General features: G+C 40.6%; 1 protein-coding gene across 2 annotated transcripts; it reads right to left on the bottom strand.

Annotated features, from left to right (window-relative positions):
* Window positions 1-41,812: 41,812 nt before the first annotated feature.
* On the bottom strand, window positions 41,813-57,876 carry LOC5569892 (serine protease 7). Of its 2 annotated transcripts, none has more exons than XM_021838002.1 (4): window positions 57,663-57,876; window positions 57,202-57,509; window positions 57,053-57,137; window positions 41,813-43,052 (listed from the first exon to the last, which is right to left on the bottom strand). In XM_021838002.1, exons 1-4 carry the CDS (start codon window positions 57,721-57,723, stop codon window positions 42,055-42,057), a joined length of 1,452 nt encoding a protein of 483 aa, XP_021693694.1. In that variant the 5' UTR covers window positions 57,724-57,876; the 3' UTR covers window positions 41,813-42,054. The 2 variants fall into 2 exon arrangements, with proteins under 2 accessions (XP_021693694.1, XP_001658785.2); XM_001658735.2 differs by lacking the exon at window positions 57,663-57,876 and adding an exon at window positions 57,574-57,643.
* Between the last annotated feature and the right edge of the window lie 10,342 nt (window positions 57,877-68,218).

The following is a 68,218-nucleotide window of genomic DNA, read 5'->3' as shown; positions in this document are numbered from 1 at the left end:
CGTGGCGCTAGCGTCGACATGAACTTCCGGTAGGGGCTAATTATGCGATAACTCGAGATTGCGAGTACATAGAAGGTTGCTGTCTTCGGCAAAGTTGCTCAGGAGGATAAGGACTTCCACATAGGATACAATTCAGTTCAGAACTCGACCACCGCGTGGCGCTAGCGTCGATATGAACTTCCGGTAGGGGCTACTTATGCGATAACTCGAGATTGCGAGCACATAGAAGGTTGCTGTCTTCGGCAAAGTTGATCAGGAGGACAAGGGCTTTCTTATAAGGTACAATTTAGTTCAGAACTCGACCACCTCGTGGCGCTAGCGTCGACATGAACTTCCGGTAGGGGCTAATTATGCGATAACTCGAGATTGCGAGCACATAGAAGGTTGCTGTCTTCGGCAAAGTTGCTCAGGAGGATAAGGACTTCCACATAGGATACAATTCAGTTCAGAACTCGACCACCGCGTGGCGCTAGCGTCGACATGAACTTCCGGTAGGGGCTAATTATGCGATAACTCGAGATTGCGAGTACATAGAAGGTTGCTGTCTTCGGCAAAGTTGCTCAGGAGGATAAGGACTTCCACATAGGATACAATTCAGTTCAGAACTCGACCACCGCGTGGCGCTAGCGTCAAAATGAACTTCCGGTATGGACTAATTATGCGATAACTCGAGAATGGGAGCATATAGTAGAATGCTGTCTTCGGCAAAGTTGCTCAGGAGGATTAGGACTTCCACATAGGATACAATTCAGTTCAGAACTCGACCACCGCGTGGCGCTAGCGTCGACATGAACTTCCGGTAGGGGCTAATTATGCGATAACTCGAGATTGCGAGTACATAGAAGGTTGCTGTCTTCGGCAAAGTTGCTCAGGAGGATAAGGACTTCCACATAGGATACAATTCAGTTCAGAACTCGACCACCGCGTGGCGCTAGCGTCGACATGAACTTCCGGTAGGGGCTAATTATGCGATAACTCGAGATTGCGAGTACATAGAAGGTTGCTGTCTTCGGCAAAGTTGCTCAGGAGGATAAGGACTTCCTCATAGGATACAATTCAGTTCAGAACTCGACCACCGCGTGGCGCTAGCGTCGACATGAACTTCCGGTAGGGGCTAATTATGCGATAACTCGAGATTGCGAGTACATAGAAGGTTGCTGTCTTCGGCAAAGTTGCTCAGGAGGATAAGGACTTCCACATAGGATACAATTCAGTTCAGAACTCGACCACCGCGTGGCGCTAGCGTCGATATGAACTTCCGGTAGGGGCTACTTATGCGATAACTCGAGATTGCGAGCACATAGAAGGTTGCTGTCTTCGGCAAAGTTGATCAGGAGGACAAGGGCTTTCTTATAAGGTACAATTTAGTTCAGAACTCGACCACCTCGTGGCGCTAGCGTCGACATGAACTTCCGGTAGGGGCTAATTATGCGATAACTCGAGATTGCGAGCACATAGAAGGTTGCTGTCTTCGGCAAAGTTGCTCAGGAGGATAAGGACTTCCACATAGGATACAATTCAGTTCAGAACTCGACCACCGCGTGGCGCTAGCGTCGACATGAACTTCCGGTAGGGGCTAATTATGCGATAACTCGAGATTGCGAGTACATAGAAGGTTGCTGTCTTCGGCAAAGTTGCTCAGGAGGATAAGGACTTCCACATAGGATACAATTCAGTTCAGAACTCGACCACCGCGTGGCGCTAGCGTCAAAATGAACTTCCGGTATGGACTAATTATGCGATAACTCGAGAATGGGAGCATATAGTAGAATGCTGTCTTCGGCAAAGTTGCTCAGGAGGATTAGGACTTCCACATAGGATACAATTCAGTTCAGAACTCGACCATCGCGTGGCGCTAGCGTCGATATGAACTTCCGGTAGGGGCTAATTATGCGATAACTCGAGATTGCGAGCACATAGAAGGTTGCTGTCTTCGGCAAAGTTGATCAGGAGGACAAGGGCTTCCTTATAAGGTACAATTTAGTTCAGAACCCGACCACCTCGTGGCACTAGCGTCGACATGAACTTCCGGTAGGGGCTAATTATGCGATAACTCGAGATTGCGAGCACATAGAAGGTTGCTGTCTTCGGCAAAGTTGCTCAGGAGGATTAGGACTTCCACATAGGATACAATTCAGTTCAGAACTCGACCACCTCGTGGCGCTAGCGTCGATATGAACTTCCGGTAGGGGCTAATTATGCGATAACTCGAGATTGCGAGCACATAGAAGGTTGCTGTCTTCGGCAAAGTTGATCAGGAGGACAAGGGCTTCCTTATAAGGTACAATTTAGTTCAGAACTCGACCACCTCGTGGCGCTAGCGTCGACATGAACTTCTGGTAGGGGCTAATTATGCGATAACTCGAGATTGCGAGCACATAGAAGGTTGCTGTCTTCGGCAAAGTTGCTCAGGAGGATAAGGACTTCCACATAGGATACAGTTCAGTTCAGAACTCGACCACCGCGTGGCGCTAGCGTCGATATGAACTTCCGGTATGGACTAATTATGCGATAACTCGCGATTGGGAGCATATAGTAGAATGCTGTCTTCGGCAAAGTTGCTCAGGAGGATAAGGACTTCCACATAGGATACAATTCAGTTCAGAACTCGACCACCGCGTGGCGCTAGCGTCGATATGAACTTCCGGTAGGGGCTAATTATGCGATAACTCGAGATTGCGAGCACATAGAAGGTTGCTGTCTTCGGCAAAGTTGCTCAGGAGGATAAGGACTTCCACATAGGATACAGTTCAGTTCAGAACCCGACCACCGCGAGGCGCTAGCGTCGATATGAACTTCCGGTATGGACTAATTATGCGATAACTCGCGATTGGGAGCATATAGTAGAATGCTGTCTTCGGCAAAGTTGCTCAGGAGGATAAGGACTTCCACATAGGATACAATTCAGTTCAGAACTCGACCACCGCGTGGCGCTAGCGTCGATATGAACTTCCGGTAGGGGCAACTTATTAGATAACTCGAGATTGCGAGCACATAGGAGGTTGCTGTCTTTGGCAAAGTTGCTCAGGAGGACAAGGGCTTCCACATAGGATACAATTCAGTTCAGAACCCGACCACCGCGTGGCGCTAGCGTCGATATGAACTTCCGGTAGGGACTAATTATGCGATAACTCGAGATTGCGATCACATAGAAGGTTGCTGTCTTCGGCAAAGTTGCTCAGGAGGACAAGGGCTTCCACATAAGGTACAATTTAGTCCAGAACTCGACCACCTCGTGGTGCTAGCGTCGACATGAACTTCCGGTATGGGCTAATTATGCGATAACTCGAGATTGCGAGCACATAGGAGGTTGCTGTCTTCGGCAAAGTTGCTCAGGAGGATAAGGACTTCCACATAGGATACAATTCAGTTAGAACTCGACCACCGCGTGGCGCTAGCGTCGATATGAACTTCCGGTAGGGACTAATTATGCGAAAACTCGAGATTGCGAGCACATAGAAGGATGCTGTCTTCGGCAAAGTTGCTCAGGAGGATAAGGACTTCCACATAGGATACAATTCAGTTCAGAACTCGACCACCGCGTGGCGTTGGCTCGGTTTGGACTTTCGGCTAATTATGGGATAATTCAAGATTGTGAGCATATAGAAGGATGATGTGTTCGGCAGAATTGCTCAGGAGGATAAGTTACATGATAAGTCACATGAGATACAATTTAGCTCGGAATTTGACCACCGCAGTGTGCTGGCGTTTTATAAACTTACAATAGGAGCTAGTTATGCGATATTTAGAAATTGTATACACATAGAAGGATGCTCGTTTTTCAGACAATTTTCAGACTTACCATGCATTTTTGAGGAAGAAATATTTTACCAAGTACGAACATTTTAGTGTTCTAATATTTAACAAAAGCGAGATTTTCTTAACCCTCCTAGAGGAACTTGAAAAAATTACTGGAAAAATATCAAGAGAAAATCATGAAAGTATCACAAAAAGCGGAACCCATTAACTACATCCAACGAAACCTCTTATTAAAAAAAAATAGCAACAGTTGCATACTATTTCTTGCAAAAGTGAAGAAACATTTTCTGGAGAGATTGTGGAAGGAAATGCATAAGTAGATAATTTGTGCAAGGAACTTTCAAACAATTTTCTATGAAAACAGAAAAACAAATTGCTGAAAGAAATCCGTGAGAAACTCCAAAATGACCTAAACAGTAAGGAGTAATTTTTAAAATCATTGGAAAAATAAATAGATTGATAAACTTACGCCTTGAGGAGTATTAGGGGCGTCTCTCCTAGGAGATAATTTATAAGGATGTCCTCAAAAAATATTCTGGGGCGTATCCCTAGAAGAAGTTAAAGAGAGACTTCCGAAAGAAACTCTTGAGCTTGTTTTTTTTTTCTTAAGAAATTTCTTACCTTTTCTCACCTTTACTTAAAAAAGTGCACGTCGTAAACTTTAATTTGAACGTATTCCTCTGCGTGAATGATGATTATCTTATCACCTAAACTATTCTTCGCAAGTTAGAAGTAAGAAGATTTGCTAGCATGACTTGAAGTACAAAGATGTGAATGTTTTCGGATAGTGATAATCATCAATGTTATTACAGGTCGGACTCGATTATCCGGAGTTTGTTTTTGATATTCTTGTTTTCAGTTTTTATGCATAAATTTGAGATAGTTTAGTATTGTTATATACAATATAAATGGTTAAGCAGTTTTGGGCGTAGGTAAGAAAACGAGAGTTTGAGAAAAGTTTTTTTTCTTGTGTATACTAGTCATTTTTTTTTTCTTCTCAAGCCCCAATGTACCTAGAAATAATTTATGGCTACGCCACTGCATAATATAAATAAAAACAACAAAAAACGATAATATTTAAGTAATTTTATCGCAAATTTGAATTTTTCTTTTAGCGATTCGATTATCCGATTATTCGATTCGATTCGATTCGATTATTACTCCGGATTATCGAGTCCGACCTGTATTGAGATAAATACAAGTTTATAGTAAAATGAAAAGGTGCGTGAATTTGATCTAACGTTAAATTTAGTGCTGAAGTAGTTGATTTGCTTCAGAATAAATTATTTTTGCGTAAGTAAAAATAATTAACAGGATAGTAATGTCAACATAACAAAATTCTTCTTCGTTAACTTCTGCAAATTTCAACATATATTGCGTACAAGATTTAGTGTAAAAATTTTGTATTATAACAATATTACCATGAATAACTTAGAGAAATTTCATCACATTATCTTGAAAGAAGATTTGTATAAAAAATCAATTTTCTCGTAAAATTCCATAATAAATTATTAGAAGAATCAAATTCAACTCATGTAGAACTTCAACGAGACTTTCAGTAGACTTACAGAGCAATTCCAAGAATGACCGTGGAGGAATTCATACATTAACTTGAACGAATGTTGCAAACATCTTTTGGACTAATACTAGAAAAAGCAGCTGGAGGAATTCCAGAAATAGCTTCAATGGGACGCATTATTAAACTGTACCCGGAAGCGTTTTCAAGAAAACCCTCTTGAGAAAATTCAAATCGTCAAATCGAAAAATAATAACTTGAGAAATACCTTAAACAATTTAAAATCAGATCGTAGAAGAATTCAATAAAAAAGACCTGTGAGGGATTTACAAAAACTCTGAAGAATTCGCTCCAGATAAAAATTTTGGAAAATTTCAAAAGGTACTCTTTTGAGGGAGTTTATAGATTTCTCCGGGAATTAATCCATCCTCATGGAACTTTTCCAGGCATTATTGCAGAGATTACTTCAAGGACTTCTACAGCGATTATTCCAAAGATTCTTCAAGCTATCTCTCCTGACATTCCTCCAATAAAAATTTCAGATTCCCCTAAGGATTCCTCCAAGAAGATTACTTAAGATATTTCTCCAGACATTCCGTAGGTAGTCCTCTCAAGATTCTTCTAGGAATTAGTCCTAAAATTGCCTCCAGGAATTCTATAACAAATTATTCCAGAGATTCCACCATTCAATTGGGGATTTTACAAGAAATTATTTTATGAGTTCTTATAGGGATCGCTGAAGAAATTCTTGCAGGAGCCTAAGAAGGGATTCTCGAGGAAAACTCTGGAGGAATTCCTTACAAAAATTCCCGGAACATCAAATATGCTTTTCAGTTACGCAGTCTTTATTTTTTTCAACATTCTATTTATAATAAAGACTACGTAGACGAAACTCATATTTCATTTATATAAACAGTCAAATCTCTACCAGTTCATTCCTGAAACGATAAAGATTTGCATAGAGAAATCCCTCGAGGAGCCTTAGGATAAACTCCTGTAAGAATCCATGAAGGATTCTATAAGTCAATTACTGAAGGACTCCTGGAGACATATCTGGAGGAACCACTGGAGAATCCTTGGAGGTATCCCAGGAAGAATCGTTATAGAGATTTTGATGGTGGAATCGTTAGAGAAATCCCTGGAAAATCCTCTGTAGATTTTTTTCTAGAAAAATCTCTGGAAGAATCTTTATAGAAATATTTAAATGGAAAAACATTCTGGAAAAATCTAAGGAGAAATATTCGAAGGAATCCATGAAGAGATTTAGAAATGAAAAAATGTAAAGATTTAACTGGAGGATTATATGTAGAGATTTTCTTAATGTAATCCATAGAGAAATATTTAGCTTAAGTTCTGATAATATTCCAGCAGGAATTTATGGGAGAATCTCTGAAGAAATTTCAAGAAGAAGTCTTGGGGGAATTCATGGAGTATTATTGGACCCAGAACGAATCCCGAAGAAATTCTTGGGGAATTCTGAAAGATTATCTTGGGAAATCCTTGAGGCAATTCATGTAATTTCCTTGAGAAATTTGTGAGTTTTAGAACGGCTGCAGAAATTTCTTGTGAAATCCTTGTAGAATTTCCTCGAAGAATCATCCCTGGAGCGATCCGTGGAGGAATCCTGGAAAAAATCTCCGGTATAATTTCTGGACGAATCTCGAGAGAACTGCTTGGGGATATCTTTGTATGTATCCGTAGAGGAATCCTCGGAATAAATTCTGGAGAAATCACTAGAGAAACATCTTTAGTAATCCTTGAAGAGATTGTTTAAGTGTAACTCCTGGAGAAAGCCTTGAAGATATCTGTGCAAGAATCCTTGTAGACACATTTTTTGGAGCAATCCTTGCAAAAGTCTGTGGAAAGTTTTGTAAAGGAATGCCAGAAGAAATTACTTTAAAAATCCCTGGATTTCTCGGAGAAATTTCGAAGCATTCCTGAAACGAATCTTGGAGGAATCATCCCAGAAATCGCTGAAGTACATATTTTCTTGTAGGAATCCTTGTGAAAATTTCTTGTCAACTCCCTGGCCTGGAGAAATATGAGTATGGAAACCAAGAATCAAATAGTCAGTTAGTTATAATCTTAGCTCGAAAAACTGCTTTGAGGAAAACGTCTTCAAATAACTACAATTTCTTGCATGGCGAACAAAAGTTCTTCCTGGTAGAATCTCTGGCAAAAGTCCTAGTGGATCTCCAGGAGAAATCACTGTAGGGATTAAAGTAAAGATCAGCTTGGATTATTTTCTGATAAAATCCCAGGAGGAATCTTCGAAAGATTTCCTGGAGAAATTTCTGGAAGAGTCTCTGAAGATATTTGTAGAAGATGATGAGCAGAAGGGCTTGAGTTTGTATATCATCGGATGAGCTCTCGGTAAAAAACTGTAGAATTCATCATACAAATCATTTAAGGTTACTGGACTATCTCTTTTGAATAACTCTGATGTGAACTACGTCTTGAGATCCAGATGATTTTTTGAAGGAATTCCAGAAGGAAATACTGGTGTAAAGTCATAAGATTCCTCCGGATCCAATTAAAAAATAAAGTGCACAGGTAGTGCAAAAACTTCTAAAGAAATTTAGAAGTATTTTTTTCCGCAACTTTATGACATTATCTGTATCTAACTCTTGTTGGAATTTCAGAAGTGACTACAATATAGTTCATATCATATCATAGAGCTCATTTCATATTATATAGTTTATATCGTAGCATATACTTCATTTCAGATCGTGTAGTTCATAACATATAGGAGCAATATAATGACGAGCGTCACGCGGAATTTACTACGCAGAATAAAAAAAACTTAACAAGTTTGCCGAAGATAAAACCTTCAAAAGAGAGCTCCTTCGGGAAATGCATATAGACGCCAGCACCACATGCCGGTCAAATTTTGAACGTATGTTTATGCCGGATTCCTTATTCTCTCGAACAATTTTGCCGCAGACAGCATCCTTCTATAAGTTCACAATCTCGATATATCGCATAATCAGTAGAGATGGTCGGGTCTCGGGTTTTCAAACCCGAACTCGACCGGTTCGGGTCGGATTTGCAGGCTAGATTTTTTTTTCGATTAAGTCGGAATCGGGCTTGTAAAAAATCGGGTTTAGGTGGAGTTTAGTAAAAGTTATGGAAAGATTAACATCCAGAGAGCTTCCTTATGCATCAGAAACGATGAATTTATCTATTTTTAAAACTCTGTTTTTTTTACAAAAATTTCTTGGGTTTCGAGTCGAGTACGGATTTGAACAGAGGATTTTTTCAGGTTCGGGTCGGTTCCGGGTTTGAAGAAATAAAGTAAGTAGAGTACGGGTTGGGTTTGGGCTCGAAAAATGTGAAACCCCCGTCTAACAATTAACCTCTACCGGAAATAGAAAACGACGTCAAATCCACCAGGTGGTCGAGTTCTAAACTGAACTGTAGCCCATGTGGAATACCTTATTCTTTTGTGAGACTGACTCTAATATTGTGGTTGGTCCACAAACCCCTAACGCTGAAGACCTGGGATCAAATCACATAACCTGATGGTCACTTTGGAGCCGTTGGTCTCGAGATAAACTTGCTATGGGTTAAAAACCTCATTATAAGAGACAAAAAAATATCCTCTTGGGCAACTTTACCAAATACATCCTTCTATATGCACATAAGCTTGAGTTATCGCATAACTAGCCCTTACCGGAAGTTGATACCGACGCAAGCGCTACGCGGTAGCCAAGTTCTGATCTAAATTGTAACCAATGTGGAAGTCTTTATCCTCCTGAGCAGTTTTGCGGAAGACAGCATCCTTCTAAATGACCCATAACGCGGGTACATTAACTTTTCGTGGTACGTTATAGGGAAAAGATAAGTGAACTAGTGAACCCTAGTTCTGACTGCTTCAAACAAAGAGAACGGATGTTCTAGTAATGAAAGGAACACTTATTAGTCCTTGTAACATTCGAAACCTTGTTAAAAGTGACAAGTCTCGGTTTTCCCAGTTGCCGAGAAAGATCTGACAATGATCGAGACACAGAAAAAATGGAGTCTAATTCAACAATTTGTTTTCTAATCCTTTATTCATTTAGTTCTCTAGTTTGAAAAAGTAAGGACAAGAATTCTGATGCATGGACAATATCTGTGTAATTTCTTAGCTTTATCAAAGGATCCGATTTTGACTGACAAAGGTGCACTCACCACACTCTTCGAAGGGAATAAAAAGCGAAACCTTCCAATTAAAATCCTCTCCAGCGATCGAGTTACGAATTACAACTGTAAGAAAACCGAATACTTTATCTCTTCTCAATGGTGACAGAGTAAAACGATATGAACTAAACAAAACACACGAGATACACTACAATAGATCAAATGTTGATCGCAGTGGTTATGTTCCAGACAGAAAAAAAAATCCTTCTATATGGTCGCAATCTCAAGTAATCGCATAATTATCTCCAACCGAAAGTCCATATCGACGCTAGCGCCACGCGGTGGTCGAGTTCTGAACTGAATTGTATCCTATGTGTAAGTCCTTATCCTCCTGAGCAACTTTGCCGAAGACAGCAACCTTCTATGTGCTCGCAATCTCGATTCATCGCATAATTAGCCCCTACCGGAAGTTCATATCGACGCTAGCGCCACGCGGTGGTCGAGCTCTGAACTAAATTGCATCCTATGTGGAAGTCCTTATCCTCCTGAGCAACTTTGCCGAAGACAGCAACCTTCTATGTGCTCGCAATCTCGAGTTATCGCATAAATAGTCCATACCGGAAGTTCATATCAAAGCTAGCGCCACGCGGTGGTCGAGTTCTTAACTGAATTGTACCTTATGTGGAAGCCCTTGTCCTCCTGAGCAACTTTACGAAGACAGCAACCTTCAATGTGCTCGCAATCTCGAGTTATCGCATAATTAGCCCCTACCGGAAGTTCATGTCGACGCTAGCGCCACGAGGTGGTCGAGTTCTGAACTAAATTGTACCTTATGTGGAAGCCCTTGTCCTCCTGAGCAACTTTGCCGAAGACAGCATTCTACTATATGCTCCCAATCTCGAGTTATCGCATAATTAGTCCATACCGGAAGTTCGTATCGACGCTAGCGCCACGCGGTGGTCGAGTTCTGAACTGAATTGTATCCTATGTGGAAGTCCTGATCCTCCTGAGCAACTTTGCCGAAGACAGCATTCTTCTAAATCCCTTTCGGGACGAACCAGCACAATTGTGCTGTTCGGCACCCATCACATTGAATGATTCTTTTAGCCAATAAATCATTGTTTCACTAAACTTTTTTGATTTCGATTATTGAATTATCACTGCTTCTCGTGATTAAGCACAACAGATTTTGTTTACATCGTGCTTAGAAAACACCAGCTCAGGATAAACAAAATGTAAACAAACACCGTAAGAATTGAAAAAGTTTTATCTGTCGCAACTTTTCAACTATTGGTTTTTTCTAGGTATGCACAGATACGAATCGAGAGTGAAAGAGTCATTCTTTGATATGATGAAGACCAAATGAGAATTGATTCACACAGCAAATATTTCTGGAGGGACAAAGTGGGACCAGCACAATTGTGCTGGTGCCGGCACTTACCCGGTCGATGTTCGTTGTAGACTACCAATTTTCATGTTCAGTATTTTCGAATTAAGTGGCTGAATTTGGTTCTAATGTTCACAATAGTGCATAATATTGCATTAAAACATGAATGAGTGATTTCATACGAATCATAAGGATGATGTACCGTTCGAAAACTATGTAACAGAAACTCATAGCTTTGGTATAAAAACTTGTATTTTTTATACATCAATATTTGAAATAGATTTGGAATCACATTTAATGTTTTAAATCTCCTATAGCAAAGTTTAAGACAAAGTAAAAGTTTAGGGGAACGTTCAAAAATTACGTCAATCATTTAGGGGAGTGGAGGTGTATGAAAGTGCGACAGTGCATGTGAGAAAAAGCGTGATAGTGGACATGGGGAGGATTGAGATTGACTTAAAAACAATGGACGTAATTTTTGAATTTCCCCTTGCTTTGATAATCGATCAATACCATGTTGACGCGATAATCCATTTTGGTGTTCTACAATGTATGCCGGTTCAATATCTGCCATCATATTTATGAAATTTGACAACTGAAGCTGAAAACATTTACTTACTATTTGCTTCCTAACCACAGAGTCCTTTAAATGGCATACTATTGATGTATGCAGCCCATGCTGGTCTTCTTCTTCTTCTTCTTCTTCTTCTTGGCATTACATCCTCACTGGGACAGAGCCTGCTTCTCAGCTTAGTGTTCAATGAGCAGTTCCATAGTTATTACCAGAGAGCTTGCATTGCCAAAGTTTCCATTTTCACATTCGTATATTATGTGGCAAGTACGATTAAACTCTATGCCCAGGGAAGTCTAAGAAATTTCCATTACGAAAAGATCCTGGACTGACCGGGAATCGATCCCAGACACCTTCAGCATGGCTTTGCTTTTTAGTCATGGACTCTAACCACTCGGCTAAGGAAGGCCCCTGCTGGTATTACTCGCACATATGTTGTTTCTTCTTCTTCTTTCTGGCGTTACGTCCCCACTGGGACAAAGCCTGCTTCTCAGCTTAGTGTTCTTATGAGTACTTCCACAGTTATTAACTGAGAGCTTACTGTGCCAATGACCATTTTTGCATGCGTATATCGTGTGGCAGGTACGAAGATAATCTATGCCCTGGGAAGTCGAGAAAATTTCCTACCCGAAAAGATCCTCGACCGGTGGAATTCGAACCCATGACCCGCAGCTTGGTCTTGCTGAATAGCTGCGCGTTTACCGCTACGGCTATCTGGGCCCCTGTTGTTTATGATGTTTGAAATGGCTTTGAAATACTCTACTTAACTATTAAACAATGTATGATGTTATGGAGTCTAGATTTCCCGCTCATTTAAAAAATATCGTTTCATTCCTTTTACGTTTAAAAACATATTGTCCAAATCTTGAATTTTGAGACTCAGATAAGCTGATATATTAAAAATAAAAATCTGTACTTTATTGCCGTGCGTATAGTGTTGCAAAGTAACAAGCAGTATCGATCAAAGAAGTTTAGGTTCAATTCCCGCTGCAGTATTTTTTTCGTCAGATACGTATTACGATTGTGCCATTTGGCGTTGCATGCTAGTCCGTTGATTTGTGTGATGCTCCCTTTATAGGCTATAATCGTACATAATGCTTTCCAGGAAACTTTCACGGTAGGATTGACAGCTAAAAATGTACATGCAACCGAAACGAAAGGGAAAACAAAACTTACGAGTATGGTCGAGCTTTACATTTTCCTTAGTAATCTAACGGTCACACCGATTGCGAAACTTCAAAAGCTCATGGCAAACCAAAAAGTCTACTGTTTGAAGCTGTCTTCTGTATTGTCTTATTAGAAGCATTGTCAGTGTCTTTATTTTCTAACCTGGTAGTTTTCAAATATTTAAATACATTTAAAAAAAATGATAGTTTTATGTAATTTTTAAATTAGCTGGAATATATGTATGTAACATTTTCAAAAACCAAATTCATTCTTTGATATGGTTATTTACCTGATTTTTTCAATCCTTTTTAAATGGGTTTTTGAATTCCCTGTTATATGTAAGCTATCCGTCATAGTTCATTCAATCCTACACACTACTAAAAACTAATACAGTACTGAACCGATTTTGTCAGCCCCCGATTCTGTCTGCCTCCGATTTTGTCAGCCTATCTTGAATATATCAAAAAACTGTCTTCGTCATGTGGTACCCGTTTACATTAATACTGATGATGATGTTCGATGCCATGCACGCATGGGCGTAGCCAGAGAGGGCAATGGCAATCCTCCTTCCCTCTGTACAAAAGAACAATTTTACTATGAGAATTAATCTTGTGTTTGAATTCTTCAAAGATTGTCTCCAGCACTCGTATTTATACAGTAGTTACGTCATGGTAGATTATAAAACATAAAAAGTCTACCAAACATCAGACTTTTTGAAAACATCTTGCCTGAAATTGTTCGAAGGTTTTATCAACAGTCCGCAATATGCTCCGAGATATGCACAGCTGAGTAGTCGACAAATGAATTACATGCATTCTCAAGTATCAGTAAATCGTGCTTCGTTACTTGGCAACCTGTCAATTATTTGTTAAAAATGAAAAACCGAAAAACACAGCCGAGTTCACGAAAAAGAAATTTGGTATGTAGGTTCCTGGGAGGGAGGCACCGATACACACGAAATATGACACAAAGTTATTTCGAATTGCAAGAAAACTCCAGCTTGCCAACGACAATCAAGGCAGACTTGATGAAAATCGCTAGTTTTCTATTGTTGTGTTCCTTCGATCGTTCTGGACAAACATGAAAAAGGGCCAAAGTTTTCTGTGCATTCAATTTTCGTTTTCATTGGAAAAAGACAAAAAATGCGTATTTGAACACCTTATATTCAATCAAGATGAAAGGTGCTATTGTGACATTACTTTTGAATAAGCATGAAGAGCTTTTCAATCGATTTTTTGTCACATTTGATAAAATGCAAAAATACGTTTTAATCAATTACGCGCTTTTATCATATTTGTCCATTGTTTTGGATCTGGGCTCACAGTGACAGTTCGTGACAGCAGAATCTCGGCTCACCTTGACGTACATAAATTTCGTATTGGTTTCTCCCTCCCAGGTAGGTTCATTCATGAATTCCTCTAAGAATTTCTCTAAAGGTTAAGATGCATCGAAGCCAAAGCTCGAATTTTCAAGAGCACAAATCTAGAGAACCAGGCAACCGTTTGTACTGGAAATTTAACTGATTGGTCACATCTTGTTACATTCTTTCAGGGTTTTTTTAAGTAATATCTCGAAGATTTCCTTTAATATTTGCTCCTAATGTTTTATTGGTTTTCTGCCTTGAATAACTCTATAAGCTCTTGAAAGTTTCCTTTCAAAACTACATTTTGATGAAATTTGCTCACAGTATTCTTAATGTAGTTTGGCCTAGGACTCATCAATAGTTTCAAAAACTCCTCTTAAAACTGTCTTAGAGATTCCTTCAGAAATTCCTCTAATTTCACTTCTATTTTTTTTTGCAAAATTGCTAAGATTATGAAGGATTCTTATTGGAATCATCTCACGAGATTTTTCAATAATTCGACCAGGAATTTCACGAAGATCTTTTTCAAGAATTTAATCATCCCATAGGTAAAGAAATAATTTCAGATATTTATTCACGACTTTATCGAATGTCATTTATGAATACCTCTAAGAACACAAAAAAATCGCAAACTAAAGAAAGTTTCTAAAAATATTATTTTTTAATTTTCATACTGGAAACAATTTTTTACAACAATTCCAGGTCAAATTCTTGATGAAATTCCTGCGAAACTTTTAAAATAATTCCATAAAAATCTTAAAAACAGTTCTGGATGAATTTAAAAATGTTTTAAAATTTACATAGAAATCTCCAGTTGAAATATTCTATGAATTAACTTAAAAGAATTGCAAGAAGAGCTTCGAGTTAATTACTGATGCCATTTTAAAAGAAATTCTGGAAGAAAAACCTAAAGAAATTTTCGTTTGATTTTTCCTAGGAATTCCGGTGTCCTAAGAAAAATTCTTAGATAATTCAACGGTTAGGTAGAACTAAGATTCAGATTGATGCCGGTTGTCTTACAGGCCAGAGCGAAATTGCCGATCAAAGGGATCCTTTGGCGCGAAATTTGAGAATGAAATTGTGAGGGCCGCTTTTCTCCCCCTGATAAACAAAAAAAAATCTGACTACGCCCATGTCCCTCGCCCCTCGTAAACGTAGTTCATAAGCAAATATTAACACGTTAAAATTTGAAAAACAGAAACAAAAAATATGACCCGATTATGTCAGGTTCCCCATTTTGTCAGCCTAAAATTCATCGGGGTGCTGACAAAATCGGGTCTCTACTGTATTATAATGACTTAAATTCCATTTTAAGCAAATAAACTCGATGTAAAAAATAAAGTAAAGTAAATTTGATATTGGGAGCCAGATAGCCATATCGGTAAACGTGCAGATACTAAGCAAGCTCATGCTGAGGGTCGTAGGTTAGAGTCCAGCCGGTCGAGCATCTTTTCGTAAAGGGAATTTTCTCGACTTCCCTGAGCGTAGAGTATGATCGTACCTGTCACACGATATACACATGCAACATTGGTCGATTGACAAAGAGAGCTGTTAGTTAATATCTGTGGAAGTGCTCATTAGAAGTTGAGAAGCAGGCTTTTTTAGCGTCAGAAAGAAGAAGAAAAAATTTTATGGTAATTATTTGCACTTAAAAATGCGCCATTCTGTCGGGCACATATGACGTCAATTTACATTAATTTTTAGGGAAGCTTCTTACGGAGATTGAATATTTTGACGTTTCCATTTTAGCTCTAGGAATAAAATGAATGATTCCAGTAATTTAAAATAAATTAGTTCCATGTTACCAACCTTAACAAGAACATTGTTCAAGCATAATTTGAAGGAGGACTATGTGATTTCAAAAGTGATAGTGTATATGTTAGGTAATGTGAGTGAAAGAGGTTGGAGGGAGTCTCTAAAAAAATAATTTAATTTTCGAGTCTAGTACACGACTCTGACAACGGCCTTATAGTGGAGGTCGAATAATACGTAACTGTCTAAGGATACAAACTGTAGTGGAATAAAATGATATAGTTCTCAATTCGGTGTTCATTTATTTATAGGTATACCACTAACCATTCGAAGGTTTATTATTATTTTCAATTTTTATTTTTATTGCTTAATTATGTTTGAGGAAAAATCCCACATAATTAAGGAGGATATAAACAAACATAGCAAAACCAAGACGTTTTGATTGAGACAATTAGTTTTCAAGTTATTCACACGTGTATGTTTACCCATTTTTATATGACGTAGACTAGTTCTTGAATAATCTCGATAAACGTCATCGTCACGTGATGCTTTGAATCTTAGAGAGAATATGAAGTATTTTTATCTCTCGTACATTGTTTTCGTTCCATTTATAAAAAAAATCATACAAATTATTTATTTTTAATTTCAATGTACTTAAAAAAAAGACATAATTATTTCTGAATTTTTGGGTCACCCTATCTCACGAAAGAGCACCCTAATGACGAAATAAAAAAATACGGGTCCAAAATTTTTTAAAAAGGCATGACTTGAACAGTTTTCTAAAAAAATTATTTTTTTTTTTCGAACATCGACCGCCTTGGGGACGGACCAGCACAATTGTGCTGGTCTGAATTTGACCCCAAAAAGTTCATGGAGTGATAGAATAGCCAAAATAAAGAATGTTTTGTTCTACGAGATGATGAGTTTATAAGATAAATTTCGAAATAATCACTCAAATATGGTCCGTCCCGAAAGGGATATGCTCCCAATCTCGATTAATCGCATAATTAGTCCATACCGGAAGTTCGTATCGACGCTAGCGCCACGCGGTGGTCGAGTTCTGAACTGAATTATATCCTATGTGGAAGTCCTTATCCTCCTGAGCAACTTTGCCGAGGACAGCAACCTTCTATGTGCTCGCAATCTCGATTTATCGCATAATTAGCCCCTAGCGGAAGTTCATATCGACGCTAGCGCCACGTGGTGGTCGAGTTCTGAACTGAATTGTATCCTATGTGGAAGTCCTTATCCTCCTGAGCAACTTTGCCGAAGACAGCAACCATCTATGTGCTCGCAATCTCGAGTTATCGCATAATTAGTCCATACCGGAAGTTCATATCGACGCTAGCGCCACGCGGTGGTCGAGTTCTGAACTAAATTGTACCTTATGTGGAAGCCCTTGTCCTTCTGAGCAACTCTGCCGAAGACAGCATTCTTCTATGTGCTCCCAATCTCGAGTTATCGCATAATTAGCCCCTACCGGAAGTTCATGTCGACGCTAGCGCCACGCGGTGGTCGAGCTCTGAACTAAATTGCATCCTATGTGGAAGTCCTTATCCTCCTGAGCAACTTTGCCGAAGACAGCAACCTTCTATGTGCTCGCAATCTCAAGTAATCGCATAATTATCTCCAACCGAAAGTCCATATCGACGCTAGCGCCACGCGGTGGTCGAGTTCTGAACTGAATTGTATCCTATGTGTAAGTCTTTATCCTCCTGAGCAACTTTGCCGAAGACAGCAACCTTCTATGTGCTCGCAATCTCGATTCATCGCATAATTAGCCCATACCGGAAGTTCATGTCGACGCTAGCGCCACGCGGTGGTCGAGCTCTGAACTAAATTGCATCCTATGTGGAAGTCCTTATCCTCCTGAGCAACTTTGCCGAAGACAGCAACCTTCTATGTGCTCGCAATCTCGAGTTATCGCATAATTAGCCCCTACCGGAAGTTCATGTCGACGCTAGCGCCACGAGGTGGTCGAGTTCTGAACTAAATTGTACCTTATGTGGAAGCCCTTGTCCTCCTGAGCAACTTTGCCGAAGACAGCATTCTTCTATGTGCTCGCAATCTCGATTTATCGCATAATAAGCCCCTAGCGGAAGTTCATATCGACGCTAGCGCCACGCGGTGGTCGAGTTCTGAACTGAATTGTATCCTATGTGGAAGTCCTGATCCTCCTGAGCAACTTTGCCGAAGACAGCAACCTTCTATGTGCTCGCAATCTCGAGTTATCGCATAAATAGTCCATACCGGAAGTTCATATCAAAGCTAGCGCCACGCGGTGGTCGAGTTCTGAACTGAATTGTACCTTATGTGGAAGCCCTTGTCCTCCTGAGCAACTTTACGAAGACAGCAACCTTCAATGTGCTCCCAATCTCGAGTTATCGCATAATTAGTCCATACCGGAAGTTCGTATCGACGCTAGCGCCACGCGGTGGTCGAGTTCTAAACTGAATTGTATCCTATGTGGAAGTCCTTATCCTCCTGAGCAACTTTGCCGAAGACAGCAACCTTCTATGTGCTCGCAATCTCGTGTTATCGCATAAATAGTCCATACCGGCAGTTCATATCGACGCTAGCGCCACGCGGTGGTCGAGTTCTGAACTGAATTGTACCTTATGTGGAAGCCCTTGTCCTCCTGAGCAACTTTACGAAGACAGCAACCTTCTATGTGCTCGCAATCTCGATTCATCGTATAATTAGCCCCTACCGGAAGTTCATATCGACGCTAGCGCCACGCGGTGGTCGAGCTCTGAACTAAATTGCATTCTATGTGGAAGTCCTTATCCTCCTGAGCATCTTTGCCGAAGACAGCAACCTTCTATGTGCTCGCAATCTCGTGTTATCGCATAAATAGTCCATACCGGCAGTTCATATCGACGCTAGCGCCACGCGGTGGTCGAGTTCTGAACTAAATTGTACCATATGTGGAAGCCCTTATCCTCCTGAGCAACTTTGCCGAAGACAGCAACCTTCTATGTGCTCGCAATCTCGAGTTATCGCATAATTAGTCCCTACCGGAAGTTCATATCGACGCTAGCGCCACGAGGTGGTCGAGTTCTGAACTAAATTGTACCTTATGTGGAAGCCCTTGTCCTTCTGAGCAACTTTGCCGAAGACAGCATTCTTCTATATGCTCCCAATCTCGAGTAATCGCATAATTAGTCCATACCGGAAGTTCGTATCGATGCTAGCGCCACGCGGTGGTCGAGTTCTGAACTGAATTGTATCCTATGTGGAAGTCCTTATCCTCCTGAGCAACTTTGCCGAGGACAGCAACCTTCTATGTGCTCGCAATCTCGAGTTATCGCATAATTAGCCCCTACCGGAAGTTCACGTCGACGCTAGCGCCACGCGGTGGTCGAGTTCTGAACTGAATTGTATCCTATGTGGAAGTCCTTATCCTCCTGAGCAACTTTGCCGAAGACAGCATTCATCTATATGCTCCCAATCTCGATTCATCGCATAATTAGCCCATACCGGAAGTTCATGTCGACGCTAGCGCCACGCGGTGGTCGAGTTCTGAACTGAATTGTATCCTATGTGGAAGTCCTTATCCTCCTGAGCAACTTTGCCGAAGACAGCAACCTTCTATGTGCTCGCAATCTCGTGTTATCGCATAAATAGTCCATACCGGCAGTTCATATCGACGCTAGCGCCACGCGATGGTCGAGTTCTGAACTAAATTGTACCATATGTGGAAGCCCTTGTCCTCCTGAGCAACTTTGCCGAAGACAGCAACCTTCTATGTGCTCGCAATCTCGAGTTATCGCATAATTAGTCCCTACCGGAAGTTCATATCGACGCTAGCGCCACGCGATGGTCGAGTTCTGAACTAAATTGTACCATATGTGGAAGCCCTTGTCCTCCTGAGCAACTTTGCCGAAGACAGCATTCTTCTATATGCTCCCAATCTCGAGTAATCGCATAATTAGTCCATACCGGAAGTTCGTATCGATGCTAGCGCCACGCGGTGGTCGAGTTCTGAACTGAATTGTATCCTATGTGGAAGCCCTTGTCCTCCTGAGCAACTTTGCCGAAGACAGCAACCATCTATGTGCTCGCAATCTCGAGTTATCGCATAATTAGTCCATACCGGAAGTTCATATCGACGCTAGCGCCACGCGGTGGTCGAGTTCTGAACTGAATTGTATCCTATGTGGAAGCCCTTGTCCTTCTGAGCAACTTTGCCGAAGACAGCATTCATCTATATGCTCCCAATCTCGAGTTATAGCATAATTAGTCCATACTGGAAGTTCATATCGACGCTAGCGCCACGCGGTGGTCGAGTTCTGAACTGAATTGTATCCTATGTGGAAGTCCTTATCCTCCTGAGCAACTTTGCCGAAGACAGCAACCTTCTATGTGCTCGCAATCTTGAGTTATCGCATAAATAGTCCATACCGGAAGTTCATATCGACGCTAGCGCCACGCGGTGGTCGAGTTCTGAACTGAATTGTATCCTATGTGGAAGTCCTTATCCTCCTGAGCAACTTTGCCGAAGACAGCAACCTTCTATGTGCTCGCAATCTTGAGTTATCGCATAAATAGTCCATACCGGAAGTTCATATCGACGCTAGCGCCACGAGGTGGTCGAGTTCTGAACTAAATTGTACCTTATGTGGAAGCCCTTGTCCTTCTGAGCAACTTTGCCGAAGACAGCATTCTTCTATATGCTCCCAATCTCGAGTAATCGCATAATTAGTCCATACCGGAAGTTCGTATCGATGCTAGCGCCACGCGGTGGTCGAGTTCTGAACTGAATTGTATCCTATGTGGAAGCCCTTGTCCTCCTGAGCAACTTTGCCGAAGACAGCAACCATCTATGTGCTCGCAATCTCGAGTTATCGCATAATTAGTCCATACCGGAAGTTCATATCGACGCTAGCGCCACGCGGTGGTCGAGTTCTGAACTGAATTGTATCCTATGTGGAAGCCCTTGTCCTTCTGAGCAACTTTGCCGAAGACAGCATTCATCTATATGCTCCCAATCTCGAGTTATAGCATAATTAGTCCATACTGGAAGTTCATATCGACGCTAGCGCCACGCGGTGGTCGAGTTCTGAACTGAATTGTATCCTATGTGGAAGTCCTTATCCTCCTGAGCAACTTTGCCGAAGACAGCAACCTTCTATGTGCTCGCAATCTTGAGTTATCGCATAAATAGTCCATACCGGAAGTTCATATCGACGCTAGCGCCACGCGGTGGTCGAGTTCTGAACTGAATTGTATCCTATGTGGAAGTCCTTATCCTCCTGAGCAACTTTGCCGAAGACAGCAACCTTCTATGTGCTCGCAATCTTGAGTTATCGCATAAATAGTCCATACCGGAAGTTCATATCGACGCTAGCGCCACGCGGTGGTCGAGTTCTGAACTGAATTGTATCCTATGTGGAAGTCCTTATCCTCCTGAGCAACTTTGCCGAAGACAGCAACCTTCTATGTGCTCGCAATCTTGAGTTATCGCATAAATAGTCCATACCGGAAGTTCATATCGACGCTAGCGCCACGCGGTGGTCGAGTTCTGAACTAAATTGTACCTTATGTGGAAGCCCTTGTCCTTCTGAGCAACTCTGCCGAAGACAGCATTCTTCTATATGCTCCCAATCTCGAGTTATCGCATAATTAGCCCCTACCGGAAGTTCATGTCGACGCTAGCGCCACGCGGTGGTCGAGTTCTGAACTGAATTGTATCCTATGTGGAAGTCCTTATCCTTCTGAGCAACTTTGCCGAAGACAGCATTCATCTATATGCTCCCAATCTCGATTCATCGCATAATTAGCCCATACCGGAAGTTCATGTCGACGCTAGCGCCACGCGGTGGTCGAGTTCTGAACTGAATTGTATCCTATGTGGAAGTCCTTATCCTCCTGAGCAACTTTGCCGAAGACAGCAACCTTCTATGTGCTCGCAATCTTGAGTTATCGCATAAATAGTCCATACCGGAAGTTCATATCGACGCTAGCGCCACGCGGTGGTCGAGTTCTGAACTAAATTGTACCTTATGTGGAAGCCCTTGTCCTTCTGAGCAACTTTGCCGAAGACAGCATTCATCTATATGCTCCCAATCTCGATTCATCGCATAATTAGCCCATACCGGAAGTTCATGTCGACGCTAGCGCCACGCGGTGGTCGAGTTCTGAACTGAATTGTATCCTATGTGGAAGTCCTTATCCTTCTGAGCAACTTTGCCGAAGACAGCATTCATCTATATGCTCCCAATCTCGATTCATCGCATAATTAGCCCATACCGGAAGTTCATGTCGACGCTAGCGCCACGCGGTGGTCGAGTTCTGAACTGAATTGTATCCTATGTGGAAGTCCTTATCCTCCTGAGCAACTTTGCCGAAGACAGCAACCTTCTATGTGCTCGCAATCTTGAGTTATCGCATAAATAGTCCATACCGGAAGTTCATATCGACGCTAGCGCCACGCGGTGGTCGAGTTCTGAACTAAATTGTACCTTATGTGGAAGCCCTTGTCCTTCTGAGCAACTTTGCCGAAGACAGCATTCATCTATATGCTCCCAATCTCGATTCATCGCATAATTAGCCCATACCGGAAGTTCATGTCGACGCTAGCGCCACGCGGTGGTCGAGTTCTGAACTGAATTGTATCCTATGTGGAAGTCCTTATCCTCCTGAGCAACTTTGCCGAAGACAGCAACCTTCTATGTGCTCGCAATCTTGAGTTATCGCATAAATAGTCCATACCGGAAGTTCATATCGACGCTAGCGCCACGCGGTGGTCGAGTTCTGAACTAAATTGTACCTTATGTGGAAGCCCTTGTCCTTCTGAGCAACTTTGCCGAAGACAGCATTCATCTATATGCTCCCAATCTCGATTCATCGCATAATTAGCCCATACCGGAAGTTCATGTCGACGCTAGCGCCACGCGGTGGTCGAGTTCTGAACTGAATTGTATCCTATGTGGAAGTCCTTATCCTCCTGAGCAACTTTGCCGAAGACAGCATTCATCTATATGCTCCCAATCTCGATTCATCGCATAATTAGCCCATACCGGAAGTTCATGTCGATGCTAGCGCCACGCGGTGGTCGAGTTCTGAACTAAATTGTACCTTATGTGGAAGCCCTTGTCCTTCTGAGCAACTCTGCCGAAGACAGCATTCTTCTATATGCTCCCAATCTCGAGTTATCGCATAATTAGCCCCTACCGGAAGTTCATGTCGACGCTAGCGCCACGCGGTGGTCGAGTTCTGAACTGAATTGTATCCTATGTGGAAGTCCTTATCCTTCTGAGCAACTTTGCCGAAGACAGCATTCATCTATATGCTCCCAATCTCGATTCATCGCATAATTAGCCCATACCGGAAGTTCATGTCGACGCTAGCGCCACGCGGTGGTCGAGTTCTGAACTGAATTGTATCCTATGTGGAAGTCCTTATCCTCCTGAGCAACTTTGCCGAAGACAGCAACCTTCTATGTGCTCGCAATCTCGTGTTATCGCATAAATAGTCCATACCGGCAGTTCATATCGACGCTAGCGCCACGCGATGGTCGAGTTCTGAACTAAATTGTACCATATGTGGAAGTCCTTATCCTCCTGAGCAACTTTGCCGAAGACAGCAACCTTCTATGTGCTCGCAATCTTGAGTTATCGCATAAATAGTCCATACCGGAAGTTCATATCGACGCTAGCGCCACGCGGTGGTCGAGTTCTGAACTAAATTGTACCTTATGTGGAAGCCCTTGTCCTTCTGAGCAACTTTGCCGAAGACAGCATTCATCTATATGCTCCCAATCTCGATTCATCGCATAATTAGCCCATACCGGAAGTTCATGTCGACGCTAGCGCCACGCGGTGGTCGAGTTCTGAACTGAATTGTATCCTATGTGGAAGTCCTTATCCTCCTGAGCAACTTTGCCGAAGACAGCAACCTTCTATGTGCTCGCAATCTCGTGTTATCGCATAAATAGTCCATACCGGCAGTTCATATCGACGCTAGCGCCACGCGATGGTCGAGTTCTGAACTAAATTGTACCATATGTGGAAGCCCTTGTCCTCCTGAGCAACTTTGCCGAAGACAGCAACCTTCTATGTGCTCGCAATCTCGAGTTATCGCATAATTAGTCCCTACCGGAAGTTCATATCGACGCTAGCGCCACGAGGTGGTCGAGTTCTGAACTAAATTGTACCTTATGTGGAAGCCCTTGTCCTTCTGAGCAACTTTGCCGAAGACAGCATTCTTCTATATGCTCCCAATCTCGAGTAATCGCATAATTAGTCCATACCGGAAGTTCGTATCGATGCTAGCGCCACGCGGTGGTCGAGTTCTGAACTGAATTGTATCCTATGTGGAAGTCCTTATCCTCCTGAGCAACTTTGCCGAGGACAGCAACCTTCTATGTGCTCGCAATCTCGAGTTATCGCATAATTAGCCCCTACCGGAAGTTCACGTCGACGCTAGCGCCACGCGGTGGTCGAGTTCTGAACTGAATTGTATCCTATGTGGAAGTCCTTATCCTCCTGAGCAACTTTGCCGAAGACAGCAACCATCTATGTGCTCGCAATCTCGAGTTATCGCATAATTAGTCCATACCGGAAGTTCATGTCGACGCTAGCGCCACGCGGTGGTCGAGTTCTGAACTAAATTGTACCTTATGTGGAAGCCCTTGTCCTTCTGAGCAACTTTGCCGAAGACAGCATTCTTCTATATGCTCCCAATCTCGAGTAATCGCATAATTAGTCCATACCGGAAGTTCGTATCGATGCTAGCGCCACGCGGTGGTCGAGTTCTGAACTGAATTGTATCCTATGTGGAAGTCCTTATCCTCCTGAGCAACTTTGCCGAGGACAGCAACCTTCTATGTGCTCGCAATCTCGAGTAATCGCATAATTAGCCCCTACCGGAAGTTCATGTCGACGCTAGCGCCACGCGGTGGTCGAGTTCTGAACTGAATTGTATCCTATGTGGAAGTCCTTATCCTCCTGGGCAACTTTGCCGAAGACCATTGGCGTAGGAACAGGGGGGGCGGGGGGGGCCTGGCCCCCTCCAGAATCCTCCAGGCCCCCCCCAGAATCTTTGATGATAATAAAAATTAAATTTGAAGATGAATTTTTGATGATAATAAAAATAAAAATTGACAAATTAACATGAAGCAAAATCTTCTTAATCAATGTACATGACTCTTGTTATTGATAAAAATCTCTTCTGTAGCTACGTTATTTTACAGAAAACCTAGCTTGTCTTACACCGCATCAACGTGGTGGTTCTGAGCTCGGTGAATCGCGCGACAACCAAAAGCTTAACGATTTGTTACTGTTAGAACTAGCTTCTGGTAATATGCGTTTAGTTTTAGACATCTTTGTTGCAAAAAATGCCGTGGTAAAAAAAACGTTAATGTCCTGTAAATTTGAATTCCACATTTCGTTATTTCTGATTAATCCAAACAGCGCTGTTTCAGCATAAAGCAGCATATTCACTGCATTCTAATTTCTCATGTTTTTGACAGGGTATCCTCAAAAACATGAGAAATCAGAATGTAGTGAATATGCTAATTTATGCTGAAACATCACTCGAGGTGTCCGGTGATGATGATTTCCCTTATGAAAATTCACTGAGAAATATACATTACAGGGTGGCCACCGAATCGGGAAAAATGGGAAAAGCGGGAAAAAGACGGGAATTTGAATCCACCGGGAAAAAGACGGGAAAACCCGGAAATTTGAGAAGATCACCGGGAAAATTGTTTTGAACGAACATCTTCAAGCTGTAATTTACACACCAACTTCCAAAATAAGTAGTAGATAGTAGTTATGTTTAATGATATTGCCATGAGACATCCGTAATTTTGAACAAATATCTTTCTAACATTAAGGATTTAATTTCTACTATGCTACACCATATTTCTTACAAAATGTTTCACTCTTAGCAATGTTTCGAAATATTTTTTTGAATTTTTGTACTCGGCCAATGTTTTTTCAATTTTTCTCTAACTTTTTGTACTCGACTTTTTGAATCATAGTTTAATTACTTATTGCAGATTGGTTTTGCACTCTTCTGTAATTGCTGAATACCACAACTTTAAAACATGTCTTTATTTATAAAATTTTTCAATATGTTACTAGTAATCTAATCGACAAAATTTTGAATACGATTTTAATAACGATCAAGCTGTTACAGCTCATATAAAATGTGTAGTGCTGAAATTTTGTTCGTTTTATGATCACCAGAATGCAACAAAACCATCAAATTTTCAAAGCGTACGGTTGTCAGGTTCTCTAGATCTTGACACTTGAACATGAAAATTCGAAGTTTGGCCTGAAGGTTATATTGTTGGTAAATATGGTTCAAAAAGCATTCAAATTAAACCCCTGTCGTGTCAAGAGTAGGATCTGTTTTATTGGTACAATTAGCAACCTCTAATAGTCAACTTATTGTTCCAATAATGAAAGCATTGATAAACATTCAAATTACTATGGAAACACAACTAAACAAATTTAAAACGATTACAAAAATTGAAGTGTTTTTCATAGAAACGATTTAGGAAAAGTTAATAAAAGTCGTTGGAAAGAATGGATCAAAAACCGGGAAAATTTTGTAAAATATACCGGGAAAACCGGGAAAAAAGCGGGAATTTCAAAATTGAAAATGGGTGGCCACCCTGACATTATCTTCAACTCGAATAATGTCTGAAAAAAATAATTGAAAAAATAGACAAAATTACTAAAGGAATTTCTCAGACAATGCATAGTGGAAATTTTCGTCACAAAATAAGGCTTAACTTTCAATAAATTTCGGCATGGGAAAATTTTCTTTACATGAAAGGCAGAAATTTAACCTGGCGTGAAAAAAAATGTATCAAAAACGATAATAGTGTTTTATTCCAGCAATAAATTCTCTCTTTGATTTTGATGCAATTTTTATAGTATTTTCACATAAATAAATTTATAGATCTAACCATTTACAAAAAAAATCTATTATTACATAAATTATTTGTTCAATTTCCAGCATATTTGTAGAAGCTTTTTTTCAAAAAACTTTTCGATATGCTTCATAAAATTTGAGTATAATCAAATTCCTCAAGGAATATTGGAGGGTGGCTTAAGAAATCTCTTGGAAACTAGTCAAATGATATTGTGGGATTTTTTCATACTTTCAAAGCGAATTCCTCCTGGTGGACATCCATTCCTCCTATGTCTACTTTCTTATTAGCAAATTGATTCCGGAAAATGTTCCCGGATTTACCTGAAAAATGTTCCTTAATCTTTCAAAAGCTCAGTTTTTCCTCGCAATTCCTCCAAAAAAACAATTGATTTTGTCAAATTTAATACTGAGATATTTTGCTGAAAGTTCTTCTGCGAATTTCTTCAAATAGTTTTCCCCCATTGTAATGAAATTCTTCCGCGAAGTTCATCAAAAACCCTAAAGAAATATTTCCAAAATACATCACAAATTGCGTCAAAAATTCTCCTATGATTTTTTTTTTTCTAGAAATGTTGCTTTAAATTCCCGGATTATTAAAGAACTACATAGAAAATTGTTTTTGAAATGTCTCTTGCCTTCGAATCTTCAGAGGAAATTTGTTGAAAAACCCCAGGAAAACTTTTTCTTCCGAAATTATCATAGCGGTAATGGAATCTATAGGGAAACATGTAGCAAAATAACTGGGAAGGGGGATTTATGAAGATATTCATAGAGCAATTTATATTGATCTTCCTTAAAACACTTTTTAAGAAATAGTGTTACTAATTATTGTCAGAATTAGTTTGAATTTTTGTGAGATACGAGAGCGGAATGTCTAGGGGCTTTCTGGCAAAATTCTAGAAAACCAAGTCAAGGAAGGATAGATTCGAAAGATATTTTTTTAAGAAGTTTCTGATTGATTTTCTTAAAAAAAATGTTTTATTTGTAGGTTTATTATTGTTCTAACTATCGTGTAATTTACTTCAAGAGAAAAGACAATAAATTATCTTTCAAGTACAACGTAATTTAACATTTTGTTGTTTCTCCTTCCTTCACATGCCGCTTTGATAAACTTCGTTCAAAAAGCTTTCCATACTCCAAAAGCAACATTTTGAAGAATCTGGTAAAGGTAAATGATAGGAGTTTTAAAAAATTACAGAATTTTTATACGTATGGTTCCTGGTTTCTGAAAGTCCATCAGAAATTCCTCAACAAAATTTCAAAGCAAGGCCAAAGTTTCCCCACATTACATTACGAATGTCACCACAATACATCTTAGATAAAGTCCTTAAACAATACCGGCAATATTTTTAAATTAAACTTCTACAGTACAACAAAATAATCGATAATAGACCCTTCAAAAAAGTTTGTTTGGAGTTTATAGAGGTAGGGAAAAATCGGTTCTTTCTACAACAATATTTTCACCACAGAGAAATATTTTCATGAAACTAAGGAGTTCATAGAAAATATTATCTAAGATTTTAATTACATATACTTTCAGTAAAAGTACCATCCGTGTTAACATCAACCATTTCTATTATAAAAAAAAAAACAAAGAAAAAAAATATTTTTTGTAATAAATCCCACAAGGACCACAAGCGATTCTTGAATTACAAGGACAGGAATTTAGTATTTTTTTTTCCGAATCAAATATAAGCTACAAATGTTCAAAAAATAAATAAATAAATAAATAAAGTTCTGAAGGTCGTAGGCACAAAAGTCAATTTGGACAAATTGAGATGTAAAATTGTGAAAAATAATAGAATCGTTCTGGAGGGCTTCGATTCCACGACTTCCAATACGCTAGACTGGGTGCGTTAAGCAACTACGCCACAGAAATCCAAATTCTCAAAATTGACTTTTGTGTCTACGACGTATTTTCAAAACACCGTCGGCTCTTTTAAGCCGTAATAGACATGACAACCCTAGTTGAACAAAGCTCTTTTAAACCTTTTTTTGTATGTGTTTCTCTAGTATAAAATGATTTGTAGAGGAATTTGTAAAGTAACCCCTAAATGTTGAGATATTTCTGGATCTGGATCAAAAAATGGAGAGTGGATAAATTTTTAATTGTTATCTATGGAACAATCCTGAGATTGTCATTTTTTCTAGAGTTTTATCTAGAATCAAAATCTTAGTAAATCTGACGAAAAATTTCAGAAAATAAATCTTAAAATAATGGCAAGTGCGGTTTAAAGAAAAAAATCTCTGAAAAAAAAAATACGAATCTCTGGTTTATTTTCCCGGAGCAAATTAGGGAAAGAATAATATTATTATCTAAGAAATCCCTGAAAAAATTACTCGAGAAATCATCATATTTCCACGAAAGATAATTTGAAAGAACAATTGAACGTATTCCTCTAGGAACTTTATAGGAATGTTAGATTTCTTTAAGCATTTCTTAGTTAGGTATTTTTTTTAAAATATAAAAACAAAATAAAATATTTTCGAGTGAGTTTTGAAAGAATGCGGGATGTTCCTCCTTAATTTTAGAGACATCTTAAAATTAATTATCTGCGAAAAATGCAGATAGATCTTTGTAGAACTTTTCTGAGAAATCATGAGTAACATTTTTCCAATTGAATTCTTGTTAATTATTTCTAAAATTCTTGTGGAATATAACGAAGAATCCTTAAAGTAACACCTGGAAAAATTATTTAATTTTTGCTGAGATTTTTCAAACAATCCTGTAGAGAAACTTTAGAAAGAACTTCAAAACCAAAGAGGGAAAAAGTGCTGACAAACTCTCTGGACTTTCTGGTGATATCAGAAAATCTGGGAATGATGTTCCGTGAGAATCCCAGGACAAACTCAGTGCAAACTGGTAAAGGAATTCTTGGAGAAAACACTGAAAAATATGAACATATTGAACATAACATTCATGAAGAAATTCCCGTACGATTTCTCTGAGGAATCTCTTCAAAACACATGGTTGAATATCTGAAAATTTCGTGGAAGAATCACAAAGGACTTATCAGTTTTTTTTTTTGCTAGAATTCTTAGAGGAGTTTAGACTGGATTACAAAAAGAAGGAATCTTTTTCGTACCGAAAATTGAATTTTACAAATATCACTGAACAAATAAATATAAACAAGACAAAACTGTTACAAACTACTTTTTTTTTTCAAAATTGTGATTATTGCTTCTATAAAACAAGTAAATTACTTCTGTAAAACAAGAATTTGCTAGGCCCCCCCTAGGCCCCCTCCAGAAAATAATCCTAGCTACGCCAATGCCGAAGACAGCATTCTTCTATATGCTCCCAATCTCGAGTTATAGCATAATTAGTCCATATCGGAAGTTCATATCGACGCTAGCGCCACGCGGTGGTCGAGTTCTGAACTGAATTGTATCCTATGTGGAAGTCCTTATCCTCCTGAGCAACTTTGCCGAAGACAGCAACCTTCTATGTGCTCGCAATCTTGAGTTATCGCATAATTAGCCCCTCCCGGAAGTTCATGTCGACGCTAGCGCCACGCGGTGCTCGAGTTCTGAACTAAATTGTACCTTATGTGGAAGCCCTTGTCCTCCTGAGCAACTTTGCCGAAGACAGCAACCTTCTATGTGCTCCCAATCTCGAGTTATCGCATAATTAGCCCCTCCCGGAAGTTCATGTCGACGCTAGCGCCACGCGGTGCTCGAGTTCTGAACTGAATTGTATCCTATGTGGAAGTCCTAATCCTCCTGAGCAACTTTGCCGAAGACAGCAACTTTCTATGTACTCGCAATCTTGAGTTATCGCATAAATAGTCCATACCGGAAGTTCATATCGACGCTAGCGCCACGCGGTGGTCGAGTTCTGAACTAAATTGTATCCCATGTGGAAGTTCTTGGTCCCTGAAGCAAGTTTGCTGAAGGCAGTACGTTCCTATATGGCCTGCATCTCATACAATTTGGTGATGACTGCAGATTTCTGGACTGGGTGTACTGAAATTCCACGTGGCCAACATGGTCCCCTTCGTAGCCGATTCCCGGTGGCAACTGGAACCGGAACCGGTATTCCAGGTACTGATCGGAATCTTGAGGAGTATATCTTTCGAATGCGGCATAAATTTCATTATTCGGTTGATATTTCGTTGATTTATAGGGGTATACATTTCTGGGTCATAATGACCCCAGTATCTTATTAAGTTGTTTTTCTTAACATCCGCGGAAGGTTAAGTCATACATTTACCTGCATTCAATCAAATTGTATTCGTTCGAAATTTGATGTGACAACAATTGTTGAAATCCATGGTTTGGCGAATCTCTTACGCTTGTTGAGAACTAACCAAAATGATTTTGGTTAAATACTTCAAAAATGTCTATGTTTATTGGAAAAAGGGTGTACATGGTATCGCTGATCTACCAAAATTTGAGTTGTTTCAATGCAAAACCGTTGTTGAGCCCAATAACCCAAATTTGGATAAATTTCCAAGGCCTCCATTAGGTACTTAAATTATAATATAATATATTGGGTTTAAATCTGCTCATTCTAAATCACTCATTATTCCAAACGGTTTCCTATCAAGATTCTATGGTGGAAATTTGAGAAATATTATAAATGGTGTTATTGCGTAATTGAAAAAATATATGTTTTATTTTAGAATTGTTCATAGAATGAAATTAAATATTTTTTCAGCGTATTTTTTTTTTTTTTTTCAGTCCAAACGGTTCACTACAACTTTTCTCTAAAATCAACAGTTTCGGAGTTGAAATTTTTCAAATAAATTGCATGCAAAAACTATAGGTCATTTTGAAAAGTTATTCTTGAGTCAAAATGATCAACTGAAAGAATGAATGAAAAAAAACACCATGAGAAAAATTTAAAACAACCATTCAAAACATTTGACCCCCTAAACATTTTTTCTAACAAAAAAGAGTAGTGTTTGATCCTTCGACCTTGACGTTTGCTCCTGCGGGGGCGGTTGATGAAGGCAGGATCGAACATGTCGCGCGTCAGTAGTGAAGTAGTGAAAAAGTGATCGGTTCGTTAGTAGTGTTTGATCCTTCGATCTTGATGCTTGCTCCTGTGGGGGCGGGCGATGGGGGCAGGATCAAACTTATCGCGTGTCGTTCGCTCAGAGAAATGAAAAAGCGCCGCGGATCGTTAGTAGTGTTTGATATATTGATCGCATCGCTTGCTCTTGCGTGGGCGAGTGACGAACACTTGTTCGGCGTACAATGCGATTATCGAATTATATCGCGAATCCGATTAGGCGTGATTATATCATGGATTGCATCACCAAACATTGGTGACTCCCAGATCTCTACCTTATCCCACTAACCCAATATCCTTTCCATGACAACCGTGGAGATGCAGAGGTGATCTCGGTCTCTAGTAACAACGGTAGTCACACTAACATTCCTTCCCTTTCCCGATGACCGTAAGGACGTGGCCGGCGTCGTAATTGACTTTTAAATTTGAGCTCTCGATTTGTACACATTGAAGAATGGTAAGCTAATCTCAAGTCCCATTCACTAATTCCCTGTGCAACTTCGATTGTTCTGGTCAATCACGAAGTAGCAACTACGAATTGTACGGTCATCTATGCTTATGCTTATGCTTAAACATTTTTTTTTACAAAAACTGCTATTTTCTTGAGTCATTTTACCGAATGCTTACCCGACTAGAACCACATAACAAGATTATAGCACATTCCTATCAGCAGCAGTTAAAATTAACAGAAGTTGATATAATTGTGTTTTCAAAATGGCTTTGTTCCCATCTTGTTATATTATTAATAACAAATTTATAACAACATTTGTTATATTATTGTCATTGCATCTATAAGTTTGTTGCTTACCAGATAAAAATTTTGGAAAGGAGGAAAGGCTCTGGCCACGTCCTTGTGACCAGTCTTCAAAAAATCTCAATCCAATAGCTGCTGAGATCCAAATCCTCCAAGACTTGTGTGCGCTCGATTCCTTTTGATCAAGGCACGCTTTTAATCTTGCCTCTTGTATGGGAGAGAATTGAATCCTTGGTGATGATTACGTCTGGCGTAACGCTGAAAATGTATCTAGCTACCGTTGATGCTTTAGTGTCAGGAATAATTTGGCTTGACAGGACATATTCTTACTTCTACTGCAGTATGTTTTTATTTTTATTTTTTTGCGGTGTTGGTAGTTGAGTTGATTCTAGCGATCCATAAGTGAAATCATTCATACGATATCTGAGCTTCTCTAACCAATGTAAAAATGTTTCAGACAAGTTCAAGCAAACGCATCTGTCGAAGTCCCTTCAAATCTAACGCGTCCAATTTTGATAGAGATGATCCAAATGGTGCATTTAGGAAATGTCATATTCGTCATATGATGGCACCGGACCTTGTGATGTTCGTAACTAAAAATTCAAGCCAAACTCGAATTAGTTCCAAGAATGCAGTCGTCCCTTGTTCAGTTCAAGTCCTTGAGAAATACTTAGAAATTGGACACCAAAAATATCGAATAATTAATTTAATATATTAAAAATAAAACTATTGTCATTGAATGGTTCTTGAACAATTGTTTGTTATTTCCCTATCTTGTATTGCAAGCGAGATTCAAAACTAAAACCCCTAGAAGTCAATAGATTCTGACAAGGGAAGGTCACGATGGTGTTACACGGGGTTTTCAACCGGACTATTTTTGTTAGATTCTACATGTCGAAATATGAAAGACCCCAAAGCCTTTCGGGAGATGAACCAGTGGTGTAGCCAGGAGGGGCTCAGAAAGGGCCGATTTTGTACGAATATAATATTATTGAGTCAATTGAAAATTTGTCAAATACAGTTTTCTTAGTGTTTATTACGATAGTAATGAACAGAATTGACAATAATGTATATTTGTAATGTATTTTTATGCCATTGACGTAACTAACATGGAATATGGACACCAATACGAATTTGGTTTTATTAGAATAGTATACCTACAAGAAACCCATCCCGATTGCGCCTATAGCATGGAAAAATACATTTTAAACATACATTAATGTCAACTCTGTTCTCTACCATCACAATAAATACTAAAGACATATTTTGTCAAATTTCAAATTAGCTTAATAATATAATATACTTACAAAATTATCACTTTTAGAGCCCCTCCTGGCTACACCACTGGTCCATCACCCGAAAAGCTTTGGAGTTTTTCATATTTCGACATGTAGCATCTAACAAAAATAGTCTGGTTGAAAATCCCGTGTAACACCATCGTGACCTTCCCTTGTTAGTTATAAATACAGGTTATTAAATATGATTTTTTTTTAAATGCGATTTTTGATAACAGAATATCTTTGAATTCAGGAATAATGAATTAATAAATTCAATAAATGAAACCTGTCCAAAAACATGGATTGAACCAAACAAACATTCTTTTTTAACCATATGCATTGTTGTTCATTGAATGAAGCTTATAGATTTCGCGTTGGGATATAAGTAAGTCCTGCGGTAATATCTGTAGTTTTAACGTAAAACATTGTCAAAAGTACATTAACTAAGATGGAAATCTTAACAAAAATCCTTAATTTTCTGAGCCGTAAATTATCGGTTTTTCTATCGTCCAAAGAGCGAAATTGAAAGATGATTAGTAGGCATTGCTCTAATATGGACGTAATGCCGAAACGCAGGTGCATCATCTTAAGGTTGAAAAATCTTGCGGCCATCTTGGATTTCGACGTCATCTTGGTTCTTAGCAGTTGATTGATTTTTTACTATCTCAGCGCTCATCATGTTGAATTATGAAGCCTCCGTTAAAATAAAACAATCAAATTATTTCTTTCTTATTTTATCTCAGTTGTTCAACTGATTGTTCATTTCTATTACTGGTGTGATACCAAATAAATAAAAGAAATAATGCTATTCCTCAACTCGAAGATATGCAGAACAAGCATTCAGGTAGAAAATAAGCGTTAAAAATCCTTTTTGATAATTTGTTTTTAAAGCTAATTAAGCCGAGGGGCTGGCTCTGTTTCAGTAGGGACGTAAAGTCAGGAAAAAAAGAATAAGAAGAAGGGTAACTGTAACGGTAACATTAAAATTCAACATGTTGAGTGCTATCCAGGTGAAACCCCATTCTACTACTTAAAATCAAGATGGCGTCAAAATCCAAGATGGCCGCCAAATTTTTTCACTCAAAATATTTCTTCACCTGACTCGAATAATACACTAACGATAGAAAACTTGTTTCTTTGTTGTACGAAAAATTATGTTTGCATTGGTTGCACGATTTTGACGAATAAGGCAAAATAGTAGAACATGATTTAAAAAACCTTTCATTACATATGGTAATACCATTGCTCACCTAGTTTTTGTAGCCTATCTTACGCAATTTTTTCTCAGCTTTCTGATGGTGGTCTCAGAATTCAAAACGAGCGGTGCGCTAATGGTGAAAAAACGATTTTTGTTTAACAAAATTCAAAGTAACCGCCAAAATTTTTTTGTTTACAAATGAAAGCTATATCCTTTCTCTATACGATGCCACTAAGTTTGCTATGTGTTCCAAGCGAAACATGAGACATATCACGTGAAGAAATACCCAGATTTATCAAAAAAATGGACTTTTTCGCAAACTGTTTAGCTAGCTGGCGTACGAGGGGTCCACCAATTTGAGAAAACCGAAAAGACCACTCTTAAGTTTTATCGAATACTAGCGATCAGTGGAATTCTAACGATGGGTGCCGATGGCGGCCTGGTTTCAGCGAGAATTACCGGAAAAATACCTACGAAGTAAGAATGAATGCGCCATAGAGAGTTCCAATTAGACGTGTAATCACAAAGATATGGACAAAACACTTTTATATGTTTCTAAGGGGATGAACCCAAATTTTTGCTCGGGACCGTAAATACCATGGTGGTTCGGATACTACTCAAGAGGGAAAATTTCACTCCAAATAGTAAACTGATTGCGATATAAATTAAATAATTTTCGAACATGCTCCTATTGCATGGATCAAAATGAAAATACAAACTTATTCTGATAATAAATCTTTGAGCTGTTTAGTGGAATACCTATAAATAAATGAAAACCGATTTAAGTACTATATCATTTAATTCAACTAAAGTTTGTACTCTTTGGCATATATGCGTATTTCGACCTCAACTGTAAGGCCGTCTTCAGTGTCGTGTACTAGACTTTAGACAAAATTGAAAACCATATTATTTTCCTACCGAAAGATTATAATCGACACTATTATTAAAACATATTTTAAAATTAATTTGGTCCGGCTAGTTTGACATCCTCTTCCATAAGATAGTTGCACTTGTTTTAATGTTCAATTGGTCAAAGAACTGTTCCTGCATAACAAAGTACCGGCAAGAAAATAATTGCTTTCTCAAATCAATTTTCCAATATAATATATGTGCCTTCCGATAAGCCGAGCGGACTGTATATTTTTAAGGAAACTCGAAATCGAAAATAAAACGCGTCCGATTCTAACGAGTTCAACAATTACTTTAACTTTATTCATGAAAGATACATGTGTGTATGTGAAAGGTTTATCTTCCGGTCTTCCTGTTAAAGTTGGATTCTGCAGTAGCAATTTCTCGCGTAACATCCTCCCGGCCTTGAAACCTGTTTCAATGTTACTGGCCATCTAGAGGCAACAGACATACCTCCGTTATAGCTCGCTTATATTCACCCTTCGAAGTCCTTACGGTGACGACACGTGTTACGCCGTCCTTCCCCGGATGTAATTCGGTTACCCGGCCGAGTGGCCACTGGAAAGGAGGCGCACCTTGGTCGATCATCAGCACCAAAGCTCCTTCAGTGATGTTAATGGTCTTCGTCCACTTTGACCTGTTCTGTAATTCAGGTAAGTACTCGGCTGTCCATCTTCGCCAGAAGTGTTGGAAGATGGTCTGAACTAATTGCCATCGCGAAAGTGTGCTCATCTTCAGATTCAAGTAGGATGGCTCACTGATAGCCTGCATCTCCCGCCCTATCAGGAAGTGTGCAGGTGTAACCGCAGTAAAGTCACAGGGATCATCAGAGGACGGTACCAATGGTCGGGAGTTTAATACCGCTTCAATTTGGGTCAACGTAGTGTAGAGTTCCTCGTACGACAGCTTATAACCACCAACAATCCTTGTCAGATGGTGTTTCACTTGTTTAACCCCGGCCTCCCATATGCCACCGAAATGGGGGCTCCGAGGTGGTATGAAGGTCCACTCGATTCCTTGAGTCGTGCAAAAATCCGTTATCTTCTTCGCTTGCTGTTGATCTTCGAAAAGACGCGCTAGCTCTTCAAGCTCATTCTGTGCCCCGACAAAATTTGTGGCATTGTCGGAAAACATCTTACATGGCAGCCCTCGACGACTTGTGAACCGTCGCAGCGCAGCCAAGAAAGCATTCGTTGTCAAGTCAGATACAAGTTCCACATGAATTGCACGAGTCAGCATGCAGACAAACAGACTGACATAGGCCTTCGTGACTAACGGCCTTCGACCTGCTGTTGACGATTTAATCATAAAGGGACCGGCAAAATCCACACCGGTAAAGGCAAACGTCGGCGCTGGTTGGACTCGGTATGAAGGTAAGTCTCCCATAAGCTGAGATGTCTTCAGTGGATTCGCTCTAAAACAGGTGATGCAGCTAGCTATAACCTTGCGTATAGTTGACTTCACTCTCAACGGCCAAAACCTTTGACGAACCATCGCAAGAAGACTCTTCTGTCCAATGTGCAAATTTGACCGATGCATACTTCTCACAACTGCCATCGAAAACGGATGTCCAGCAGGCAAAAGCATCTGATGTCGACTATCGTAGGGTACCAAAGCACGTTTGATTCTACCGCCCACGCGCAGGATACCATCTTGCAAATCGATGAACGGTTTCAAGCCACACAAACGGTGTTTCGATTGGCCTCCTTCAGCAATAATTCGTATCTCATGATGAAACGTCTCCTTCTGCACGCACCGCACTATCACCAACAGCGCAGTTCTTAATTCCGGAACAGTTAATGGCCCGCTGATAATCGTCTGCCTCTTGCTGGCAAGGTACCTGGCAAACCGAACGAAGTAGGCCATTGATCGAAGCATTTTGTCATAATCGTTCACTCTGTCAAACATCATCAATCTGCGTAGTGAAGAAGTAACTGCCAGCGAAACACCAGTTCTCATCTCGGGCAAGTTTTCTTCCACTAACGGTTCGAGCTGTACTTCTTCAATCGTTGCCGCCTTAAGCATGGGTGGACCGCTCCACCACATCTCGTTGTCTATCAGCTTCCGAGGAAATTCACCACGTGAAATCACGTCAGCTGGATTCTCGTGGCTGGGAACGTATCGCCAAGTATACGCGCCAGTAATTCGTTGGATTTCGCTCACACGGTTGGAGACATACAGTTGCAGCATTCCAGGTGGTTTCCTAATCCAACTGTAGACGATCTGCGAGTCGGTCCACAGGATCACTGATTCAAAATCAATATCGATCGCAGCAATCGTCTTTTCGAGTAACCTTGACAGAAGGACAGCACCTAACAACTCGGCGCGAGGAGTAGTGATCGGCTTGCACTTGTTCATTTTCTTCGGAAGGATTCTGGATTTGCTGCAGACTAGTCGGATAGTAACAGAGCCATCATTTTGTACGACACGAGTATAGATACATGCCCCATAAGCTTCGTCTGAGGCGTCGGAGAAGCCATGCAACTGGACTGATACTGTATCACCTGTCGAAATCCATCTGGGCACACGAAGGTTGTTCAGGCACGTCAATTCTTCACGAAAGCACCGCCATTTGTGGATGATACTCTGTGGGACGGGGTCATCCCAATCCACTTGGAGAACACTGACCTCCCGTAGAATCAATTTGGCTGCGGTTATTACTGGACCAACCAAACCAAGCAAATCGTATATTTTCGCAACTTCGCTGAGAATTTTCCTTTTCGTTGTAGCTTCCGGGTTGCCAGGAACAACAGAGAACGAAAACCAATCTTCACGAGGATTCCAAACGACGCCCAAAGTCTTGATGATATTCGAGCTTGTATCGCCCAGTTCAAAATCAGTGCCATGGAACTCCTTCTCGACATGTTGCAATATTTCCGGTCGATTGGCACACCATTTGTGCGTTCCAAAGCAACCTTTCTGCAATAATTCGCTTACTTCTTTTTGCAGAGCGCACGCATCCTGGATTCTATGCGCACCTCCAATAACGTCGTCCATATAAGTGCTCTTTTTTATTACCCTTGCCGCTTGAGGGTATTCGTGTTGATGATCTTCGGAAACCTGGCGGAGTGCCATGGTAGCTTGGAATGCAGACGATGCCAGACCATAGGTGACCGTCAAAAGCTCATACACCATTAGAGGCTCGTTCCGATCGTAGCGCCAAACTATTCTTTGAAACGCTGTGTCCGGGGGAAGGACATCAACTTGTCGAAACATTTTGATGACGTCTACTGTGAACACGTACCTGTAGCCACGGTAGTTCAGCAAAATCGAAAACAAATCGTTCTGTATGTTCGGTCCTGACATCAGCGCATCGTTGATTGCCACTCCTGATGAGGACGTTGCAGAGCCGTCGAAAACGACCCTCAATTTTGTCGACGTACTGGAAGGTTTTACTACACAGTGATGTGGTATGTAGTAAGCGGAACCTGGCTCTTCATTCTCGTCAACCGCAATGGCTCTCATATGCCCAAGGGACTCGTACTCTCGCATAAAGCTGGCATACTGTAGTTTGATATCTGGTTGCCTATCGAGCCGTCGCTCCAATGACAGGAATCGTTTCGTCGCCATTTCTCGGGAATCACCAAGCTCGTTTTTTCTGTCGTTGAACGGATGGCGTACGAAGTACCTTCCTTGCTGATCTCTCTGGTAAGTGTCACGAAAATGCTCCAAGCAAATATCATCCACTACCTTGTTCGGATGCTGGATCTGATCACAGGCCTCTAGTTTGTAGAAGCTTCGAAGAAGTTCGCTCAAGTCTTCAAGAGCGGTTTGGCAGAATGATCGAGCAATTACTGGCGCATCGGACGAAACTACACCACCAGCAACCCAACCAAACTTGGTGTCAGTAAGCACTGGCTGGTTCGATCCAAGCTTCAATTGGCCAGTTTTCACGATGTTCCAGAATATTTCGGCACCAACGAGCATGTCGATGCGTCCTCGCCGATTGAACTCCGGGTCAGCTAGCTTGACGTCAGCTGGAATAGACCACTCTGATGCATTGAATGATCTCTCTGGAAGGTCACCAGTAATCTTCGGCGCTACAAGAAATTGTAGCTCAGCGGAGAAATCTTCGACGCAGGATTCGATTGTAATGCGTACCATGCGACGGATCCTCGTGTTCGTCCCGTTGAGACCACTGACCGTGTAGTCTACGGGTTCTTTCTTCATGCAAACCAAGTTAGCGAAACGCTCAGTAACGAAGTGTTCTGTTGACGCGGAATCCAACAGCACCCGGCAGGGGTAAACAGCAGAGTTGGAACCGCGCACGTTCACGATTGCAGTGGAGAGCAATGTTTGCTTCGTTTGACTTCCAACACTAACGCTGAGGGTTGTGCCAGTGCCGGATCGAGGAGGATCGACTTGGGTGCTAACTTCAGATTCCTTGCGAGAGACTCTTGCTTCTTCGTGGACGGCATTCTGATTGACAGCGGTAATCGAATCGGGTGATCTGGAGCTAGAAACTTCGTTGGCATGAAGTGATGTATGGTGACGCTTGCCACACTCCCGGCAACTATGCGACGAAGTGCATCCGTTCGTGCGGTGGCCTTTTTGCAGGCAGTTAAAGCAGCATCCTGTTTTCTTCAGCGTGTTATATTTTTCACTCACGTTCATCTTCTTAAAGCTTTCGCATTTCCATAGTTCATGAGCATTTTTGCATACAGCACACTTTAGTTCACTTTTCGTATCATATTTCAGTTCACTTGTATTTATCAGCGTATGAGCTTTTGTCACCGCTTTCGGTTTCACACTTTCCACTTTCATGTTCGTTTCAATCTTTTCAGTCACTTTACACTGTTCTTGCAGGAACTCCATCGTATCCTTGTAGCTGGGCAGGATTCCCGGTTTCTGCCGTATCTCCCACGCGACTCTTGTTGCTTTGTCCATCCGCGATGAGATGATGTTGATAACCATTTGCTCGCCGAGGCCTTGCAGCGGGAGGTCAAGATTCTTCAAGGCTTCGATGTTTTTGCTGCTCACGTCGAGCAACTTTCGAAGATTTGCCGAACTGTCCTTAGTGATCTTCGGCAAATTGAACAAACACTCGATGTGCTTGTCAATGATAAGCCTCCTGTCTTCGAATCTATCAGTCAGGAATTGCCAGGCAGCATTGTAATCATTGTTGTTTACAATGTCCTGGTCAATGATTCCTGCTACCGGCCCAACTAATGAATTACGCAGATGGTAAAGTTTGATGGCCGGGTCTTCGTGTGTATATCGATTCATGATGGTAGTAAACATGGATTTAAACGAAAACCATCGTTCATACGACCCGTCGAAGGTCGGCAACGGCGCTTGCAATGGCGGAAGGTAGGAAAGAGTTGATCCGGGTGTCATCGACGACGATGTTGCTGCTACGACAACTTCTTTCTTCTCCATCTGATTAGTTGCCGCTTCTATCAGCATACTCAACCGGATCGCCAAATTCGCATACATCGTCTCGAACTCGACGTATTTCGCTTCCTGTTCGGCTCGTCGCTCCTCAGAGAGGGGCAGGGCATGAATCATGTTTTGGAACTCATTGTATTCGCGATACGACTGTTCGACTGTTTTCTGATGCAACCGAAGGAAATGCAAATTCATAATGTTCGGGTTCGGGTCATCTTCACTATGTTCAATGGCACTTCTCACACGTGTAAGTTTGCCCTTCACTGCCCCTCTCTGATGAGAGAGAGTCTTCAGCTGTTCTTCCATTCTGGCGTTATCCTGTTTCGCCTTTTGCTGGGATTTCTGTTCGGCGATCGTTTTCGATGGTGTTGACATGACACGACACGATCACTTCACTATTCTCGAACGACGGCCATTTGCAATTTTCGTGGCGCGTCGCTGCACCCGACCAGCAAATCTGGTGAATGCTCGAAATCAACGATTTTTCGCGGAAAAAACACTCGCGTCGACGTTTTTCCACTACTTTTCTATTTATCCGGTTCGAAGGACCAATGTGCCTTCCGATAAGCCGAGCGGACTGTATATTTTTAAGGAAACTCGAAATCGAAAATAAAACGCGTCCGATTCTAACGAGTTCAACAATTACTTTAACTTTATTCATGAAAGATACATGTGTGTATGTGAAAGGTTTATCTTCCGGTCTTCCTGTTAAAGTTGGATTCTGCAGTAGCAATTTCTCGCGTAACAATATACTTTTTTCTACGTCATATGGCAATGTTTTTCAATTTATAGAACCATAGATATACAGTTGGAAATGCTTTTTAGATATCGAAGGTACCCTTCATTTATGTTTAAGAAAATATAAACAAATAATTGTCTTAGAACAACCATGTCACTTGATCTTTTCCAAACGAATGATGTAATCCATTGGCAGTTGAATCATATTCAATCCGAATATAGACTCTTCTTTGCCTTTGCACAGCAAATCTATATTTCCATATTATCCAGTATCCACTTCATGTGATAGCCCACCAAAACGGACACGCCCGCCGTTGAATCCTCCTTAGTGCATTTTTTCGCTCCACCGGAAATCACTCCGAACAGCACAATTCGAAACCGGTCCCCGTAGCGCATGATTTGTTGCATAGGTCCTCCCGAATCGCCGCGGCAATGTCCTTCTTTGTTGGCTCCCCGGGCGCAAATCATTTGCTCGTGCCCACAATAGTCCGGTCTTTTCTTCAAAGACTGCAGCGTTGCATACCGTAGAACATCTGGGTACCTTCCGCTCTCCATAAGTCCCCACCCGGAGGCAATCAGTTCCGAGGGTTTCGTCATCAGCCACTGCTCCGTTATGGGCAGGCAAATGGGGAAGATTTGTCCCGGGATGATCGTTGCTGGATTGGCCAACTTCACCAAACCGATATCGTACATTCCAGCCTTGTTTCGATACTTTTGGTGGAGGATCAACTCCGCGACAGCGTACTCTCTGAACTGCTTAGCGCAGACATTCTCCATGCAGTCTTTTTTCGTACTCAGGTCGTGTTCTCCCAGTCGAACGGATATCGGTTTGTACCGCTTCAAGCAATGAGCTGCCGTCAGAACATACTGTGCATGGATCAACGTGCCACTGCACATTGTGGTTTTGTTGAATCCCACGTAATACATCAAATTGGCCATCCAAGGGAACTCTCCAAGGTTAGCTTCGTTTCCTGCCAAGACTCGATCTTGCAACCCCACTGCTCCACAACTGTTCGGGTGTAGCTTATTGGCTTTTCTGTGTCTAATCAAGTCGTTTGGCGATTCAGGTTGGGCGCAGCACATCGAAGTACTGTCGACGACATTCGAATAGCATTTGTAATGCGGCGTCAGGTCACCATATGTGAATCCTTTCCTTTTGTCCAAAATTTTGGCGCGAAAATTTTCGCAGAGAATCATTGGAACGCATCGACCCGTCGTTTTATCCAATCTTAAGCAAGTTGGAAAAGCTGAAAGAAAAAGGAAGGATTATGGCTGAGGTTGAAGGGAATATGCAGTTTATATATTATTATACATATATTGAAGGAAAGGTACAGTTAATCAATTAGCGTTTATCAGAATGAATAACAATTTTTTTCTCATTAGAATTGGTAATCTAAAACTGAAACTAAATTCCATACAAACATTAATAACCACGAATTGCCTTGCAGAAACTGAGAAAGCTTCTCGCAGAAGCTAAGAAAGCTCTCGCAGTAACTGAAAAAGCTTCTACCAGAAGCTGAGAAAGCTTCTCCCAGAAGCTGAGAAAGCTTCTCCCAGAAGCTGAGAAAGCTTCTTGCAGAAGCTGAAAAAGCTACTTGCAGAAGCTGAAAAAGCTTCTCGCAGAAGCTGAAAAAGCTTCTCGCAGAAGCTAAAGAAGCTTCTCGCAGAAGCTGAAAAAGCTTCTCGCAGAAGCTGAAAAAGCTTCTCCCGAAATCAGAGAAAGCTTCTCGCAGAAACTGAGAAAGCTTCTCGAAGAAACTGAATAAGCTTCTCGCAAAAGCTAAGAAAGTTTCTCGCAGAAACTGAAAAAGCTTCTCGCAGAAGCTGAGAAAGTTTCTCGCAGAAACTGAAAAAGCTTCTCCCAGAAGCTGAAGAAACTTCTCGCAGAAACTGAGAAAGCTTCTTGCCCAAGCTGAGAAAGCTTCTCGCAGAAGCTGTGAAAGCTTCTCGTTGAAACTGCTGAGAAAGCTTCTCATAGAAGCTGAGAAAGCTTCTCGCAGAAACTGAGAAAGCTTCTCCAAGAAGCTGAGAAAGCTTCTCGCAGAAAATGAGAAAGCTTCTCCCAGAAGCTGAGAAAGCTTCTTGCCCAAGCTGAGAAAGCTTCTCGCAGAAGCTGAGAAAGCTTCTCGCAAAAACTGAGAAAGCTTCTCGCAGAAGCTGAGAAAGCTTCTCGCAGAAGCTGAAAAAGCTTCTCGCAGATGCTGAAGAAGCTTCTCGCAGAAGCTGAAAATTGTGCAGTCCTGTGATCCACTGAGGAGGCACGCTGCCAGGGTGCTCCTATTGTGCGTCCGTCTTCGCCGACCGTCCGATGATGAAAAGGACGAGTCGTGGCCTACTGCTCGTTGGTTGGCAACGACCGTAACGTGGGCGTTGCGAGGCTGATGGATGTGAATCGTTTGTATACAAACAACACACTAAAGGTATGTTGCTCAATATGCAATATATACCACACAAAAATGTTTCTCGCAGAAGCTGAAAAAGCTTCTCGCAGAAGCTGATAAAGCTTCTCGCAAAGGCTGAGAAAGCTTCTCCCGAAATCAGAGAAAGCTTCTCGCAGAAGATGAGTAAGTTTCTCGCAGAAACTGAAAAAGCTTCTCCCAGAAGCTGAGAAAGCTTCTCGCAGAAAATGAGAAAGCTTCTCGAAGAAACTGAGAAAGCTTGTCTCAGAAGCTGAGAAAGCTTCTCCCAGAAGCTGAGAAAGCTTCTCGCAGAAGCTGAAAAAGCATCTAGCGGAAGCTGAGAAAGCTTCTCGCAGAAACTGAGAAAGCTTCTCGCAGAAGCTGAGAAAGCTTCTCGCAGAAACTGAGAAAGCTTCTCGCAGAAACTGAGAAAGCTTCTCGCAGAAGCTGAGAAAGCTTCTTCCAGAAGCTGAGAAAGCTTCTCGAAGAAGCTCAGATAGCTTCTCACAGAAGCTGAGAAAGCTTCCCGCAGAAGCTGAGAAAGCTTCTCGCAGAAGCTGAGAAAGCTTCCCGCAGAAGCTGAGAAAGCTTCTTACAGAATCTGAGAAAACTTATCATAGAAGCTGAGAAAGATTCTCTCAGAAATTGAGAAAGCTTCTCGCAGAAGCTGAGCAAGCTTCTCACAATAACTGAGGAATCTTCTCGCAGAAGCTGAGTAAGCTTCTCCCGAAATCAGAGAAAGCTTGTCACAGAAACTGTAAAGCTTCTCGCAAAAACTGAAAAAGCTTCTCGCAGAAGCTGAAAAAGCTTCTCACAGAAAATGAGAATGCTTCTCCCAGAAACTGAAAAAACTTCTCGCAGAAGCTGAAAAAGCATCTAGCAGAAGCTGAGAAAGCTTCTCGCAGAAACTGAGAAAGCTTCTCGCAGAAGCTGAAAAAGCTTCTCGCAGAAGCTGAAAAAGCTACTCGCAAAGGCTGAGTAAGCTTCTCCCGAAATCAGAGAAAGCTTGTCACAGAAACTGTAAAGCTTCTCGCAAAAACTGAAAAAGCTTCTCGCAGAAGCTGAAAAAGCTTCTCACAGAAAATGAGAATGCTTCTCCCAGAAACTGAAAAAACTTCTCGCAGAAGCTGAAAAAGCATCTAGCAGAAGCTGAGAAAGCTTCTCGCAGAAGCTGAGAAAGCTTCTTCCAGAAGCTGAGAAAGCTTCTGGCAGAAGCTGAAAAAGCTTCTCACAGAAAATGAGAATGCTTCTCCCAGAAGCTGAAAAAGCTTCTCGCAGATGCTGAAAAAGCATCTAGCAGAAGCTGAGAAAGCTTCTCGCAGAAACTGAGAAAGCTTCTCGCAGAAGCTGAGAAAGCTTCTCGGAGAAACTGAGAAAGCTTCTCGAAGAAATTGAGAAAGCTTCTCAAAGAAACTGAGAAAGCTTCTTGCAAAAGCTGAGAAAGCTTCTCGAAGAAGCTCAGATAGCTTCTCACAGAAGCTGAGAAAGCTTCCCGCAGAAGCTGAGAAAGCTTCTCGCAGAAGCTGAGAAAGCTTCCCGCAGAAGCTGAGAAAGCTTCCCGCAGAAGCTGAGAAAGCTTCTTGCAGAAACTGAGAAAGCTTCTTGTAGAAACCGAAAAAGTTTCTCGCAGAAACTGAGAAAGCTTCTCGTAGAAGCTGAGAAAGCTTCTCGCAGAAGCTGAGAAAGCTTTTCACAGAAGCTGAGAAAGCTTCTCACAGAAGCTGGGAAAGCTTCTCGCAGAAGCTGAGAAAGCTTCTCGCAGAAGCTGAGAAGCCTTCTCCCAGAAGCTGATAAAATTTCTCGCAAAAGCTGAGAAAGCTTCTCGTAGCAGCTCAGAAAGTTTCTCACAGAAGCTGAGAAAGCTTCTTACAGAATCTGAGAAAACTTATCATAGAAGCTGAGAAAGATTCTCTCAGAAATTGAGAAAGCTTCTCGCAGAAGCTGAGCAAGCTTCTCACAATAACTGAGGAATCTTCTCGCAGAAGCTGAGAAAACTTCTTTCAGAAGCTTAGAAAACTCACATATGCAGAGAAAACTTCTCGCATGAACTGAGAAAGTCTCTGGCAGAAGCTGAAAAATCATCTCCTTGAGGTTTATGAAGCTTCTCCCAGAAGCTGAGAAAGCTCCTCCCGAAAGCTGAGATAGTTTCTACGTAACGTAACCGAAGTTGAGCGTGTAGTTTCTAAGGCAGCTTCTTGCAGAAGCTGAAGTAGTTTCTATCAAAAGTTGAAAACTCTTCTTTCAGGAACTAAAACGGCTATTCCGAGAAGCTGAGATATCTTCTTGTAAAAACGGAAAAAGTACCTTCTAGAAGTGGAGATGGCTCTTCCCAGAAGCTGAAAATAGTTCACCCAGAAGCTGAGAAAGCTTTTCGTAGAAGCAGCTTCTGCTTAAAGTTGAGAAAATATTACCGTCAAGCTACCATTCACCGTGCTTTTAAGAAAAATTTGCACTTCAGTAAATTGTATAACTTTTCCAAATAATTTGATGCGTACTAGAATACCACTACGTAGCGTACAATTATATAATAATTTAGGAAAAAAAATATAAAACTAGTGTTGGATAACAACAAATACTCTAAAACTATGTTTGGAAATCGCCTCCTACCGTTCTATGTCACCATTTACCGTGCACACTAGTGCACCATTCACCGTGCTTATAGTTTTCGTCAGGATTTAATGTTGTATCTTGAAGAAACGTTGGTAATGGAGCAACTATGTTGCTAGTAGTGTGCGCACTCATTTTTAAGAGTATTCAAATCTTCATTTATAATAAAAACCATAAAAAGTTTAAAAATTTACTAAACAAATAATTTTTCATTAAAATCGTTACAGGTGGTTTGACTGTATTGTCCAAACCATTTCATATTCACTCAAACACTCACGGTGACTGGTGACTTAACGGTACGCAGAAACTAAGAAGCCTTAGTCAGTAGCGAAATAAAGGTTTTTCTAGAATCTCCGAAAGAGCTTTTCCTAGAAATCATATATATAAAATCCCAGAGTTGTCTGTCTGTCAGTAACGCTATGAAATGTTTCGTTGGCACTACAACAGCAATTAAGAGCACTACAACGGTACATTTTAAGATTAGAACATTACAATTGCAAATTGTGGAGTACTACAATAGTTCTTTGGCAGAATATTCCGGAGTTTTCTGGAACTTTGTTCATTTCAATTCGTAGAATATTCTCGAACATTTCATCATTGTCGTCTGATATGAAATTTGGCTGGTGATCAAAACGTCAATAAATCAAATTCAAGAAAATTGCAGTTCAGTCGAACTTGAATCAGGTGTAAGTTGAAAATGTGAAACGGTTTCTCCAGTTCCATCTCAGGTTCAAAAGCGAGTTCGACATATGTAAAAGCAGGATAAACATAAATGAAATGAATGGGCGCCAAAAATTCGAGTTTTATTAATTTACATTGAAACCTCCAAGAGTCTATGCTCAACGACTCGATATCGACTCATGGATGCAAACTTAATACAACATTTTATGCTTACTATGATGATTACTTGAAACATTCCTGTTCCATGACATGGTAAATCTCTGAGTTGATGGTCTTTTCACAACTGTAATTTTGAAATATGACAATGAATCATACAACACTACAGCAGCTATTTGGGAGGATATGCTAGATTTTTTGGTACGATTCTACCGTCAAGCTACCATTCACCGTGCATTTAAGAAAAATTTGCACTTCAAAAAATTATACAACTTTTCCAAATAATTTGAAGCGTACTAGAATACCACTACGTAGCGGGCAATTATATAATAATTCAGGGAAAAATCTAAAAGTAATGATGCATAACAAAAAATTACTTAAAAATTATGTTTGAAAATGTCATGTTAAGGTCGCCTCGTACCGTTCTATGTCACCATTTACCGTGCACAATAGTGCACCATTCACCGTGCGTATAGTTTTCGTCATGATTTGATTTTGTATCTTGAAGAAACGTTGTTGATGGAGCAACTATGTTGCTAGTAGTGTGCGCATTCATTTTTAAGAGTATTCAAATCTTCAATTACAATAAAAACCATAATAAGTTTAAAAATTGGCTAAATTATTATTTTTCAATTAAAACCGTTATAGGAGGTTTGACTGTATTGTCCAAACCATTCCATATTCAGTTAAAGTCTCAATATGAAGTAGTTTAATGACGACATAACAATAAATCTAATATTATCGCATAATTTCATGCCTTTTACACTAATGCACGGTAATAGGAACCATATATATTGAAAAGGATCCATTCACCGTGCATTTGGGTTTCGACTGAAACACAATAACAATTCTAATTTGCATAAAATCTCATTGCTCATACGATGAAATACATCTTACTGATAATATTCACAGTGAAAACTTGTTGAAATTTTGAAAAATTTCATACTCTATCGTTAAAATAAAAAATGTGATTTTTTGGCGTTTCTACTAAGATTGTTGCAATATCTCGTTATCAAACAGAATTCACATGATTTTGTCTACATAAACTAGGTTTTTCAAAATGATTTGTGACAAAAACTACTTCGTTTCATCAGTTTTATCTTATTTTGCTGACCAAAGAATGATTTGAGAAAATTGTATGAATATTCTGTAGGAATTTGTACATGTGCACGGTGAATGGAGGCCGCACGGTGACTGGTGACTTAACGGTATTCTCCAATTCATAGAATCTTCTGGAACATTTGAAATATTTTTCAACATAAGAAACACTACAACAGCATATAAGGCCATAATTATTTCAGATTAGAACACTACAACAGTATTGAGGCCACGTGCTCGATGGAGTATTGCCTGAGCATAAATTTCGGCGATTTTGAGTTCATCAGTATCGCGCGATTTTGAAGGTTATATGTAGCTTTTCGCTTTAGACTGCTTTAGACTGTGAACCGTTTCACCTATTCGATTAACTATTAGTTAAAATTTGACATTTCGATAGTTATTTTCCCTCAAATTATTAAATTGAACTTCGCGGTCAACCAATTTGAGCTTTGACAGTCGAGTAGTTATTTCTGAATAAAGTTGACAGAGGATTAGTTGTTCTCAAATTCTCGGGAGCGGAAAATAACTTTCGAACTGTCAAGTTTCATCATGCTTCAGAGCAGGGTTACTTTCAACCGGAGGGGAAATAACTATCGAGCTGTCAAATTTTAAATAGAAGCTAAACGAATCGGTGAAACGGCTCACACCCTTAAAATTTCTTTGGAACGTGGCTAGCCACGTCGGGTAAGCTAGTTAAGAAATATTTTTCAAAAATATACAGAATTGGACAAAACATTTGCAACTTTTTCGAGTTTCCATACAAAATGGTCAACTTTGGAGGCTCATATCTCAGTTATTTGTGGACCATCTTGAATGAAATTTTCACAGCACGTCAGATATAACTTGAATTTTAACATATATTTTTGAGAGATTTTTCCAATGACGAGTTTAACAGCAATAACAATTTGACTAAAGTGATTTTTTTCACATTTTTTCTATAATTCACCTTGCCTAAAAAGTTGAAGGAATATCATTATGATGTCTCCAGCAAAGTTGTTGATTTAGGTAATATGAACAAGTATGCTGAAGACAGTTTATGTGTAAGGCTTTCCTAATTTCAGATAAATCGTTTAAATTTGTTTGTCAAAAATTTCACTTTAGTCAAACCGTTATTTCTTTTGAACTCGTGATTGGAAAAATCTCTCGAAAATATATGTTTGAATTCAAGTTATGCTGTGCAAATTTCGTTCAAATTGGTCTACAAAGAATGAAGATATAAGCCTCCAAAGTTGACCATTTTGTATGGAAAATCGAAAAAGTTGCAAATGTTTTGTCCAATACTATATAAAGACGCTTGAATTTAAAAGGCTACTAAAAGCAAAAAAAAATCAATTTTCACAAGCTCCTGAAGCTCAATACGCTTCTTGTACTAGTAACAGAAGCTTTAAAAGGTTCTCCCACAAACTATGATCACAGTTTTAAGTAGTTTCATATTAGACTGTGTAAAATTGTTCACTATCACTACCAATAACTTCCCCCACGAAGTTCAATCGGGAGACAGAATTTCTACCAATATTCATTCATGAAAACCGTCAGAAACAGTTTCAATAGTGTACAAGTAGAAAGGGATAAATACGCTTCGAAGTTTATAGAAGATGTCTCGTTTGTATGGTCACTTGAAGTTCCAATGTTTCCAAGTTATCCCCTGAAACTTGACACCATAAGTCAGCGAATTTTGTTTATCTTCTACTTCTTCGTTCTGGCATAACGTCCTCACTAGGACAGAGCCTGCTACTTAGCTTGTGTTCAATGAACGCTTCCACAGTTATTAAGTGAGATTTGTTATTAAGTGCATTTGAGAATGCCATTTTTGCATTCGTTTATCGTGTGGTAGGTATGATGATACTCTATGCCCAAGACAGCCACATTCCTTGTTGTGCGCTTGAACAAGTTAGTTCAGTTTTTTGCAGTCGGCTGCTTTTTTTGGTTTTTTTATTTCTTCCACCGCCCGTGTGGTTTTTACCAATTGTGCCTCTAGTGCTTAAAACCGCGCGCATCGAAGGAAGCGAACCAGGTTGGCAAGGGTCAACGGGTATCGTTCCACCGATAATTGTTCCCCCGCATACATCTGCTGCGAGGACGGCGAGACATATTTGCCTACCTACGACGTGGAAGGCTAGCTGCTGTGCCGTCATCAAACGGGAACGGATAAGTAGCAATTTTTCTATACCTATCCATACTCTATTGAATTGCCTTCGCATCTCCCGAACAAACAGTGTTGAGTTCAAGGTTGTTTTTCGCTTCTCCTCTGTCTCTCTCCCGGTGCAAATTTGTTTGCAGGGTTAGGGGAAGGGTGTACAAAATAGTCCACTGACTGATTTTTTTTTTCTTTTCAAAAGTTTTTTTTTTTTTTTTATTATAGTTTTGCCTTTATAGGGGAGGTGTGTACAAAATAGTCCACTAATTGATTAATATTTTCCAATCGCTTTAAATTTTTTTTGTTTGTTTTTTTTTTTTTTTTTTTTTTCTCTATACTTTTTATTTTATTATTATTGTCGATTCGGTTGCGGTTGGATTTTTTCCCGCATGGACGAATCGGATGGAGGCGATACGCCTCCTAAAGATCTCGTTGCTCGAACGCGGTTTTATCAACCGTCTTCGGCTGGGCCTTGGGTTGTCTATTTCCGGCGCAAAAATAAGATTTTGAATGTGCTCTCGATCTCTAGAGAGCTGACGCGTAAATATCCTGGGACCGTTATTCACCAAGTGAAGCAATCCAAGCTGCGTGTAACTGCACCTAGTTACAAAGCAGCGAATGAAATTGCTCAGCATGAGGCTTTTACTGTGGAATATTATGTGTATATTTTGGCCAGAGAGGTTGAGGTGGAAGGGAAAATCATCGACGCGAGTCTGACATGCGAAGACATTAAGACTGGCAAAGGCGTTTTTGAGAACCGGTCCATTCCTGATGTGGCTATACTGGATTGTAAACAATTACAATCAGTTTCCATGGAAGGCAATAAGAAAGTGTTTTCGCCGTCAGCCTCGTTTCGTGTAACTTTTCCTGGTTCCGTTCTCCCTAAATTTGTTTGCATTGATAGTGTTTTTTACCCAGTGCGCCTTTACGTGCCGAAGGTATTCAATTGTACCAACTGCAAACAGCTTGGTCATAGTGCTAGCTTTTGCGACAACAAGCCCCGTTGTGGTAAATGCAACCAAGCTCACTTGGAAGATGATTGCACACAGGAAGCTGAAAAATGCAGCTACTGTCGTGAGGATCTTCATGACTTGCAGAAATGCCCGGCATACAAAAGGCGCATTCGAAATGAGAGTCGCTCCATTGTGAAGCGCTCCAAGAAGACGTATGCGGAAATGGTGAAAGCTTTAAATCCGCCTGCAAAAGAGTCTTCATCAGCCATCCCAGTTGGTAACTCTTTTCAAGAGTTGTCTTCCGACGAAGCGAACGACGACGAAACTGATGGGGGAGATTCTTCGGAGGTACACGCACCCGGAAAACGAAAGTCTCCATCTTCTCCGGGACTGCGCCGTAAGGTAATGAAATCTTCCCTCAAAAGTTTGCCTAATTCCAAAGGAGGTGGGGCAAATTTGAAATTGCCGAAGAAACAGGTCCTTGATGCTTCCGTTCCGTGTTGCAGCAAAGATCTGACGCCCCCGCCTCCACCGATTAAATATACTTCGAAAAGAAGCTCTAGACAAGATAGCAAGAAAAAAGCTACTGAAGTCCCTTGCTCTTCCTCGAAAACCCCCCGGGCCAAGCGAGGACTGATAACTTTTACGGCCCTTGTGGATCGCATATGTGATGCCCTCGGAGTTTCAGACTCATTCAGAGGCATACTCGACCTTTTTCTCCCCGCAATAGAAGAGTATCTCAGGGAATTGACTATCTCGTGGCCCCTCCTTGCTTCGATCATATCTTTCGATGGCTAATTCATCAAGTGAGGTACAAGATATGATCACTGTGTTACAGTGGAACTGTCATAGTCTAAAACCTAAATTAGACACATTTAAGTTTTTGCTTCACAATTCCGATTGTGATATATTTGCACTCTGTGAAACATGGCTTTCTTCTGAAGATGATCTTAACTTCTACGATTTTAACATTATACGCCAGGATCGAGATGATAATTACGGGGGTGTGCTTTTAGGGATCAAAAAGTGCCATTCATTCTACAGAATCCCCATCCCGACTCATCCAGGCATAGAAATCGTTGCTTGCCAAATAAACGTAAAGGGTAAAGATCTTTGCGTAGCTTCTGTTTATATTCCTCCAAGAGTTTCAATAAACCGCCATCATCTCTGGAATGCAGTCTCCATGCTCTCATCCCCAGTTTTAATACTGGGTGATATGAACTCACATGGTACTGGATGGGGCGAATCTTATGACGATTATAGAGCGGCTATTTTCTATGACTTATGCGACGATTTCAACTTGAACATTTTGAACACAGGTGAAGTGACACGTATTTCATCCGACGGCAAAGAAAGCCGCATTGACCTATCTTTGGGTTCAAGTTCACTATCATTCGATTGCATGTGGAAGGTGATTGATGATCCCCATGGTAGTGATCATTTGCCCATAATAACGTCTATCAGAAATAATTGTGAAAGGTCAGAGCAGTCAATTCAGGTTCCTTACGACCTCACTAGGAATATCGATTGGCAAAAATTTGCATCAGCGGTAACTTTTGGTATCGAAACATTCAACACACTCCCACCGTTGGATGAGTATCGATTCCTAACAGAATTGATTTATAAAAGTGCATTAGAATCCCAAAAACAACGAGTTCCAAGTGCATCCTTCAAAAGACGACCAGCCACACCTGGTTGGGATGATGAATGCACTCAGTTGTATCGAGAAAAATCTAATGCCTTCAAAGCTTTTCGTAGATATGGTACCTCAGAACTTTATTTAGAGTACTCGAAGCTCGAAAAAAGACTGAAGAATCTTATTAAAGCGAAGAAGCGTAGCTATTGGCGACGTTTTATCGATGGCCTCTCACGAGAAACTTCAATGACGACGCTTTGGAGAGTGGCTCGCAACATGCGAAACCGCTCATCCTCAAATGAGAGTGACGAATACTCCAATCGTTGGATATTCAATTTCGCAAAAAAGGTCTGTCCAGACTCAGTTCCAGCTCAACCGCCATTCTGGGAAACCCAGAGAGACGATGCGTTGGACAGACCATTCACTATGCTGGAATTTTCTATGGCTCTTCTTTCATCAAACAACTCCTCTCCGGGACGCGATATGATTAAGTTCAATCTTCTTAAAAATCTCCCCGATATCGCTAAAAGACGGTTGCTTGACCTGTTCAACTCTTTCATGGAACACAACATTGTTCCACCTGAATGGAGACAGGTCAAAGTAATAGCTATTCAAAAGCCTGGGAAACCAGCGTCTGATCATAATTCGTACCGCCCGATTGCTATGTTATCATGTTTAAGGAAATTGTTAGAAAAAATGATCCTATCCCGACTCGATCACTGGGTCGAATCAAACAACATGCTTTCCAGTACTCAATTTGGCTTTCGCAAGGGCAAAGGAACAAACGATTGTCTAGCGTTGCTTTCATCAGATATTCAACTAGCCTTTGCTGACAAGGAGCAATTGGCTTCGGTTTTCTTGGATATTAAGGGCGCTTTTGATTCAGTTTCCATAGAAATATTGTCAGCAAACTTGCACAATAGTGGACTACCTGGAATATTAAATAATTTCTTGTACAATCTGTTGTCAGAAAAACACATGAGCTTCACTCTCGGTCAACTGACAACTTCCAGAATTAGCTATATGGGCCTTCCCCAAGGCTCATGTCTGAGTCCCTTGCTTTATAATTTTTATGTTAAAGATATTGACAACTGTTTGGAAGAACCATGCACGCTTAGACAACTTGCAGATGATGCTGTGGTCTCTATGAAGGGCCCACGAGCAGAAATCCTGCAAAGACCATTGCAAAATTCCCTTGATAATCTATCCACTTGGGCTAGAAATTTAGGGATCGAGTTTGCGCCGCAAAAAACTCAACTGGTTGTATTTTCAAGGAAGCGGAATCCAGCCCAACTGAAGCTTAAGCTTTTGGGAATAGACATCGACCAGTCTTTGACTTCAAAATACCTTGGGGTCTGGTTTGATTCAAAAGGCACTTGGCGAACCCATATTAGGTATGTAACGGAAAAATGCCAACAAAGGATCAATTTTCTACGAACAATTACCGGAACATGGTGGGGTGCTCACCCGGAAGACCTCATAAAACTCTATAAAACAACCATTCTCTCTGTTCTAGAGTATGGCTCTTTCTGTTTTCTCTCAGCAGCAAAATGCCACCTGATTAAATTGGAACGAATTCAATATCGTTGTTTGCGTATCGCCTTAGGGTGTATGCACTCGACACATAATGCGAGCCTAGAGGTTCTGGCAGGGGTTTTACCGCTACAGAACCGATTCTGGGAGCTCTCGCTAAGAATACTTATTAAGTGTGGAGTGAGCAACACACTGGTAATCGAAAACTTCGAAGAACTGCTCAAACTGAATACTCAGTCAAAATTCATGCGAGTTTATCTCTACTACATGTCATCTGACATTAGCCTTCCATGTTATAACCCTCCACGTGTACGCTTCACCAATGACAGTTCCTCTGTTGAATATGATCTGTCCATGAAACAAGATATTCATGGAATTCCAGATCAACTTCGATGTATAACTATTCCACGTATTTTTAACGCAAAGTTCCAGAATGTCGATTCCTACAGGAGATATTTCACTGACGGGTCACGTATAAATGGATCCACTGGCTTCGGTGTCTTCAATGAAAATTCTTCCGCCTTCCGAAAACTTCAAGAACCTTGCACGGTTTATGTTGCTGAGCTGGCAGCAATCAACTTCGCCTTGGGGATGATCTCTAACATGCCCGCAGACCACTTCTTCATCTTCTCGGATAGTCTCAGTTCTATTGAGGCACTCCGATCGATGAAACCTGTAAAGCATGCATCTTACTTTCTTACAAAAATAAGAGAGCAGATGTGTGCACTGGTCGAAAGATCATATAAGATTACCTTTGTATGGGTCCCCTCACATTGCTTAATTTATGGCAATGAGAAGGCGGACTCTCTCGCAAAGGTGGGCGCTGAGGAAGGTGAGATTTATGATAGACGAATTTCACACGATGAATTTTTTCATTTAGTACGTCAAAGTTCTCTTCACGGTTGGCAAAGCGATTGGCTAAATGGCCAACTGGGACGGTGGTTACATTCCATAATTCCTAGAGTTTCCTTGCGAGCCTGGTGGAAAGGCTTGGACGTAAGTCGAGATTTCATTCGCGTGATGTCAAGACTTATGTCCAACCATTACTCGCTAGATGCACATCTACACAGAATTAACCTCGCGCTGAGCAATATTTGTAACAGGTGTGGTTCCGGTTATGATGACATCGATCACGTAGTTTGGCAGTGCTCGGATATGGACGCCTCCAGAGCGCAACTTTTGGATACCCTCGCGGCCCGAGGTAGACAACCCTATGTTCCAGTTAGAGATGTGTTGGGAACCCGCGATCTTATTTATATGGTCGCAATTTACGATTTCCTTCGCTTGTGTTGTATAAAAGTTTAATTCTCTTGTGTTCTCTTCCCCAGTTTTTTTTTTTTTTTGTGTTTTGTCCCCTTTGTGTTGGATTGAGGATCCTGGCCATCCGGCAGTCGAATACCGGCAAGAAATCGCTACCAACGCCATGAAACGAAAATCAAGACGCCACGTTATACCTCCCGGATGAGCTGCTGAGAACCCTGATCCCAATCCCTACCATGTCCTTCCTTAAAAAAAAATGTGACCACTAACCTCGAGCTGCCACGAGTACCCTGGCCCCATCCCATATTAATGTTGAACTGAAAAAGCCAATTAATTGTATGTAATAAAAATACAAAAAAATGAATTTCGGCTCCGTAAAGCGTTAAACGCATTTGAGCCTCAAATAAACGAAATAGATAAAAAAAAAAAAAAGACAGCCAAGCAAATTTCTATTACAAGATCCTGGACCGACCGAGTATCGAACCCACACTCATTCAGCATGGCGTTGATTTGTAGCCGTGAGCGTTATCACTAAGCTAAGGTGGGCCTATATTAAATGTTATATGTGTTGCATGTTTCTTAATCGCACCTTGGATTTAAAAAAGAAATGAATGCAACAACAATGAATAAAGCTGAAGTACACAACCGAACTGATAGGAGCTTTGTACTGTTCCGATCAACAGCAAATAATGTCAACCAGCTATTAAAACTTGCTTTGCCATAATTGCCGCAAAGCAAACAAAACTTTCTTCGCACTGTTATATTATCACAAATCCGTCGAACTCACCGTTATCATTCCAAGGTTGAACCGGTTTTCTCGGAAGTACAACTGGAGTGTGTTTCTGCAGCTCCGGTGGACAGCAATAGTGTAGCTAAAATAAGAACTTATCAGTTATCAAAGAACTTGCAGTTTATCACTTCCTTCGACTCACGCACCTCTCGATTGTCCTGGTGGCAAATGTCGGACTTCCACCGATCTTCTTTTTCATTTCCTAGCAGAAAATCTCTCGTATAGCCTCCACACTGGTCCTTCGGAACGCACTGACCGGCTACCCCTTTGGATGTGGTGCATTTCTTGTTGAGTTTCGAGTTCACCTTATTGCAGCAAACGCCCGGCTTGTTGCCATCCATAAAACACTTGTGGTTCATGAGCTTTTTGTAGTCCCCAAACTTGTCCAGGCAATGTGCCTTCTTAACGCAAACGCCTTTCCCGTTTGGACAACCATTAGAACCGTTGACGGCAACTGCGAACGAGAAACACATTGATGTTTACATAAACACTTTTTGGAGAATGCGTGCCGTCCCGACCGATTATCTCACCGCCAAAGACAAACAACGAGAAGGAAGATGATCTAACATTCTAACATGTTCATCGATACTGAACTAACTCAACTAACCTGAACATATCAGAAGCAATACAGCCACCGCTAGGCACAAACGAAGCGAAGATCTTTCCATTACGAATCACCAGGGCGGGGTTTCCCGTAGAAGTGGTATTTATGTAAAACGCTAATCGCAAACGGTCACTCGCACAATCGCCACGACAACTCGTTTTAAACTGTGCGAACTGTTTCGGCTCCTACGTAGGACTGAGCCGAGAGCGAATTGGTTGCGCGTCTATATTCGGTTAGTATTCGCTGAAAAGAGCAGCTTGTGGCGGTGACATTGTGTGAAATTCTAAGCGAAGATGGGAAATTTCAAAATCCGCTCTCACTGGTATCAAACCTTTTGCATTTTGAGGGTTGCTCTCAATTTGTTTATGGTTTTTTATCACGAAATTACGGTCGTAGCTGTAGCGTAGCGAATAAAACAGTTCTTATACGGATTCATACTTTCACAAGAGTGACGTTTATTATACTCAATCCTAGCTTGGCCTACTTGGTGAATTATCGTAATAGCAGCCTACTACATCTTTCCCTTTTTCCAACATGACAAGTTTTTCTTTTATAAGTGTCAAGAATATAATGAAGATGATTTTTATAAACCTGTCTATACTATGCAACTGGTGATAACCCTGTATTTCCAATCTGTCTGTATCTGTTTTAATCAAGCCATTTTTTCAGAGATGGTTTCTTGATGCTTTGGTTCTTCAAAACTGGTTGTTAATCCTGCGTGTACATCCATGGTACCCATACTTCTTGTTTTGCATGTTCTGTTCTTCATCCACGATTACCTGCATAATTAAAGAGCAAACATAATATTTCGATCCATTTCTATATTTCATTTTATTCAACTTAGCCTTTAATCAGAGATTTCCTTTCCTTGTCATCATTAAATTGATATTCTTACCTTTCCTTTTAATTCGAAGTGTACAAAAATATGAATAGTGTAATCTAAACTCCTCTATTGTATGTTTCTGTTAAAACCATTTATTTGTAACTCGATTGTAGAAATTGTTCTTCTTCTTCACATTTTTAAATTTTTCAATATCGATAGTCTGAAATTGAATGTAATAGTATTATTTTACTAAGCTTGTATTTGGTAAAAAGTTATGTAAATATACTTATGTCCCTTTACCGTAAACATTTCTGTCATAGTAAACTGGACTTTCAGATTACAACAACCATACATATCCCTTTACCATTAAGTTAGATGGACTGAAGGTGTACTTCCTACATCTGACGGTAGACTGGATTGTCAAATGGACTAAGATAATTCTTCTTAATTTGTTTTTTTCTTACCGTCGTCTGAAACAATGAGTCCCTTTTGCTTATCCCTTTACCATTAACTAAGATGGGCCGAAACTTTCTAAGCTTCCTTCATCTCTTGGTAGACTGGACATTATGCCAAATGGACTAATATTGCACTCCTTCATATGGTCTTTTAACGGACTGGTATCTCGCAGATACCCTACGTTTCTGACAATGGACTAGAACGCCTTATCCTCTTCGTTTCATATGGATAAGTTTCCAACACTTTTTTTTTTCAAGAATCGGACTGGATGATATGTGTTATTCCTAATGCTCTCTTTTTAACATGACCGAACTTCGTTCTTTTTCCAGAAATGGACCAGGATTGTTTCATCCTCTTCATTTCTTATGGAGAAGTAGACCAGAATCATTCATGATGTTCTCTTTACTCTCTATTCTTTGTCTAAGAACGGGCCGGATGATTTATGTTATTCCTTCATTTCTTCTAAGAAATGGGCCGAATTTTCACAATCTCCCTACGTTCTTGCTACAGAAACGGACCAGGTTTTCTAACCTCTTCGTCTCTTACGGAGAAGTAGACCGGAATTACTTGAAGTATCCCCTTTACTCTCTACTGATCATAAATGAACTGAAATTCCTACACTTCACTTTAGAAGTGGACCGAACTTTATATCTTCCTGCCTTCCGTTTGTTTGAACGGACTAAGATCCCAGTATCTTTGCAGTCTAGAGTAACTTGACGATTGCTTTTTATTCTGCATATTTTATTCCAGCGATGATTTTGTATTTCTGTCGCTTAGGTCTCTAAATAAATCGAGCTTTCTAGATCTCTGAACTTATTTCTACAGAATCGGACCAGGATACTCTATCCTCTTCGTTTGTTTTTAAGATGTAAACCGGAATAACCCGACGTATTCTCTTTACTCAAAATAAGTCTAACCAAACATCCGCAAATATAGTAATCATTATTGATTATTAGATAAATGTTTCAATTATTATTTGTAAGAATCCTACACTGTTAAAAAGAATGAAGATTACACGTCATGTAAACTAAATTTATGCGATGTAAAAACGAAGTCATGTAAAATTAAATCTGAAATCATGTAAAAATGTATTATATGCTACGTTATCTCACAGAGTCCTGCTGGATTACATGAGATATAATTGAAGTTTGCATGACATATCGTAAATATATATTATATGTCACGTTCAAATTATGTGCATTATATGTCACAAAAGTTTACACTTTTTTTCCGACACGGTTCGATGACATGACATGACATGACACTCTTATATCGATTTCAAATTTTGGAATTGAAATAATCAAATTTGTAGAAATCTGACAGATCAAGTATTGGCTAACTGAGAAAAAGAAAATTGAGCTAAACATGTAATATACCTTGAACCAGTTGATAGTTCTTTTTCTTTTATATGTTTAATTTGAGTTCCTTACTTGAGTTTGTAATGAGCATATGATATAAATTCAACCATTTATAACCTATTTAATTGTTTGAATTCAATATTTCAACAAGCTCCAGTTCAGTTATGACGAATTATTGCATTAAATACTTGTTTTTAACTCACACCTGCTGGATTCTGTATAGAATTTATAGCACGAATGCCACGCTGGCGGTAAAATGTCACAAACAAACTAATAATAAAAATAATAATGTATAAACCCTATGAACTTTCTACTCTAATGAACTAACATGCAAGCGATTAAAATCCATACTCCATACGAGAAACCAAGAGATGGTAACTGCCAATGTTCTTGAATAAAAATTATTTAGCTATAAGTTTAATTATTTGTAACAAGTATAATTTAACAGGTCAAAGTTGCTCGTAAAGTCAATTCTCCCTTGCTCGATATTTCCCTGCCTCGATTGAATGCGTGGTATCTTCAATTTAGCATGCTTAAAACTCACTATGAGTCGATATCTCTCAAACTGAATGCGATCTGATTTAGTTTACCTCTCTTACTTGATGATCCCTTCAATATCAAGTAGAAGAAACTTGACTATAGTTTTCTCTTCCATTTGTTTCATTTTTGAGAATACAAAGAACTTCATTCTAAGCTATATTTTTTTTTATTATCCAATAAGTCAAGCAGGTAAAATTCCTCCTTTGAGACTTTATTGATAAAACAAGATTTGTGTCTCCATAATAATTTAAAATAACTTATCGATGTGATTTTCGAATGCATTACTTAGATTTATTTTACTCATCATTCAAGTCAAAACTTTATAGCCAAATCCACATTTTTCCAATACGCAGCTATCAATACAAGAAATATGTATCTATATTTCATGACATGAATGCCAAAGAAATTGTAAAACAGAACTTTTCGGCTACCTTTTAAATTTTTAGTGATCATATTATTGCATTATTTCTATAGAATGAATGTTTTCTTCTTACCATTACGTCCTCACTGGGACGGGGCCTCCTTCTCAGCTTAGTGTTCATGAGCACTTCCACAGTTATTAACTGAGGGCTTTCTTTGCCAAACTTACCATTTACGTATTCGTATGTCGTGTGGCAGGTACGATGATACTCTATGCCCAGGGAAGTCAGGAAATTTCCATTACGAAAAGATCCCGGTCCGCCCGGGAATCGAACCCAGACACCTTCAGCATGGCTTTGTAGCCGTGGACTTTAACTACTCGGCTAAGGAAGGTCCCTATAGAACAAATGTGTCATCGTTTTATTGAGCGCTGTTGCATTTTCAGTTCCAATAAAGCACACTATTTTCGATGAGGCTCTTTGCAAGCCATCTCTGATGTTTTTTCATATGAGCAGTTTATTCTTTTTTACAGTACAATCAGTTTTACATAAACACAGAAAATGCATCATTCAGAATACCACCTGATTTCCATAAATGCAATTTCTTCAATAGAATTGCAGATTTCACTTCTTTTTATATCCTTTTCTTGACATGTTTCTAGCAATGATTTGTCTACCGGCAACTGTTTTTTTTAGTCGATTTCTCATTACATTTAAACACAACACTAGTCGCTACTCCTCCTTTACACTTAAACAACCGCGGGTTCATTTCAAAACTCGTCGCCAATGTAGCGTAGCGAATAAAACAGTTCTTATACGGATTCATACTTTCACAAGAGTGACGTTTATTATACTCAATCCTAGCTTGGCCTACTTGGTGAATTATCGTAATAGCAGCCTACTACAGTAGCGTCACGCCATTGCCGGGTGTATTGTAGAACTCCAAGTGTAACTGCCGCTCTACGCATATTTGTCCCGAGATCCATAAAGTAAATTTAGAACATGGGATAAGAAGGCATAGAAGGGCTCTGAAGTCCTCAATGGTTTTTGTCCGTGCACCAAAACCCGGAAAATGTCACAGATGCTACATTTGTTTAATCAGTCGTCGGTCCAGATTTACGTTTCGCTGTCCGTTTGTATGTCAAGTCTGTAGAAGTTCCTATTCAGAATGTTGGGCATCAGTCAATTGAACCATGGAAGGTCACTTCAAATGTCTCCATAGATTTTACGTGACGTAATTTACGGATGGCCCTTAACGTCAATCGTGACTGCTGCGCAGTATCGATTATAGCTTCTCTTTTGCTTGGGTGCCCTGCGCATTGCGTGCATGTAGACGCTATGTCCTGCAAGCATTGAAGTCTCCTCCGATAGTTACAGGTATTCGACTGATCAGCTGATCAAGTGAGACCTAAAAATAAACGACAGTCAAACAAATTGTTCAATATAGGGTAAATGATGGCTTCGACACCCAGAGGAAATTTTTGGCAGCACTAACTTATCGTCCGGAACAAGATTTACCTTCAATGTACTCAACATATTCCTAGAACTATAATCTTTCATGTAAATCTCATCTTTCACAAAAAAATTATATAACATGGGTTTTATTATTAACCCGTATAGGACTGAGTGAAAGCAAAAATACTGAAACCCTCACCGCTCAGCAAATTCTCAATGGATTCAAATGATTTTTTGTCAGTATATTGGCACACATATCTAGTTTCTAGAATCGGACAGAGGAACGCGGAAATATTCATGTGGTCGGTGTTATTCCGGTGGATCACTGGGTCAGGTCAGGTGAGAAAGGTACTGTGCGTTTGTGCCCCTGAAGGTAGGTAAATTGCATGTCACAGATAATTTCCGGAATCGGCTATAATGTGACCACTACATGACGGAATTTTAAGAAAATTGCATCAGTGAAAACCTTTTGAGAAACGATTGAATTGGATAACTATGAGTTTTGCATTAGATTAATCCTACAAATGACCATTTTAGGGTCCCGGGACGCCTCAAACTAGCGATAAAGTGGCCAATTTGTATCTGAACATCTGTGCAAAGCTTATGGGAAGGCATATTAGTGCACAATTATGTTTGATTTCTACTTTTCAAGAATTGAAACGGTTTAATATCTAACAAATCTACAGTCAGTTCTTCCGAGCATTACGTACGAATGGCCACATTCGGTATATTTTAAACGCTGCAAAACTATTCACTTATAATGTTGAATATCAGATCCTTATGATTAATGCATATTAAAATGATTGGCATTGCATATAAATAAAGGTAACTTGGCATGTCCCAAAAAAAAGCTCTTTTTACCCGACTTGACCCAGTGACCCACCGGAATAACTCCGGCCACAGGTATTTTTCCGAGTTCCTCTGGCCACTTCTAGGTTTGCTTTCACTCAGCCAATACGGGTTAAATGAAATAAATGCTTCCGAAACTATCGTCATTCGTGAGCTGCCAAATAAAACAACAACACAATAACAGCTTAAAAAACTCACAATTTTTAAAGGTCCAATTCTCCGCTCCAATGCCAATTTGTCACAAAAGCTACGCACCGTTTACATATGTACTATTAAACTTTTGTTTTGTCTATAATTCACTCAAAAATACTTAATTTGTTTTGAAGCATTATTGAATCATCTCAAACATAAAATTATTGAACTTTGCTTTCCTCGGTATCACTTTTATATTACTGGAGCAGGTTGCCAGAAAACCATATTCAATTGTGGTTCATTCAAATTCATAGGAAAATTCGGGCACAACTAATTAATTTATTGGAATTAGGCAACAAAGCATACATTGGTAAAAATTGAGCCTTTCAATACTTTTCTTATTTGAAGATCCTAGCGCTTAAACTTCAGTATACTAAGAAACACATGAAAAATACGTTTTTTAATAGGTTAACTATTTTGGTGATACTCCTGTTGCTCTACAGGCAATGGCGGTTTAATTATTTCAGAAGGGATTATCCACATATTACGTAACTTTTGACGTTAACTACGTCTTACGGCAATATACTGGGTGCCAATTGAAAATCTAAAATGTGGCGACCGTCACGAAATTATGTAAGATTTTGAATGGTAATAACTCAGCCATTTATCGGTAGATTTTCAATATTTTCCCACCAATCGGTCGGAAATTTATACAATATTTTACTCAAATGGAGAAAACTTTTGATTTTTGACGATAGATTGTCGAAAATTGGGAAAATGTCGACCCCTTTCTTACGCAATATAACTCGTTCATATTGTCTTCCACGATTCTTTTGGGTTGGGAAGCGCACTTTAAAAGCAGACCATTTTCAGCTTCTTCGCTCATTCTTCTTTTGATGTTAACTACATCTTACGGCAATATACTGGGTGTCAATTAAAAATCTAAAATGTTGGGACCGTCACGATATTATGTTAGAGTTTGAACTAAAGGAAGGCTGCAACTATGAAAATCGACTAAAATTCAAATGCAAAAAATCACTTGGCGTAGTTAACGTCATGCGGTCGTGTCTTGTACACAACCCCCTCTGATATTTTTTAAAAGTTGTTTTATTCGAAATGCTATCAAACTTACCTGAAAGCAAGGAGTAGGGTATGTTTGTTATTGGTGTCCCCAAATCTGATAAGTATCTTCTGGCACTCCAACACTTTGTTACACTGACTCAACATTTATTACACACTACGAGGTTTTATTAAACTACAGACTATGCATTTACTTACACAGTTCGAACGAAACGTGTAAATTTCTGAGACATATAATGCACATAATTGGAGCGTGGAATATCATGGATATTTACATGAAATGTCATGTAAACTTCAATTATATGTCATGTAATGCAGCAGAATTATGAGTGGTTACATGACATATAACACATTTTTACATGATTTCAAACTTAAATTTACATGACGTCTTGTTTACATTGCATAAATGAAGTTTACATGACGTGTAATCTCCATTATTTTTAACTGTGTAAGTTAACACATTAAAAGTGGACTATATCGTGGCTGATCCTATCTATTTGACGATTGAACAAGAAGTGTTCTATGCAATCTCCTACAGCTAGAGTCGTAAAAGGAGTGTTACATTATTTTAGGGATTCCATGCGCAACATCTTGAATATGGTAACCCATTCATATGTAGCCTACAACTTTCTCACTAGCTCACTCGCGATTCGAGTAGATTGGTTGCATTGACACAAAGTGTTATACCCTGACATAGTTGACAGATGAAGAAAGATTGACAAGCATGGTGAGCAAACATTAGTACCAACAACAACAGTCGACCCGAAACAAAAGCAGCGGCGTCTAGGGATTGTTCAAATATTACGTAACGCAACAGGGGGAGGGAGGGGGTCTGACATAGTGTTACGGTTCATACAAAAAATTTAAGATTTCCATACAAAAGCTGTTACGTGGGGGAGGCAGGGGGTCCGTAATTGGCAAATTTTGCGTTACGTAATATTTGAATGAGCCCCTAGCAGTGGCACAACAAGAGTTCCGCCCATCCAACTGATGACAACGACAACGATGACGATCCGACACCGAATGATGATGATATAAAAGCGAGGGCCGAGCTGCGCAACGGGGTCATCATCATTCTGTTTCGGACAACCGTTCTGTTCGGACGTGTTTTTTTCAGTTTACTCGTTTTCCGAAGTTAGTTTAACGTTTTTTCGCGATTTCGCGTTCCCGCGACTTGGGGTGGCTAGCCAAAATGCTTCTCTGCAAGCCACGGCATAAAAATTAACAAGGCAGGCTCTTTACTGCTGTAAATAACAAGTTTGATTGTAAACATGTTACGTCACTCCTATCGTACCATATACCTTCCGGATCACTAGATCATTTTTTTTCGCAAATTTGTTCGAGGTGGATAGCAATGACGTCGTCAAGTAACTGTCAGTTTTCGGAATATATATATAGTACACCGTGTCTGCAAGCAACAACAGACCAACCGCGGCCCATAGCATTTGCGATGGGTCACAACCGCAATCAGAAGGCTGATTCCACCTCGAACCCTGCCCCGCTGGCCGACAACGGACAAATAAGTGCGCTGAAGCGCGCGCGTAACAAAAATGCCAACCCAGCGGCTTACAACAGATTGTTGGCAAACAACCAATTTGCTGCCCTGCCAGTGGACCAAGTCCCCCAGAAGACGAAGGTTGCCCCCCTGTTCACGGCGTCGAAGGACATCTCGGAACTGCGGTCCGAACTAGCGGCCCACAATATCAAGCCGCTGTTCAAGCTGTACCATACCGGTACGAAGGTCATTTGCGACTCCCGCAATTACTATGAGAAGGCCGGCAAGCTACTGAAGGCAAAGGGGCTGGAGTTTTACACCCACGATGCCCCCGGTAGCAATCCGATGAAGGTGCTCATTCGAGAGCTTCCGGAATTCACCCCGGAAGCAATCATCGAGGAGATGGTGATGGCCAGACTGAAGCCGACGAACTTGTTCCCCATCCGGCGAATGCAAGGAGGAAGGCATCGAGACAACCTCTTTCAGGGCCCACCTTTAGAAGGTGGGCCTGACGAAGGTGAGAGCGCTCTTCAACATCATGGTTGAATAGGAGTGCTACCGCCCGAAGAAGAGAGACGTGAAGCAGTGCGGCAACTGCCTCGCGTTCGATCACGGGACGAAGAACTGTCACATGAAGCCCCGCTGTGGCAAATGCGCCGGCGCGCACGCAACGACGACATGCCAGCCGATTGAGTGTATCGAACCGAAGTGCGCCAACTGCGGTTCCAACCATGAGGGCAGCAGCCGTAATTGCCCCAAACGAGCGGAGTTCCTGGCAATCCGCCAGCAAGCATCCACCAAGAAGCAGGGACGACAGCGCCAGCACCGGCCTCTCCCTCCGAAGACTGAGGAGCACTTTCCAACTCCCCGCTACCACGTGCCTAATCTGCCACCGCTTCCACCAAACCACCGGCAGGCATCCCCCCAGTCAGCCCCCTCCGTTCAGCATCGCTTTGCAGCCGCCGCCGCCGCTACTCCACCTGTGCAGAGAGCACCCCCTCCTGGATGGGGCACTCCTCCCTCTGATGACGGCTCACTGTATACACCGGAGCAAATGTTGGAGTACACCAGGATCGCCAATTCTAACGCTTGCTCCCTAAGGAGCAAAAACCGGGAACCGTCTGCCTTCCTAGCCCAGGAAGGCATCGATATAGCCGTGGTCACGGAGACGCACCTCAAGCCGGAAGCTAACGTCTTCATCCCCGACTTCCGGCTTGTATGGCTTGACCGATCTGGCTCCGAAGGAGGAGGCGTTGCGATTGCTTTGCATAGCAACATAAACTGCACCCTGCTGCCGAGCTTCCAGCTCCAAGTCATCGAGGCCGTTGGCGTTCTGGTGGAAACCTCCATAGGCCCAATCAAAATCATCGCGGCATACTGCCCGAAGCAAGCTACCATCAACGACGGAACATCGGCGGCCCTAAAGCAAGTCTTCACCAAGCTGCCACGGTGGCAGCGGCAGTTCATCCTGGCTGACGACCTGAACGCAAGGCATGAGACGTAAACACCCGGCGAAACAGAAATGGCCTCATCCTACAACAGGACCTGGAGGAGGGCCATTACACCAATCTGAGTAACAACTACGAATTGTACGGTCATCTATGCTTATGCTTATGCTTATGTCACAACATTTTTTCACATCCATTGCTTGGAAAATCTCTGAACGAACACCACGCCAACAGTGCGCATCGTACCTTCGTGCTGTGCGTACACGAATTCGCTCTGCTCTTGGAAGTTTTCTTAAAAACTACCTAAAGCAATAAAACAGTACTTTTCAGTGCTAAAATTAAAAACGGTACTTTTCAGTGCTAATTAAACAGTACTTTTCAGTAATATTTTTTCTACTATTGATCCCTTTACGATCCTTGTTTGGACCCGTGCCTTCGATTTTTCGTTGGACCCGTTGGCGAAAGCTAGCGGTGGTAATCCTTCTTGGACACCGTCTTGGGAAAAAACCTCTCGAAGGTCACGTCTTCTTTCGTTTATTAATTAAACATGGTATCAACAACAAA

Source organism: Aedes aegypti, chromosome 1 (assembly GCF_002204515.2).
Source record: "Aedes aegypti strain LVP_AGWG chromosome 1, AaegL5.0 Primary Assembly, whole genome shotgun sequence".
In the NCBI taxonomy this organism is placed as follows: Eukaryota; Metazoa; Arthropoda; class Insecta; order Diptera; family Culicidae; genus Aedes; species Aedes aegypti.
This window is presented reverse-complemented; position numbering and strand designations above follow the sequence as displayed.

Bases quoted from the DNA above. Each gene is read 5' to 3' on its own strand.
- LOC5569892 (XM_021838002.1), bottom strand. From the start codon at position 57,723: ATGGAAAGATCTTCGCTTCGTTTGTGCCTAGCGGTGGCTGTATTGCTT. The intron at 57,510-57,662 runs GTTAGTTGAGTT...TCTCGTTCGCAG, and splicing joins ATTGCTTCTGATATGTTCAG to TTGCCGTCAACGGTTCTAAT. The intron at 57,138-57,201 runs GTGCGTGAGTCG...TTCTTATTTTAG, and splicing joins GCCACCAGGACAATCGAGAG to CTACACTATTGCTGTCCACC.